Source organism: Dendrobium catenatum, unplaced genomic scaffold, assembly GCF_001605985.2.
Source record: "Dendrobium catenatum unplaced genomic scaffold, ASM160598v2 fragScaff_scaffold_231, whole genome shotgun sequence".
In the NCBI taxonomy this organism is placed as follows: Eukaryota; Viridiplantae; Streptophyta; class Magnoliopsida; order Asparagales; family Orchidaceae; genus Dendrobium; species Dendrobium catenatum.
The window spans coordinates 2,456,443-2,528,531 of record NW_021318693.1 but is presented as its reverse complement, the minus strand read 5'-3'; the positions used below and the strand labels follow the sequence as shown (position 1 = coordinate 2,528,531).

At 34.6% G+C, this 72,089-nt stretch overlaps 5 protein-coding genes across 11 annotated transcripts in view; 2 read left to right on the top strand and 3 right to left on the bottom strand.

Moving 5' to 3' along the window:
* Positions 1-1,636, top strand: part of LOC110104235 (post-GPI attachment to proteins factor 3) — a 2,580-nt gene extending 944 nt beyond the window's left edge. The window contains exons 2-4 of the mRNA XM_020833251.2: positions 1-64; positions 149-336; positions 1,126-1,636. The exon at positions 1-64 is cut by the window's left edge and continues 136 nt beyond it. Coding sequence (XP_020688910.1) covers positions 1-64; positions 149-336; positions 1,126-1,412 — 539 coding nt within the window. The 3' untranslated portion in view covers positions 1,413-1,636. The remainder of the gene's footprint in view (positions 65-148; positions 337-1,125) is intronic.
* Positions 1,637-2,199: 563 nt separating this feature from the next.
* On the bottom strand, positions 2,200-8,775 carry LOC110104237. 5 transcript variants are annotated; one of them, XM_028693114.1, is made up of 5 exons: positions 8,346-8,775; positions 5,525-5,777; positions 3,571-4,891; positions 3,030-3,168; positions 2,200-2,945 (listed from the first exon to the last, which is right to left on the bottom strand). In XM_028693114.1, the coding sequence occupies exons 3-5, from the start codon at positions 4,828-4,830 to the stop codon at positions 2,293-2,295; spliced, it is 2,052 nt and encodes a 683-aa protein (XP_028548947.1). In that variant the 5' UTR covers positions 4,831-4,891; positions 5,525-5,777; positions 8,346-8,775; the 3' UTR covers positions 2,200-2,292. The 5 variants fall into 5 exon arrangements, with proteins under 5 accessions (XP_028548947.1, XP_028548948.1, XP_020688914.1 ...); XM_028693115.1 differs by having other exon boundaries at positions 5,570-5,777; XM_020833255.2 differs by lacking the exon at positions 5,525-5,777 and having other exon boundaries at positions 3,571-4,961.
* A 5,139-nt stretch (positions 8,776-13,914) lies between these two features.
* Positions 13,915-27,573, top strand: LOC110104226 (proline iminopeptidase). 3 transcript variants are annotated; one of them, XM_020833239.2, is made up of 11 exons: positions 13,915-14,097; positions 15,881-16,083; positions 16,963-17,061; positions 17,139-17,249; positions 17,332-17,394; positions 17,596-17,689; positions 18,238-18,335; positions 23,479-23,580; positions 24,874-24,987; positions 26,399-26,473; positions 27,190-27,573. In XM_020833239.2, the coding sequence occupies exons 1-11, from the start codon at positions 13,929-13,931 to the stop codon at positions 27,292-27,294; spliced, it is 1,233 nt and encodes a 410-aa protein (XP_020688898.1). In that variant the 5' UTR covers positions 13,915-13,928; the 3' UTR covers positions 27,295-27,573. The 3 variants fall into 3 exon arrangements, with proteins under 3 accessions (XP_020688898.1, XP_020688896.1, XP_020688897.1); XM_020833237.2 differs by having other exon boundaries at positions 15,857-16,083; XM_020833238.2 differs by having other exon boundaries at positions 15,875-16,083; positions 27,190-27,554.
* Positions 27,574-36,115: 8,542 nt separating this feature from the next.
* On the bottom strand, positions 36,116-37,384 carry LOC110104222 (probable signal peptidase complex subunit 1). The gene is made up of 2 exons (XM_020833233.2): positions 37,211-37,384; positions 36,116-36,608 (listed from the first exon to the last, which is right to left on the bottom strand). The coding sequence occupies exon 2, from the start codon at positions 36,606-36,608 to the stop codon at positions 36,324-36,326; it is 285 nt and encodes a 94-aa protein (XP_020688892.1). The 5' UTR covers positions 37,211-37,384; the 3' UTR covers positions 36,116-36,323.
* Positions 37,385-40,777: 3,393 nt separating this feature from the next.
* LOC110104204 (protein tesmin/TSO1-like CXC 5) lies at positions 40,778-70,643 on the bottom strand. Its single transcript, XM_020833201.2, has 8 exons — positions 69,823-70,643; positions 68,876-68,983; positions 67,151-67,328; positions 51,453-51,809; positions 51,187-51,287; positions 51,015-51,109; positions 42,442-42,840; positions 40,778-41,189 (listed from the first exon to the last, which is right to left on the bottom strand). Exons 1-8 carry the CDS (start codon positions 70,032-70,034, stop codon positions 40,963-40,965), a joined length of 1,677 nt encoding a protein of 558 aa, XP_020688860.1. The 5' UTR covers positions 70,035-70,643; the 3' UTR covers positions 40,778-40,962.
* Between the last annotated feature and the right edge of the window lie 1,446 nt (positions 70,644-72,089).

The following is a 72,089-nucleotide window of genomic DNA, read 5'->3' as shown; positions in this document are numbered from 1 at the left end:
TGTGGCATATCTATGGTCTCTTATCAATGAATGCCTGGTTTTGGAGTACTATATTCCATACAAGGTAAGCCATTAATCTTAATCATAACACTGAATTTTCTGTATTCACCCTTCATTAACTATATTTTTCAATTGGTATGGTTCTCAGAGACTTTGAAATGACTGAGAAGCTGGATTACTCGTCAGCTGTGGCTTTACTTGGATACTCATTGATTCTATCTTTGCTGCGAACATTTGATGTGAAGGATGAGGCGACTAGAGTTATGTTTGCTGCCCCTATTTTGGCCTTTGTGACAACTCACATATTGTTTCTTAACTTCTATCAACTTGATTATGGTAAAGCTTTCTGATCTATTGTTGAATTCCTTTCTTCATCACAACTATCATTTAATATTCTCTTTTTAGATCTTGTCTTTGGGGTATAACTTCATGAATACTTATTTTCCATTATTCCTTATTAGATGCATATCATTTGTTGCTAAAATGCATTCATTTGATAGGATTGAGAATAATATTTAGCCCATCCAACATTCCATCACTATCCTCACTCTTACTTCTATAAATCTTTATGAATTCTCATTTTTCACTTATTTCTATTGAATGCTCTATGAGTTTGTTAAACTCATAATGAATAAATCTTTTTAATGATTAAAATCTATATTATTTTGTCTTCATATTTTCATTTTTAATCATTTGTTTCTCTTTTTTGCTGCTCGTCTAATGGATGTTTCTATACTTTATAATATAGCTTGAACCACCTAAGAGTCTAAAATACGAGAAATTATTCTGTGTGGACGCCCAACGCTGTCCGGAGATCAACCAAAATGCACCACATCACCCCAGTGCTTGGTACCACTGACATGGCGCATTGTGGTTGGTCTCCGAACTGCGTTCTGCGTTCGGTCTCCGCACAAAATAATTTCTCCTAAAATACAAGAGTGAATTTTATGTTTGAGGGGTTTATGAAGGAACAATGAGTATTTCTATGATAATTTGAATAGAAGTTGTTCGAAATATTTTGTTAAGAATAGATTTAACCACCTAGAGTAACGATGATGATTGTACTATCAATATTTTTTTTCCTGCAACACTCAAATTTATTCAATACAATCAACCTGCTTGTAGGGTGGAATATGAAAGTTTGTGTTGTAATGGGCATCATTCAACTACTCGCGTGGGCAATCTGGGCTGGAATGAAGCGTCACCCTCATCGCTTCAAGCTTTGGACAGTTGTGTTTGGGGCTGCCATTGCCATGCTTTTGGAGATCTATGATTTCTCACCATATGGTGGATATGTGGACGCCCATGCACTGTGGCATGCAACCACCATTCCTCTCACCTATTTGTGGTGGAGTTTCATCAAGTCAGATGCAGAATACAGGACTGCAATGCTTGTCAAGAAAGCCAAGTGATATTGAAATTGCAATAGAAAATCAGGTTTTTCTACTGTACCGACAGTAATAGATTGATTAGAGTTGCTTCGCATACTCTTCACCCCATTTTCTGCTATTTATTTCTCTTTTGTCAACAGATAAATGGGATTTTTTTTTTTTGGGTTGAAAACTGGTGTTTTTGTAATAGATTTGTTTAGATTATTTAACGTGAATTGTGTAAGTTTATTTGGCTTTTTCTGTCTCTTGCAGCTCATTGTTTATTTTTTTTACTGAACTGTTTCCAAATGATTGGATGGATGGTTGAGAAAACTCCATAAGCATTTTTGGATATCAATATTTGTTGGAAATTGAGATGTTGAAGTTGTTTTACTGTATGGTTGGTGTCAAATGTATTATTAAGGGATTCCTCCGTGGATTCATCCTTTATTTTTTTCCTAAAAGAAATCTAGAGAATGGTTATTGAAGACTGCACATGATAAAAATGTTCCATGGAGAAATTTCTCTTGCACATTTCTCACTATATTCAAATCATATATTATGTTGCTTTGAGGGAATGTTTAGCATTAACATAATATATTAAATGATTCATATCATGATTATTCGACCAGTTTTATTCTAGCTATCAACTAACTAACACATCCCTTCATTTTTATCATCCAGGATTTAGATATGACAAAGAAAGTGATAAGATTTAAAGTTGCCCATCTATGGTTAAAGTGAAGAGTTGCTTAGTCAGTGAGCAAGCTACACTATAATTTAGTGTTCATTTGAGACAATTTTCTCATATTTTTGTATTTTGTTGATCTGAGAGCACAAATCTAACATTTTATTGGATCAAAACTTTCATTCTACCATACAAAGATTGATAAAAATAAAGAGAAAAAAATACACAAGTATTCTAATGCAACAAATCAAAAGCAACCTCTCCAACTATGCCACAAATGATATGCTCTCCTATCTGCTCTACAACTGTCCCAAACTCTTCCACACAAACCCAACCAATCCAGCCAAAATCCCATGAAGCATTCAGAAACATATCTTTGCACCTTAGATCTCTTTCCAACCTCAAATACAAATCATCTTTTAAGTCAGCAGTTCTGTAATAGCCATTTAATTCCTTCATACCATTGCAGACATCTTCCACTAGTTGTTCTAAAGATATCAGAAGTTTTGAACTTTGTTGATAAGTTCCACACATAGGATGGTTCAAGAGCTCAAGTTGGTAACTTTTTCTAGTTATCAGCTCCATAGCACAGCCAATTAGAAGTTTATAAGCATTTCTGCTTTCAAATTCTTCAAAATTACTGTTTTGATAGGATTTAGTTCTATATACCTGAACATCAAATCCAAAGAGTTCTTCTGCTTCAGTTAAGAAATCTGGGCTGGTTAGAAGTAGCAGTTTGACGTCCTTTTGAGGTCCAGCCGCTTCTTTCAAAGCTTTTGTTTTATCATAAGGTGGCATAGCTGCTTTCACTGATATTCTCTGCTTGCAAACTTTGCTACCCTTTGGCATAACTTCATAAAAGCTTTTAGATCCCATTCTTGTGCTTTCTTTACAAAAAATAATTTCATTATTTCAGCTAATTAACATAGAAATCATAATACTGCAGTTATATAAAGAAATATAGGTTTTACCTCCATAGCCAAGTTTAGAGTCTTCTAACATTTGTTGTGGGAAGTGAATAGGTGAAGTGCAAAAACTTTTGTAAAAATCACTAGCCTTGTTGGTAGGTCTACTTCTTTTGCCAACTCCAATGTACTTTGTGTTTGCAGACTGGGGGCAATGAATATAAATAAAAACATTAGTAAATTGTATGCATCTCTTTTCTACCACACAAAAATGTTTCTTATATAGCAATCTAAAACAAAAATTAGTTCAACTACAAGAATCTCACTTTATTAATATGGAATTACAAATATACTGATCGGTTTTCAGATTCAATGTTACTTTTTTTTTTTCTACTTTCATTTAATTAACATCATTTAATAAATACTTAGCTGAAAGAACTAAGTGATTAAGATTTTGTTTGAAATAGCTTTCGTACTGTTTCTTAAAACAGTTTTCTAGTATAAAATTATCTAATTCAAGAAATTTTTGTACTAGAAAGCTGTTTTAGAAAGCAACAAAAAAGTTGTTCCAAATAAAGACTAATGATGAGAGAGAAAGCAAAGTTACCTTTATGTTTTTGGATATTCCAGACATCTTTTCTCCACTCTTCTTGCCATCCATTAAATAGGTGCCAGAATGCTTTGCCATGGTTTTGGCATTAGCAATGGAAATATTCTTTCTAGATGTGCTTGATTGAACATAGACAGCTTGAGCTCCACCTTTCGCAGTAGCAAGATTTTTATCAGCCTTAGCCAGTGGTTCTTTGATTCTTTTGGTTTGAAATAGTGGAAGTGTAACTTGGACATCCCTTTTCTCTTCAGAAGCTTTACCACTCAAGATTCTACCTTTAGTTACACCTACAGCCATTGGTTCCTTTCTCTGCTGTTTATGAGTTACAGAAGCTTGATTCCTATGCTTTGGAAACAATTCCATTGAAACTTTATCCATTTTCTTGATTGCTTTTATTCTGTTTAACATATGCCCATCACCAGAAACCTCCTTTTTTAAATACAATTCAGCTGGCAGATTTTCTTTCTTTTTATGATTCTCTCCTTTGTTCTCATGGGCTAATTGCAGAGGCTTCCTGATCAAAATGGTTGGGGCTTCACTTCCATTAACATGCGATCTTCGTTCATCGCTGGTGAGGCATGGTTGAATCCTCAAGTTCTCATAATCAAGAGGTTCTTTATAAATATTTTCCATCTTACCGTTATTCTGTTCTTTTTTCAATGATTGAACAACTTGCATAGGGATTTTTTCTAAACCCATAAGCTTTGCAATCACATTTGGATCTTTGGCTCTCATTGTCAGATCTGTCATGCCTTGGGAATTTTCGGTCAAGCTAAAGCTGCAATTTGTGGGGAACTCAATAAACCGGTTCGAAGAGGCAATGCCATGATTACTGAAAGACACAAGATTTTGATTGTTATATTTACCTCTAATAGCACTCTTCATCTCATCAGAATGATTCCTTGAAGAGCCATTAGTGGATATACTATTGATAATATCATCATATATACCTACTCCAAATCTTAGAGAACCAAATTCTTCAACATTGTTATCTTCCTCTACTTGTCTTTCTTTAATGAAGCCGAATTCACGCTTTTGCTCCATGAAGGACATCATCCTTGAGGTTTCCTGCAGCCTTCTGATGGTTATTAAGGACTCCTGGAGTGCCAAAGAATCTCTCAGTAGATCCTTTGCTATGTATTTCGATCGAGTATCGAGATTTGGTGCTTTAGACCATGAATCAATCATCTGGGTTAACTTGCGAACTCCTCGGGCGACCTCCAAGAGCTGTAACTCACTGCTGTCTCTGCAGTCCATTGGCACTCCAATTCTTTGTTTCTATGCTGTGATTTGGGCATCAATTGCTATACTGGAGATGCTGAGAAATGAAATTTGCTCTAATTTTACAAAACTGCAATTCCATCCTCAGAGAGATGAGAATATCTCACCTTAAAAATAAGTAAAGAATAACTTTCTCTTATAAATTGCTGAGATAATCTAACTAGAAAATAGCTTGGCTAAAGATAAAACAACTAATCTAGCCTTGAAAGGGGGCACAATTCACACAAAGAAGTTACTACAACTCATACAGTAAACAAAAGAGTAAAATCCACATTTTAAAAGCCAATGACAAGAAATGGCATCTTTCATAGGGGGCTTAATCCCATTCACATGAGTCAAAGCTGTTGTTTAGTATCCTATTTAAGGCAAGATTTAAGCAAAATTCAGCTTAAGGGACCTTTTGGCAACAAGTAGGATTTAACTTTAGTGAGATTTAGTAAATCTTGTAAATCCAAATTTAGTAAATCCTAAGTGCTTGTTTGGTATCCGATTTGAAGCCGAATTTATAATAAATCTTGCCAAACAGTTTTCGAGCTTGCAACTAATCTGAGTCCCACGTAAATCTCGAATTTAGGACATAAATTCGAGATTTATTAAATCCCGTTGTTCGGTAAATTTAATGGGATTTACGCTAGCCAAAACTCTCCTGCAACCCCATGTCGTCGAGTACCTGCAACACCATTATCTACAATAATGACGGGTTCACGTTGCTCACGTATTCCGCCCTAGTCTCTCTGATTCATCTTCTTCCTAGATCAACTGCTTTTCTTCGTTGACAGGCACCGCGAGGACAAATTCCTCGCCACACATGTACTGCTCTTGCTTTTGACAAGAAGAGCTAAAATGATGACTTTTGCTTCATTTGCATGAAATAATCTTTTGATATGTTGATTTCCCTTTTCTGGCTTTGTTTGAAGTAGTAACTAATAAATTGAAGAATGAAGAAAGCCTAATGTTATTCACAGTACATGTTTACTATAACTTTTTAATGATTTTAGTAAAGAATCATAAAAAGAAATATGCATATGCTGATGTGAACTTATAAAAACTAAAAGGAAAAGTAAAAATTTCTTATGTCTTACATGCTCATTTGTCGATTCACTGCCAATTTTGTTGATGAGAGCAAAGAGTTATGAATAAAGTGACATATTTGCTTAGATTAGTATAATAATCAGATAAATATGTACATAATTATTTCTTCTAACAGTGATAAACAACTATCAAAGACAAGCAGTTTACTCGAGAAATTACTTGAAAAAAAGTAGTAGAATTAACTATAATATCTGATATTAATTAAGGTACTCGAGAAATCACAAAAGTTATCTGAATAAATGGCTAAAATATTGGGCTTCGTCGATATGGATGTATCAGGATCTACATCGATGCTGACATCTCATTCGAAAACAGCAATTTATAAAATATTAATGAAATGAAGCAACCGGTACTTGATAAGCGATCTTTTTATGCTGGGTTTGACAAATAAAATTTAGAATTCGTGAGTACAAAGAGTCATCGAGCGTTATCTATCTGCATAATAGTGTGTTTGATCTTGGTTGAACAATTTGTGAAATAAAAAATGGTACAACTCCCAAAATATCTTTTGAAGTTATGACTATAGGTTGGGGGAGCAGTAAAAATACAAAATTATGATATTTCGTTAGTGTATAGCAAAAATTAGGGGTTTCAAAACAGGTCGACGGGTCAGGTCAAACCCAAGTTGATCCAGGTCTAAACAGGTCAACCCAAATCCGATCCGTTATTACAAATGGGTCAGGTATTTCAACCCGGACCTGACTCGCTCGAGTTACCGGGTTGACCCAATTTGACCCACAAATATGTTTAATTTAAAAATGGGTGAGATGACGAGAGCGACGGCCGGTTGCACAACGACGAGGTGACTAGGCGGCACGACGGCAGGCGAGGAGGTGTCGGAGACGCTGGAGACGCTGCACGGCGAGGTCGATGTCAACCTTCAATGAGACGTGCAAACTCGACGTGTCAAACCGCAAACGGATTGAATGACTGATTATTGTCCACTAACGCCTAATGGACGGACCGTGGGCAGATTACGAAGTACCTGTTGAGTGGTGGCCTATTGGCTACTGTGTAGCGTGATGGGAGGCCGCACGGTGGACGGAGGACCTGCTAGCTAGCCTGGCTGCGACTCGACGTCTCGAAATAGCTAGAGTGCCCGACGGTGAACGCAACCAGAAGTCCAAACGTCATGCTCACGTATCAAATGCGGGCCATGCCACACGCGACAGTCATTCTACCGGGTCAAATCGGGTTGATTTCGGGTTTCTGGGTCAACCCCAACCCAACCCAGTTTCACAAACGTGTTCTAAACTCGAACCTGAACCCAACCCGTATGGTAAACAGGGAATTTTTAGGGTCAGGTTTCGGGTCGTGTCAGATTTTGGAGAATTATTCTGTGCGGAGACTGGGGGCAGAACGTCATCCGGAGACCAACAAGAATGCGCCACGTTAGTAGTACCGAGCCGCGGTACCGAGCGGTACCAAGCAATATTGAGCAAGGGGTGATGTGGCACATTTTGGTTATTCTCCGGACAGCGTTTGACATCCGCGGAGAATAATTAATCCTAATTTTGACATCCCTAACAAAAATGAGAACTTTTTAAAAGGAAAAGCTTTTGTTCGTGGAAGTTCTAGTACCCAACACCGCCTAGATGAAGACATCTTCATTCAAATCGGCCAACCAAAAAGCACGATCCAAAATCCTAACTGATCGGAAGAGCATAACCTTGTATTAAGAAAGCTCCTATTGGAGCAATTCTTATTCAGGAAAATTTGTAATGGTAATTTGAAGAATGAACAGTGGTCTAATCTAGTTATTGTGCTTAAAAAACGTGAGTGATACAAACCCATTGTTATTGTAGATAAGGGCATCGTAGGTACTCGATGACACGGGCGTCGCAGGAGAGTTTTGGCGGGATTTACGCGGGATTCGGATTTATTGCGCGCTCGAAAGCTGTTTGGCAGGATTTACTGTAAATCTGGCTTCAAATCCGATACCAAACAGCCCCTCAATCTTGCAAAACAGATTTTTTCATGCTTTAGATCTTACTGTTTTGATAAATAAGTATTTCCCCCACTCACAAACAGTAAATCCCAAAACAAATAATCAAACAATTTTCAGGTTTTCAACTCGCTTGAGATTTACTGAGTTGAACCCTACTTGTACCCCAAACCAGCCCTATTGAATCAGCAAACCCTAGAAGAAGAAACCACGTGACAATCTTTTCCAACTGCCAGCTCTACTTCGAGAAGCCAACAATGCTTACATAAAATGAAAGCGGGATGTAAAAAAAAAAACTATAAATCGAGCCCCAACCAAAGCTCACTGTTTGAAGAAAATCAAAGAAAACAAACATTCTATCAGAAAATACGTTAACTTATTTTTCACGGAAAAAATCTTCAGCAAAATTTCATCTTTCCTCTAAATCCCCAGAGAAAACAAAGAGTAAAAATACCTTGGCACCGTTGGTAATCATAAGCGCCATGAATCTGGAGCTTCGTGACTCGAGAAACTATGAGAAGAAACCAGATACATTTACGAGGAAAAGCACTTTTTTTTTTTTTCAGGCAATCAGAACTTTCTCCTCTGCCGCATGGACTCGAGAAGTAACCAGTCTTCCAGATGAATTGAATGAGTCGGCCTTTTAGCTATTCCCATCACATATCAGAGTCAGGCCTCATAAATCTCTGCCATGGTTGCCGGCAGGTGAATAATGGGTATGCGGTGAAGGGTAGATTTGAGAGCATTGGCTGAAGTAACAGAGTAAAGGAGTGCCAGTAAAGAGTAGCCATGGGGTACTAAGATATTCTTATAAAAAGAGATTTGGACAGGCGAGACGGATCAGAGCAGATTTCTTTTGTTGGTAGCTTGAGCGTTAAGCGCGAAAAAAGCGGACCCTTTTCTTCAACGTTGAATGAAAAAAAAAAATATTAAGTTATATATAGATAAGATTTGATATAAAATTTTTGATGATAATTTATAAGATAAGTGAACGAAAGGGGCTTTAAGTTTGTGTCCACGCAAGATTTTATTTTATTAAATTTCATCTAAATTTTTATGAATATTGTTGCGTCCTGGAGTATCCACGACGGTAGAGAAATATAAAACATGACATCTTAGTTTTGTACGAAGATCTAGCACGCAAACAGGAAATGAAATAACACTATGATTTTTACGTGAAAAACTCCAGAAGAGAGGAAAAAATCACGGGACCTAGCATAGTTTGAATGAATCCACTAGTATTGCAGTTGATTACAAATTAGGCCCTTCCTTGGGGGAAGGTTTTAACTTGATGTACATCTTATAGAGTACATTACATGATGAGAATATAAAGAATCACTGATGATGTATTTGTTTGGTCTGAAGGACTGTAGTCGGTGGACGACGTAAGTCAAAAGGACCGCTATCTGATGATGGAGATCATAAGGACAGCGTCAGGTAGAAATCCATATATGGATAGAAATCCCACATTGGATAGTTATCCGACGAAAACCTGACAACTGGCAGAAGTCCAGTGTCATGTAGAAATTTGGCGACAAGCGGAGGTCCGTTGTTAGGTAGAAGTCTGAATTCAGTCGGCGGCCGGGGAGAACTCCGATGTTAGATGATATTCGAGCAAAACTCCAGAGTCCTTTGGAGATCGGGCAGAGTTCTGACGTCACTGGAAAGTCGGGCGGAATTCCGGTGTCACTTGGAAGTCGGGCAGAATTCTGATGTCATTCGGAAGTTAGGAATAATTCCAACGGCGGTGGTCGATGAGGAGTTTCTTCCCTCATAATCTTCTCTTTTGCATTCTCTTCTTCCTTCTCTTCTTGCTTGGGTCCCCTTTAAAGAGAAATGGGGGGTCTATTTATAGATTTCTGGAGTGGCATGACCCATAAATAGATGAGAGATTAGGAGCAAATGTAGAGTGGTTTGATGGATGGCCGATATTGAATCCCTTGATCATGTACCATTCATCAGACATTTGAAGGTCTTAATGATGTCGGAATTTGGCAATCTTGGGCTCGTTGGATTCGTCTCATCGAGTCGCTCGATTCGACTATAAGCACATCATGTTTAGAAATCGTTTGGTAACTCAAATTGTGGTTCAAAACTACCAACAACGCTTCGAGTCCTTGATTTGGACTCATTTGGGCTCGGATTGAGTTGAATTTGATGTCGTTGGCTTTGTACTTCCGAGACGATCAGTTCGACTGTAAGTTTACTGAAATCGGAGTTCAATTGATCCCGGATTTAATTTTTGAAGTTTCCAACTAGATTTTTGCCTCGAGATTCGTGCCCGATCAAGATAATTTTTAATGATATATCAAATATAATAAAAAATTAATATTTTTATCATCTCTTGTATTAGAAGTTTTATAGTTTTTATAATTTTTTATATAGTTTTTAGAATTTTTATATCATATTGATATTCTTAGGGCGCTCTAAAAATCGCTAAAAAGATTTGTTTTGAAGGGTTAACAAAAACCACTTAGGCTTCGTTTGGTTCTTCCTCTCTTTCTGTAAAAGGTAATTTTAGAAGCAATGGTTAAGGAAATGAAGTTTTTTAATGGAGAAGCAAATATCAAAATACTTATGAAAACAATAGAAAAATGAAGTTCCCTAAAATGCATTTTCATAGACATGTCTCATCCAAACAATCCCAAAAAAATTTTCTCCATTTTTAAACAGAAAAGTTAAAAAAAGTGCCGAAACATACGAGGCCTTAGGCATGCTACTCTTCCATGTATGTTGAGAGTTGCAACTTTTTCTTATTAATTTTCAACTTGGATTAATCTTATCATTCCCTTCAGCATTGTTGTGTGTTAGAATATTTGCAACGATAGAGAAAGAGTTTACTTTGTAGCTTTGTAAAAAGAGTCGGTACACATGTAGATAAAATAGAAGAATACATAGACTATAATTTTCGTGTAAGAGATCAATAAAGAAAAAAATCATGATGCCTAACCCAGTTGAAATAATTCACTATAAACTTAAAGCTACCAAAGTACTCTCTTCTCTATAATTAGAGACAAAGGATTACAAAATTGTGAGCATATAGAAGGTCTACTATAGATTTAGCAAAGATTGTTGGAGAAGCAATGAAGCAAAGAAGATGATAGAGAAAGATGTTAGTCGAAATTAAATGACGGTTGTCACATGATATTAATCATATGATAAAGAATATAATACAATAACAAGGTAGTGATTAGGAGTGTCAATATTTGACACGACTCGAAAATCTAACTTGAACTATACTCGAAAATTTCTGGTTAGGGTCAACCCGTTTTGCAAACGGGTCGAGTTTGGGTTCCCGGATTCGAGCTGTTTGAAAAAATAGGTCTGGTTCAGATTGACTCAGAAACCCGAACTCAACCAGGTTTACCCTGGGAAATTTGTGTGCGAGTCATGTTCGCGTTGACCTTTGCTATCTCGTTCGCACTGCCGCCGTCCTGTCAACATTTTTGTCGTCTCATCGAGTGTTCGCATCTAACGTGAGTCATGTGATCACATCTCGTCGAGTGCCACTATCGTCGTCCTGACCTCTAGCTGATTTAAATTTAAACAAGACGATTTCTTCTAGTGTCGCTGACTACTGTTGTCGTCCCGCCGCTTTCCGTCTCTCCCGCGGCCTCATCGTCCGCCTCTCCGCACGACCCCACCCTGCCCGATGATATTCGTCTGCAAAATCAACACATCCTTCGACGCCCGTCGGTAAGCTGTCGAGTGCTGACTCGCCAGCAAGAAACACCTCCTTTAACGATGTTCCTTCCGGTGAGACAACGACGGGTTGGCGAGTCATGACGAATTGACCCCGATCTAAAGCAGGTCGGATTCGTGTCAAAGAAAAATGTCACATTTTAAAAAATGGTTCGAGTCCGGTCAATATGTGTTGGATAAATTCTGGGTTTGATCGAACCTGACCCATGACCCGATTTTTGAAAGCCCTAGTAGTAATAGTTAAATAATGATAATTTGAATGATAGTGGTCAAGGGACAATAGTCAAACCATGGTGTTCAAATGATAGGGAATGTACTATAATAGTAATGTTGTAATAGCCATCATGAAAAAATTCAAGTAATTAAAGTTAATTAAGTTAAAAATTGATACGTCATCAAAAATCATTTTGACCAGATGAATCTCAAAGCATATATGAGTTGATAACTCCCAAAATTAAATTTGGAGCCATCCAAACTCCAATTTTAGCAAACTTATAGTCAAATTGAATGTCTCGAAGACACAAACCCAACGACACCAAAATCGGTTTAATTCAAGCCCAAATGTGTCCAAATATGAGGACCGAAGCACATTTAGAATGTTCAAAATATAAATCAGATAACCAAATGATATTCAAATATAGTATGTTTATAGTCAAATCAAGCGGCTCGACGAGAAAAATCCAACGAGCCCAAGAATGCTTAATTTTGACATCAATAAGGTAATTACATGTTGAATGAATGCTCTATAATTAAAAGAATCAATATGAGGCGTTTGATGGAGTACTCCAAAATTATCCTAGATTTTCTTCATTTTTATGGAGTATGTCACTCAAAATAAATCTATAAATAGGCGTATACTCTCTTCATGAAGGGCTCCTTTGGCTGTAGGTTGGATAGAGCTTTAAGGCTTCAAGGATTATAGAGTTCTACCCAAGCATCACCGCAGACGAATTTTCTTTGACCACTGCTGGACCACCGAATAGTCGCTGACTGTCGCCGGGCCACCATTTGTCCATTGACCGTCGTCGCACCACCGCCCGTACGCCTATCGTCACCCTATGTTATTACTATAAATTAACTGATAAAATATTCATTTTAAAAATAAGAGACATGCAACACAAATATGAACTAGTAAAATATGCATGACATATGAATGAAATTTAAAAAAATAGTCATAAAAAAATCACCATATTATGTAATATAATATTGAAAACATATGGTATATGTGTCATGAAAAATCTTTATTAATATTATTTTAATAAATATTAGGTAGATTTACTTAAGTGTTATAAAATTTTTATATATTTACATATTCAATGGCAAAAAATTTCTATTAAGTAATATGACACTCAAGTTTCTATATCATATAAAAATATTATTAATATTAACATGCTTAAAATAAAACACATCTTTCAATGCTAGAGGGGTCAACATGTATTGCGTGTATGATTCAAGTTTGACTCAAAATTGATCTGATTTGAATACAGTCAACCTGAACACATCTCATTTAATGATAGGATAAAAAAGATAGACCCGAACATGACCTATTAAGTGAATGATCCGAACTGATCTGTTAACCTATTTAGTTTTTTGTTTTTTTTTTTTAATTTATCAAATATATAATTTTTTATTTAATAAAAAATAAGATAACACCAACAAATAAAAATAATAAATAAGTAATTTGTAGGTCACAATCAGGTTTGAGTTAACCTGTGATCCTAACCTGTTTAAGGGCATCTCCGACTGAACTTCAAAAGCTTGAATGGCGTCGCGCGTGAGCTCCAGTCGAATGATAAAACTTCCGCTATTTGGTTGCGGGTGAACAGTGGGACGCCAATATTGGCGTTGCACTGTTCATCCTTGCTATTTTCCTGTCTCTATCGAACTTGCCGAAGAAACGCGCAAAAGAAGAGAAAAAACATTACCTTCGCAAAAGGGGGCAAAATAGAGTTCGATTGGAGATGAATCACTGCATTTTTTAGTTTCACAGCATTTTGGAGTGAAAAATGAGATTTACGGTTGGAGATGCCCTAATAAACAAGTCAAAATTCTAAACTCAAACTTGAACCATTTATTACATGGATCAATCCAAATCCGGAATTTTTTTTGTCAGGTTGACGGACCATGTCATTTATTAATTCCTCTATTCAATGCATGTCCATTAATGTAATTTCAAAATTAAAATAATATATATGTAAATATAAAAATTTAGATATTATATTATTATCTATATAAATTTATTATTATTATCATTACTTTATTATTAGTATTAGTTTTGAATTGGTCGATGAGGCCAAAAAATAAAACACATAAAGCCAGCTAATAACTTATCCAAATGACCCAAATGACCATAACCAGAAGGCTAAGCCTTCCCTCGGCGAGCTACGGCAGAGCGGGCTCACTCTCTTCTCTTCTGCATCAAAGCCACAAACCTCTCTCCTTTCTCCGCCCTCCTCTCTCCTTCCTCGCCCCTCGTCCAGTTCGCTTCGGCTCCATTCTTCCAGGTACGCATTCCCCTTCCACTCTTTCTGACTCGAACCGATTATCTTGATCCCTAGAGGGACAGATAGGGCTAGTTAGACGAATTCGTGCATGCGATGAGGAATTGTATGGATTTGATGGTGAGACGATGGATCTGTAGTTGAGAATTGAAGCGTTGGAGAAAGGAAGTTGCTTTGCTTTTAGGCCTTGCAAATTTCCTGGGGCTTTAGCAGTATTTAATTCTTCTTTAAAAAAGATAGAAATTTATTCTATATTTTAATCATGCCTGCAAAGATCAGTACATATATTAGATCATCACAAAGATGATTATAAATATTAAATTTACATGGCCTCTAAGTAAATATTATGTAAGATGATTATAAATATATGGAGAAATTTATCATAGATATCCACTATGATTGATGTTTGAGACCTCTAAGTAAGAAAATATAGTGTACCTACCACATGTGAGCATTATGATTTCTAGAATAGCTAGAAATAGGAGACTTAGGGTAATTTCCTGAAACTCCAGGTTTTTATCGTTTTATCTGTGAAATGGGGAGGAGACTTTGTCTGAATTGTACTCGTATGATTTTTTTTTTCTGTTGTTTTTTTAAGTATTCGTCAAATTGTGATATTTTGTCTACTGAACGAGATAATTTTTTTTTGAATGTCTCCTTTTTATAGGAATAAATCTAGTGATGACTTATTTCCCTTAAAGATTTTTTTTTTTTGGGTGGGGGAGTGTACTTACAACATACCAGGAATTTCTATGTATTTACATATCTGACTCAATAATCTTAGATTTACTTATGTAACACTTTAGTGTCAAAATGACATAAGAAAGATCATAAACATGTGAAATATATCTTTTTATGTTTATATCTTGATGTCATTTAAAAACTAAGATGTTAGATAAGTATAAATATTTTTGTGTTAGATATATAAATATATAGATATTCTATGGTATATATGAGAATTCATTGTACTTTTTTTATATAAAAATTTGTAGGATTAGCAATCAGTTTGAACTCGAGCCTCTCGCTCTTTGAAAACTGCAAAATTGCATTGGCGCCATGCCAATATCGCAGTGAATATGACACCTTTCAAATTGAACAAATTAATTCAAAATCCAACTTTAATTGTAAGGCATTTCAGTTCAGGTACATGTTTTTTAAACTAAAAAATAGAATATTTCACTTAGAAATGAGGCATTTCATTTGAAAATAAGATGCTTCACCCAGTATATGGTAACATATTGAAATAACTAGTGTTTATGTTCAGGTTAAACAACTTGTTTACAAATGAAATACATTATTCCATGTGAAATATCTTATAACTGGAGGAAGTACCTTATTTTGGGATGTGTGAAAAACCCAGAGTTTGATGCTAAGTATGAGGACCTACATATTGATTTGTCAATTTAGAAGGTTATCACATAAGTGGTTGTTGTGGCACAATTTGACTAGTGGGAGAAAAATTGGGTATGGATATCCTTACTAAAATTTAGTTATGATGGATTTAAACCTTATATTTAGTTTGAGATGATTGTAATATATAAATAATCAATCAGTTTGTATATTATACTTATCTCAAAATAAATCCAAATATTTTAGAAGTCATTCAGAACAAATTTTTGGTTAGGATATCCTTACCTAACCAAAAAATTTTCCTTACAAGTGGATCTATTTGGGGAGTATAGCATTTTTCTTTTTGAAATCATGATGGGTATATGTGTGCATCTATTTTCTCATTTCTTGCTCTACCTTTTTTGAAATTTAGTTCAAATCCATTACCCAGTTGCAGGCAACCATAACTCCCATTTAGGCACTGAAAATCCGCATTCTTCATTGAGTCAGCAACTTGGAAGATTGATGGAATTGTCAAAGGAACCTCAAGAGTTAATTAGGAGCCTTTATTCGCAAATAGAACCATACAGTTCAGGATTTCTGAAGGTCTCAGATGTCCATACACTATACTGGGAACAGTCCGGAAATCCATCAGGGCATGTAAGGATTTAAATCTAAATCCGACTCATTTTTTATATGCAGTCCTTCTTAGAAAGTAACATGTTATGATCTATTCGCAAACGCTTCTATTTTTCACTGCTAGCGGAACTTCCCATGCTTGCTTAAAAATAAAGGAAGGTGAGGTAATTCATATAGTTTTCAAATTGGATTTGCTGCTTAAACAATATGCAGGGACAGCTATTCTAGACAACATTAGAGTTGGATTTGCTGCTATCTTCCAGATTGATATTATATAATTAGCCGTACTATTGTAGATTCAGGTAATCCATATAGCTTTTATAGCGGATGCTTTCACTGTTGATCATTTTTCTATGGAACTATCTATTCTTTAAGCAAGATAACGATGAACCAGAACCTACTTCATCTGAATTACCATACTTCTCTGATGAAGTAGTAGCTATTATGATAATTATTATATATATATATCTCTAATACTTCTATAAAAATAAATAGCAGTCTTTGGTTTATTATGTTATACCGATTGAAGCATAATCCAAGAAATAAGTGGATTAGACCTAAAGAATTTTCAAAGTTCATACTTGTTCATAATGTCCTATCGTTTATTGAGTCGTACAACAGTCACCATAATCTAGTGCCAGTCTCTAAGTTTAATATTGAATGCGTTCCTTAAGAAAATTTGTTCTTCATACTGAAATAAATTGCCTGCAAAAGAAAGTTATATAATGGAAAACTAAGAAGAATCTATTTATTTGTTTTACAAGTTTCTAGTGTTAGATATGCTATCTTGCAACTTGTCTTTGAGAAAAAAATGAAGTTAATTTTTTGTGGACAATAATGTAATTATCATGTAATTCTGCATATTTATGGTTTCATCTACCTAACTGTGTCTCTTTCCAGCCAGTTGTTTTTCTTCACGGGGGACCAGGAGGTGGAACTTCTGCAAGCAATAGACAGTTCTTTGATCCTGAATTTTATAGAATTATTTTATTCGACCAGGTATTACTTTTATCTCGTCTTTTTTTTTTCTTTGACCATAAAATATTCTAGAATAACTAGTTAGAAAAATATGCCAGCGAGGTGCAGGAAAAAGCACACCACACGCTTGTTTAGAGGAAAACACGACCTGGGACTTGGTTAATGACATTGAACTGCTTAGGGAACACTTGCAGATTTCAGAATGGCAGGTATTCTTTTATTTTTTATTTTTTTTCATGGATTCTTTTGCTGTGCCTTATTTGATAGAGATACTAATGAATTATGATTCAGGTTTTTGGTGGATCTTGGGGAAGCACTCTGGCACTTGCATACAGTCAAAAGCATCCTGACAAAGTACACATTTACTCTCCTCTCATCATTGCCGTCCATCTTTCCTTTATTTCCAAATAACCTGTTATATACCTGTGAAAATCTTCCTTTTGTTAACACCCTGAATAATGAACCCATCTACCAAGTCTCATTAAATCTTTTTTCTCTGCCTAGTTCTAAGTTTATTTTAGTGGTGATTGCTGAAGTTTTCTAAGATAATTTCAGGTCACTGGCCTAATTCTTAGAGGAATATTTTTATTGAGGAAGAAGGAGCTTGATTGGTTCTATGAGGGTGGTGCTGCTACCATCTTCCCAGATGGTATGCAATTATTTTCTTATTGCTCTTGGAGCTAGTAAAATAGTACTATTATCTTCGCTTAGCTATAGTAACAGGCATTATAGTCATTAAACTTTGGTTTTGTTTTATTGGGATCTGCTTAAAATACAATCTTTAAAATTTCCGCATCGGTCATAGTTTTTCTTAAAATAATGTCTTCTAAATGTTTGCAGTAATAAATATTTTTTTTTTCTGTTATTCATCGTCTTTTTGTGTGTGTTTGGGTGTTCCTATCAGTTTCATTCTTATGCATTGGTTATGCATTCAAACAATTCATTAGTTGTTTAGGATTTTACAATTTTCGGTGGGCCGCTTCAATGTATCATGGCACAGGTTATCAGTTTGATAGGCAAGAAGTTAGATATATTATGCTATATTTCATGAAAAGTTTTTAAGAAAATGTGCTAAAATATTAGGTTTAAGTTAAGTCAAGTGATTAATGTGAGAATTATGCTCAGCAGGATTTCTTTTATTTGCCCTTAACTGAGTTCTTTGTTGAAAGAAGTCATTACTTTAATCTGAAATTTCAGCATGGGAGCCCTTCAGAGATTTCATTCCTGAAAGCGAAAGGGGCTGTTTCATTGATGCTTATCACAAAAGGCTAACTTCCGATGATACTCATACAAAGGTATTTTTATGGTGCCCCAATCACTAGGAAATTATATTTTGCCGCTTTTACATCTGTGTAATCTGGATTTTTACTTGCTGACAACTTAGAGCTAGAGAGCAACATATAAATATACTTCTGATTTTGGGAGCCGAAGAGATGTTCGAGCTTTTATTAATATGTACCTTCAGGGAAAATTGATTGCATGGTTGCAGTAGCCGTTAAAAGTAGCCACGAATTACATACTTTAGAGAAGAAAAAGATTGAACATAAATCTTACTTTTAGCTAATATCATGGCATAGAACTGACGAGGAGTGGCCACCTGTGAGCTATGTACCCTTTAGACTATAGTTGCTCAAGGAAAATGGCATTTTAATGTAATGCCTAAATTTGTCATAAAAGGGAAATTTCATGTCGACTAATATGCAGTTGTTGAGAATTTCTTGTGTTATATGTAACATCTATTATTTTCTATATAAATTCTAGCAAGTGTAAAGAATGGAAGAGGTAATAAAGTTTTACATCTCCTTTGCCTAGACATTCCATGGAAGTTTTCTTTGTCTATGGAAATAGAAGAACACTAGGAAATGATGCCAGAGAAGCAAGATATAGCATATCATTGTAATTTTGAATTTATTTCATCCATATATCAAGCATGGCCGGCCCTGGGAGAAAGGCTTGATGATGTTGTTGTTGTTGTTGTTGTTGCATATCTCAATACATATTTTTTGTCGGCTAGCATTGATGAGAAATATCTGGCTTATTGGCATTCCGAGTTAGTTTATTTCATTTATAATTCATTTTACTAAATTTTAAATTTTTAACATCTCTAATAAAAACTAATCCTGAATAATCTTATACTGATAAACTAAAATTGTCTTCTATTATCACCATCTCCATGAATTTGCATGGATTTTAAAGTTTTTTAACTACAACCCAACTTGAATTCCAGTATTGTCCATCTCTCTTTCATGTCAAACTAAAACACATGTGGCCTTTTTCTTTCTAGCATAGCTATACCCTGAAAAATAAAAGGAAAGAGATTGTTACTTCATTGACTGCAATCTATATTCACTATTGTAATCCTAAGATAGAGAATCGCTCTTCTCTTTGCATGTCTTTATCAAGTTTTTTCCTTTAAAATATTATTCCAAATTCAAAACCCCACCTAAATTGTTTGCCTTAAATTGGCAAAAAAAATTAAAATCACTTCCTTCCCAAGTTCCCATTCAACCATTCCTATTAGGGGTGTAACTGAGTTAAGCCGGCTCAGGCACGACCCAATAAATGACACACAAGCTTAGCTTGATGAGCTAAAAAGTCAAGGTTGAGCAAGCCCCAACTCTACTTGTCAGCTCATGAGTCGTCTCGTTAAAATTATTAGAGTTAAAGAGCCGGGTTTTAATGAATGTTGACCTCCACGTAAAGACCAAAGAGCATCACATACATACCTCTTACCCACCGGATCCTCGAATCTTGCCGAAGTCTCGCCGATTCGGCGCCGTTCGCGTCGCCTCCCACGAATCCCGCACCTCGCCTCGATTCCGCTCCGCTCAGTTTAACGATATTATAAGATATACCATATTATATCATAATTTAATATCAAAATATATTAATAATACTTAGTAATATATGTATTATTTCCGCTGCCTTATTAATGGATGAGTCAGCGGAGGTTAATTAATCACTATAACTACTGATGACTATCAACTGTTAAAATCCCAACCATCCCTTTGACCCTTGATCCCACGGCCAAGGATGGAGATCCATGGGAGGCTCACTTGGATTACGTCAATCTCCTTCCATATTCAGGTGGCTGCTTTATGAAGGATTATATTAGCGCAATTATAAATAATTTTGTATTTATTTGTTTCTTTATTAAGATATCCTGTATAGATCTATAAATAGGGATAAATTTGTGTAATAAGAATTGAATCCTTTTTCCCTCTCCAATTATGTGAATTCTAACATGGTATCAGAGTCAATGGCCTTCATTGCCGATTGAAGAACGATCGTAGAATCATCGGATGAGGAAAAGAAAAAGAAGAAGAAATCAGAGCTGCTAGACGCCGCCAACGTTGCCTCTAACTCAGACGAACGCAAGCAGGCGAAGTCGGCACCAGGGGGAGTCGAACATCCAGGTGGAATCGGCACTAGGAGGTAGCACTAGGCGGAACGGGAGCAGGGCTATGGAGCTCTATCCAACTCTCGCACTACCTGCGAACGGTCAAACAACCACGAAGGAACCGATCCAAGTATCGTAACTTCCAATTCCGACAGAAGGGAGATGTTGTCGAAGGAGCGTAGTCGAGCAGCCGATGGAGCCTGAAGCCTAGCGGACGATGAAGACCTACCGGACGGAGCCAAAGCCGAAGTCTAGGTCTCACGGGATGGAGCAGCCGACAGAATCCAAAACTTTGCGAGATGGACGGGCCGAGCGAACCTCCTACAAGAAGGAGCCAAAGGAAGGAAACAACAAGGCCTTGCGGGAAGGAGCCGCCTAATTGCGAGCCAACTCGTGTGTGTGCAGAAGGTTGCGGAAGAAGAGGATAGCAAACTCCTTATCCGCACAATGCAAGGAATCCAGTCAGCCGCAAGGAGCCGCCGACACTGCTTTCATGCCGACGCCAAAAACAGGAGCTGTTCGGGACGGAGACAAGAGCTACTCATGCATGCGCTATACCTGCTACTCGATTCGAGTTTTTAAAACTCAGCTCGATTCAGTTTATTAAACCAGGAGATTTGAGAAAAAAAAAAGTCTTAAATCAAATCTGATTAAGACCCAATATCAGCCTTTATTGCTAACATAATCAAATCAGCCTTTATTGCTGACATAATCAAATCAGCCTTTATTGTTGATACAAGCAAATCAGTCTTTATTGCTGACATGATCAAATCAGCCTTTATTCCCGATCAAATCAGCCTTTATTGCTACTATATCACAATACAACCTTCATTGCTGGAAACCTGAGGAATACAAAATTCCCACCACCGGTCCACCAGCCTACATTGCTGGAATTATGAGGAATGCAGGTTCCCACCTCCGGCCTTCATTGCCAGAATTTTGACATATATTGTCGACCTTCCCTTGAGAACCGAGGAAACAGACCTAAAGGATAATTAATCCACCACCTATGTTGTCCTACTACCGGCCGTTATTGTCATTTCCGGGGCCTTCATTGCTTCCCTTACAGGCTTGATTGATATAGCCTTCATCGCTATTATTTGTCATTGAAGATAATTCTCCCATAGTTTTTGACCAAATGAAAGACTATGGCACACTAAGGGACTTGATAAGTCTAATGGATTAATTATCAAGCTGGGAATGACTGATTTATATTCCCTAGCTTGAGGGGGAGTGTTAAAATCCCAACCATCCCTTTGACCATTGATCCCACGGCCAAGGATGGAGATTCTTGGGAGGCTCACTTGGATTACTTCAATCTCCTTCCATGTTAAGGTGGCTGCTTTGGAAGGATTATATTAGCGCAATTTTGAATAATTTTGTATTTATTTGTTTCTTTATTAAGATATACTGTATAGATCTATAAATAGGGATAAATTTGTGTAATAAGAATTGAATCCTTTTTCCCTCTCCAATTATGGGAATTCTAACATCAACGAATGACATTGATTGCTGCAACTGCTGTCTTAGCTTCTTAAGAGTATCATAGCTTAAGAATATTACCGTACATTAATCATATGACGCTCAAAGTTTGAGGGATTTTTGTAAATATGCTAAAGGTTCAACGTATATAATGCCAGTAATTTTTATTAGCTGATTTATTATCTTAATGGATCAAATATATTATAGTCCAACAACATGGCGCAAAAAATTTATTAAATAAACACGCATAGTGCAGGTTTCTTACTAATAAAATTGTCATGCTTATATTTCTTGTTAGCTTCCTTGTGTTTTGTTCATTTCTTGTTGCATGCTTCAATGTCTTATAAATCTGTTTTGATGTTAAGTAGGGACATCATTGAGTAAAGTTCCTTCAGAGGAAGTTGCGATGAGATGAGATCATAGTAATTTGCTTAAGATTATGCTAATTTAGGCTTCGTTTGGGAAAGCTTTCTTACTGCTTCATAAAGCAGTTTTTAGTATAAAAATCTTAATTTTTAAACTAGAAAGCTGTTTTAAGAAGTAATTAAAAAGCCGTTCCAAACGAAACCTTAATTTTGAGTTGCTTATTTCTTTGGTTGGTTAAATATAGAGATGACTGATTTCATGTGAGAGAAAAAACAGTTGTTAAGTGCAATGGTGAAGAAATGGTGAGGCGATAAGATGATATTAGTATTTGTATAATAAGTTTCTGGAGGGATTGCTAAAAAATACCTCCTAGAGCATTTCCATAATCAACCAGTCATATGGAAATGGATTCAAACCTTTAAAAAATGGGGTCATAAAGTGGATGGCACCTTCTTTGGAGGGGTAATTATAGAGATGATTGATTGCCTGTGAGAGAAAAAAAAGCCATTAAGTGGAATGCTTAAATAAATGGTAAGGGAATAAGATGGCATAAGTATTGGCATAATAAGTTTCTGGATTGGTTGTTAAAAAGTTCCTCCTGGAGCATTTCATAATGAAACACTTATAGAAATAGCTATGGGGTCCTGGTTGGGTACCCATTGGGTACCCACGCTCTACGTTATCGGACTTTGTCCACCCAAGCCCACCTATGGTGACTTTCGGTATGTCACACCCACCCACTAACCACGCTTCTTGAATGCAGTCTGTCACGGATTAATGACCTTGAGGTTTGTTGCCCTTTTCTCTTACTACAAACTTTCAAGCCACATATCAAAATTTATCGTGGTCGCGGCGCGGTTCAGTGCTACACACTACATGCATATGGTGATTAGTAATGTAAATCGGTTTGTCCCCTGATGTTGAGTATCCACCTATACCCACCCACGAGGCCATGAGCATACCCATTCCCATTGAGTATGGGTGGGTGCATGAGTGCGTGTGCGTATGGGTATCCAATGCAGGGCTCTGATCCATAGCTTTAAAAAAATGAAGACTCCCTTAAGAAGGTGGCTATACCGTTTTTGGGCAGTCAAGGAATTATCTTTGATTAGATTTTGTGTTTAGGGTTTCATAATACTTTTAAAAGCAGCAAATGTTGAACTGATCTTGTTGTTTGACGGTTAATTCAGGTAATGGCTGCCAAGATTTGGTCAACATGGGAACTAACAACTGCACATCTCATTCCAAATGAAGAGGCCATCAATAAAGGCACTGATGACCATTTTGCATTGGTATGCTTCCTATTTGTGCTTATGCTTCTTTGTTAAGGTTGGCTATCTGTTTGTATTTTTTTTTTGTTTTCTGGCTTTTAACATTATTCCGTATGGGAGAGAAGAAAATTTTAAGCTCTTAGCTTTATCTCTGCAGAATATCATCAAGTGTTAAACATTGATGGCATTCCCATTGATGAAAACATAACAATTTAATGATATGGCTAAAATTTATTTTAAAGTGTGACTAGACCTCCACTTCAACTTGATTTAAAAGCAAATGAGTACAATCATTTTCGTACTCCTTTTTTTAGAAGCGTTGGAATTTTCCTATCAAACTGATTTCCTTGATATTGTATTCCACTAGACATGAACACTTTCTCATTTTGCACATTAAAGAAAATCCTATTGCTATATGCTCGCTAGATAACATTTAAGGTATAATTCTTTTGCACCTATCAATGAAATAATTCTTTCTTCTTTTTTTTTCAATTATCTTTTACTTTTAAGCAATAGTAGGAAAAATAGTTAAATTTTTATCTTGATCATAATCTTACAAGAGCATAGCCTCGAGCAATGGTTGCCTTCTGCAAATGCTGCGATAAGAGAATGAGTGTATAGACCACCTCAAACTCTAAATTAGTGGGAGCTCTATGCAGTAGGCATTACACAGGGTAAATGCTAGTAATCATTGTGAAGGCAACTGGCAAGATTTTTAATTTTTATATCACCTGGCTTACAAAGTTTTGCTTAGAGTGAGACATAAAAAATATTGGAGAATACCTTTTATTAATATTTGAACTAATTTACACCTTTGCACCAAAAAGAAGGGAATATAATAGACATATTCTTCCCAGTGAACAGAGATGTATGCATTTTCACGTTGTTGTTCAAGGAAAACTATGTCAGTAAAAATGCTATGCTATTTGCCATAAATTTGCTTGAACAATTGTTGTTACAGATATTATTTAACATTACAGAAAGGGCCAACATTTCTTTCTACGTTAAATGCTGCTAAATGTACTGAAGCATCTGTAACTTCCTTGATGTTCTAATTACTTACCTTTGAGTATCTCCATGGCTGCCACTGCTAAGCAGGATTACTATTTCAACCGTCAATATGCAATGTCAAACAAGATTCCTCTGAAATAATTTGCGATGGAACCTAGAAGAGACACATTGCATGACAAATTAAAACCTTATAATGAATATGCGTCTGAGATGATCATGTATTTTAATTTTCATGTTAAATTGCTTCATGTATTTGATAGTTTCTTCTCTTTCTGTAATCATGTTCTTGTTTGACTTATGCAGGCATTTGCTAGGATTGAAAGCCATTATTTTTTCAACAAAGGGTTTTTTCCTTCTGATTCACATCTTTTGGATAATATTGATAAGATTCGGCATATTAAGACTATTATTGTGCAGGTTTATTTCTCCTTCCTCGCAAGTACAAGCACTTAATTTTGTTTTCTGTCGCTTCTTTTTATGAAGTTTATGAAGATTCGGCACCTTTTTTTTTCTGCCTTTGATATGATTAGGGGCGAAACTAGTTTTTTTTTAAAGGTGGGCAGCTCTTTATATAAATAATTAATTATTAAAAAAATCTATATAAGTCATAATTCAAGATAAAATTTTATATTTCATTATAATCGAGAAATTTAGGAATGCTTACAAGCTTCTCAACCAGTTTTGTATTTTTTTGATAATATTTCATTATTAGTTTCAAATATATTTTTTGAATTCTATCCACGTCGTTGATATCATACCTCCAGATCGAATATTGAAGCCCCTGGCAACTAGGAAGATTCTCACTATAAATTTCTACCCGTTCTTTCATCTTCAAATATCGATCAATTTACCAAACCCTAAACATAGGAAAAACTCTAAATTTAATGTAAATAATTGGGAATCTTAGAATATCTATAGCCTGAGCATTAATATGAACTGACTAACTGAGCTGAACACGAAAATATTAAAAAAAAGGGCAAGAAATTATGAACAATTTTGATAGATTATCTATTAAAACCAAATTGATTGCCCCACCTCATGCAACACTTGAAAATAAGTGTCTTAGATTTTGTGTTTCTGGTTTATCTTAACTTTTTGTTATTGCTTTGTCTCAACTTATTTTCTCTATTTTTTTAAAGGGGTTATTAATAACTTTGCAATTTATTGAAATTAAGTTGAAAATTAATAGTCCAACAACAACAACATCAAGCTTTTATCGACTGTGGGGTCGGTTACATGAATCCTTTTTCTATGTTATGTCTTATTAAAAGTTATATTTTCATTTAAATCTAATAAATAAATATCATTTCTGATATTTTCTAACCAAGTCTTTTAAATTACAAAATAATAAATTTTCTTATGCTATCACGTCAAAAGAATATTTTTAAATTTTCTATGTAGAGAAAAAAAAAATCTTGGTCAAAGTGTAACATTCTCAAAAAGGTTGGAGCTTTTTTCCCCAAAATCTTGGCAAAATAGAATATGAAGGGCAAAATTAACCAAATGACACTTATTTATTTATTAAAACTATTATTTGCCCACCCACAAATGTGCATGGTTCTGCCCATGGATATGATAGACATTTTCTTCTGTGAGTTCTAATTTATTTCACGACCTCAATTTTGGTTCTTTTAAACAAAAGAATTAGTTCTATTATGTATTCAACGTTGCTGGATCAAACGATTATCAGACTTGTATATAGTGAACTTTCCATGCAAATACCTGTGTTATAATGCTTTTGCAGCCTGTTATCTTTTTATGTTATCATCTGCGAACTAATTTGTTGTTCAACTTAATTTTGTGTATTAAAGAAAGGGTTAATTGACAGGGAAGATATGATGTTTGTTGCCCTATGGTGTCTGCTTGGGATCTTCACAAAGCATGGCCGGAGGCTGAGTTGAAGGTTAGCCTCTCTCTTCTTGTTTACTTTGAAGGAAAGTTAGTAGAAAAGTTCACTTTTCTTATGATGTTATTGAAAGACCTTAAATTATTTTACAAAATGGTATTTCCTTCATATATCATTTATCTTGCAACCAGTTGTTTGCATTGCTCCCAGCATTGGAATTTTCCAACTTATTAATAAGCTTTATGTTGAGCTTTAATCAAGCTTGTTCATGAGCTTTAGGTCGTTTGAGATGACTTTATTTCTGCTTTTTAAAGCAGTTTTCTAGTAAAAAATTAAAATTTTTGAACTAAAAAGCTATTTTAAGAAGTAGAAAGAAAGCCATTCCAAACTAAGCCTTAATAAAAATAGTTATGTATTTTTTGTTAAAATTTTAATTATTATGTAATTTATATTATATTTGAATTATTTTGGTATTTATTACGTCATCCGGTTTAACCCCTATTCGACCCCGATTGAACCATCGAATCATGAATCTCTCCATCTTCTAGTTCATTGTCTGATCCGATTTTCATAACCTTGTGTAAAACCTCTTACATAATGCTTGATGTAGTGAATGTTTTTAGCAGGGGAGATTAGCCTTTATTTTCATAACAATTTTACCAAGCAAGTTCACTATTTTCAACCTCATATAAAGCTGAATTTTCTTAAATGCTAAAATATGATTGAGCATATGTGGAGCATGAGATTATTGACCTGTTTATACGTTAAAGCAGATTGTACCTGATGCTGGCCATTCTGCAAATGAAGATGGCATTGCAGCTGAGCTAGTGGCAGCCAATGAGAAATTCAAGAACATTTTGAAGGGCGTCGGCATATGAGTTCAATTTTCTTAGAAATGATATTTCTTTCTTAGATTTAAATAAGAATTTGATTCTTAATATGACATAATGGAGAAAAATAATTCATATAATAGGATAAAAGGCTTGATATTATTGTTGTTTTATTCGCTTGATTGGGCTTCACAACTTCTAGTAAGCCAGTCTTTCTATTATTGTGCATATTTCTAATAAAATTGCAGACACCTTAGCAATGCATGAATATTTCAAATGGAATGGATTGTCGCATCATTTGAATATCATATTGCTAACTTTGTTTCATTTGCTGGAAATTTTATAGCAAAAAATAGTTTATATATAGATTGTTGTTGTTTGCTTCTGCTAAGTAAGTGAAATAGAGTAAAAAGCTGTTTTAGAAAGTAGTTAGAAAGCCGACCTAAACGAAACCTAAGTTATTTGTATCATTAGTATTTATATAAAAGATTGTTGTTGTTTGCTTCTGCTAAGGGAGTGAAATGGAATAAAAAGCTGCTTTAAGCAGCAGTTAGAAAGCCGTCCCAAATGAAACATGAGTTATTTGTACTAGTAGTATTTATAGATTGTTGTTGTTTGCTTCTGCTAAGTGAAATAGAGTAAAAAGCTGCTTTAAGAAGCTGTAATAAAGATGTCCCAAATGAAACCCGAGTTATTTGTACCAGTAGTATTTATATATAAGATTGTTGTTGTTTGCTTCTGCTAAGTGAGTGAAATGGAGTACAAAGTTGCTTTAAGAAGTAGTAAGAAAGCCGTCTCAAACGAAATCAGAGTTACTTGTGTCAGTAGTATTGTAGATAAGTTTTATATTGTCCAATGTACCTTTCTTAGAAGCTGTATTAGAAACTACAATGTCAAACCTATGGACTTTCATCTCCAACCAATGCATTTCAATCTTTCATTTGACCTGTTTCCTTGATAAGTAAATTGAATTAGTACTTGTTGTCACCTAAAGCCTCATGTTACATTTGAATCTCAAACAAGTTGCCCAAGAGTTAGCTTAAACTCGACCCAAAATACTATGTCGGTGAACTTGACCGAGGGACTCAACAAAGTCACCCATTAATTAATGTTATTCGTCGAAAGGAGCTCTCCCCTACAGTCTAGTCAACCAACTTGGAGTTCTTGCCATAAGTACTCACCAAGGGTATTCGCCCAATGTATTTTCAACCACCAATTGATTAGAAGTCACACTAGCATTGAGATAAATCAATTGAGAAGTTGCATCAACAATTGCATCACAAAGGGTTCCACCTTAGGAAGAGAGAAAGGTGCATGAAGACATGATCCCTCTAAAAGGTATCCAACTTACACTTCATTCCCAATGTCATTAGAAGAGATTGGTATATATCATTTGAAGCAAGGAGCATTTTTGCCGCATATCATAGATGCGCACGCAACACCCATGACAGTCCTTTGTATTATAACCATGGCGTGCGCATCTATGATATGCGGCAAAAATGCTCTTTGCTTATATGTGCCAACAAGCTCAAAAATTCATCTGTGTTAGGGCATATTCATTCTTAATCCCACATATTTATATTTTGTGGGACTTATATACGTATCTTTTTTTATTATACTATTTATATATCTAACACCCAAATCTTTAATATTTTATGACTGTCATCTATAGATAATTTTAATATCAAATATGTCACTCTAAAAATTCATTTTTATCAATTATATCTCCATTAATATTTTGTTTGTTGCACTCATATTTATTTTATGAGCTATATGCATGAAATATTAAAATTTTAAATATTAGATATGTAAATAATATGATATAAAATGGTATATATGTAAATTCCCTTAATATGTTTTCTCCTAAATTCTTCAAATCAAATTTTTGGAGTTTATATCTTCATGAGCATAATGTGATAATAAAAAATAAATATATTCTTCTAAAATTTAAATTAAAAAATTCATCTTATGTTTTTCATAATCATCATTGTTAGCTCAATTCAATCTATTTAGAAGTCTATTTTATGAACTTAGAATCCATTTTTTATTTGTTTATTTACATAAACTCCTTTAAAAAATTACTTTACTTACAATATGCACCCAATATGTTTGCTTTCTGAAGCTGTTCAAACAACATTAGACTACTTTTAATTATTTCTGAAAAACTACTTTTAGTAATACATAATAAAGACTATAGTTGACTGGCTGAGAAAACAATTTTTTTAAAAATCTTATTCAAATTGAAAATTTTAGTTCAAGAAATTTTTGTACTAAAAAATTATTTTAGAAAGCAATAAAAAAGTCATCCCGGATTTCATTTGGGATGATTTTTTTACTGCTTCTTAAAGTAAAATTCTAGTACAATTATAATGGAAAGCTTATTTAAGAAGCAATACAAAAATCATCACAAACGAAGCCTTTCTTATGCTTTATAAAGCACTATTTCTAGCTAAAAAATTTCAAGCTCATACGAAAAAACTACTTCATAAAGTAGTAAGAAAGCTGTCTCAAACGGTACAACTTTCTTATTGCTTTATAAAGCACTTGTCTGGTACAAAATTTTCTTGAACTATAAATTTTTATACTAAAAAGCTATTTTAGAAAGCAGAAAGAAAATCGTCCCAAATAGAATTTGTGAGTCATGTAAAATAATCCATGAATTACAAGTAAGTAAGTCTCATCAACGAACAAGATATCTCTCAATAGCAGGAGAAATTATTTTGTGCGGAGTCCGGATGCGTTTGGACTCCAATTAAAATAGGTCACGTTGTCTATACACAAGTTGTATATTATACACAAATTGTGTGCATGCGATGTTACCTATGTTCTCTAATAACAAACTCAGGCTTCATTTGGGACGGCTTTCTTACAGTTTCTTAAAAAAGCTTTTTATTACCTAAAAAGTTGATTTAAGAAGCAATAAAAAAGCCGTCCCAAACGAACTCTCAATCTCAACATCTAGAATGTCATAAAAACAAGTTATATAGAAATATTTGATCAAAGATTGGATGTCAGACAGAATATATTGATGAAAAGAGAACAAATCCAAGGAATTGACAATAAACTAATGAGATAAAATCAAATCAAACAGATTGAAAAATTAAAAATTTACCATATTTTCTAGGAATTTTTAATTTGCACGCACGCAACAGTTCCAATGCATTACAAAATGTTAAATAGCCGCACCTTGCATTTATTTTCTTGAAGGGTCTTTGATCGCTTTCTAGTAAAGGCGTCCAAAAATCAATCCAAAATGCTCATAATAGGTCTAATGCTTCTGATTCTAATAGTTGATAATTCAAAACCAAAACGAACCTGACTTAGGAGTTTAAAATTTAGCTGGAATGGCCAAATAGTTAAATGGAGTGAACAATAGTGGTAGATTATTGCTTCTTTTTTTCTCTTGTTTTGCTAATGCAAATGGTGGTCAGATGAAATGGACAACATTTTAATATTATTATTATTTTTGATAAGAGAAAAGGACCAAATAGTCCCTTGACTCTGTCTAAAAGATCAAAATAGTCTCCATCTATATTAATAGAACATTTTGATCCCTCGACTCCTTAAAGAGGAACAAAAATAGTCTCATAATGAAACTATTTTGGTTCCTCTTTAAGGAGTTGAGAGATCAAAATAGTCCTTTAATATAGTTGAGGACTATTTTGATCCTTTATAAAGGATCATTTTGATCATTTTCTCTTTCTGTTAATGTGGATGGTGGGGCTCAACTTTTTTCTAGTCAATAATGAAATAGAGTCAAAATTATGCTTGTTTAATTTTGATTCAAGAATAACTGATAGTATATGTCATATGATCATCTCTATTTAACTTAACTTTGGGATGTATATTTTATCTGATCATAACAATATGTTGGTATTAGATAATCATGTCCTTGGAATACATTGGTCTAAATTTGGAAACAAATAAGCAAATGTTCTAAATTTGGATTCTAGAACCAACACAGAATGGAAGCAAATTAACTTAGATTCTTATTTAATTTGCTCGGGTATTATACATAAAAACGCGAGAAAATAGGCAAAAAGATGATCTAAGCAAGCAATGCGCGTGTTGACGCGGTGCATCACTTAAAAGACCAAATAACCTCCAACTGTTAAATGGGTCGTGCCATAGCAATCATAACATCGAGCTTGCCTTGGAGGGGACCCCTCACAGTCAATTTGGACGAGATCGGTTTAAGAGGACGACTGACACCCAAAATTGACGCGCGACATCGCCCAAATGACGTTTGATCATGAAACGGATTTCGCCGTTGCGTCCGAAATATCGTCAACACTCAAAAAGCATTATAAACTTGTTCAATTTGGATCACTCGAAGAGACGGCAGGAATCCCAAGGCGATGATGCACAAAACAAGGGAATTGACGCGCGACGCCGCCCAAACGACATCCGATCACAAAACGGTCTTCATCGTTGTATTCAGAACGTTGTCAATGCACAAAAGTGACAATCAATTTGATCAATTAAAGCCGTGCAAGAAGATCGACAAGCATCTCGAAGCAACGTGCGCAAATCGATGAAATTGGCGCGCGATGTTGCCAAAACAACATTTGATCACAAAACGAACTTCGCAGTTAAGTTTGGAACAACATCAATACTCAAAACTGACTGCTAATTTATTTAAATAAAGTCGTACGACAAAATTGATGCAGGTCCCAAAGCAAACCCGAAGCATTTCTCCATTTCAACCATCCAACTTGAATTCTACTAATAATATCCCCATCTATTTCACCGTCACATTGAGCGATATACCCAAGATATCTAAAACAAGTACACTTATTAATAACTTGATCGCTCAAAATCACAAACCCCCTACTAGATCTATTACTACTAAAATTATACTCCATGTATTTGATTTTAGATCTACTCAAACGAAAACCTTTAGACTCTAAGGTTGACCTCCATAATTCAATTTTACCTTCAACTCTCTCTCTATTCTTATTAACAAGAAACACATCATTAGCAAAAAGCATACACCTGGGTACACCTGACAAATGTCTAGTAAGAATATCCATGACTAAAGCAAAAAGATAAGGGCTTAAGGCTGATCCTTGACGTAATCCGATTGAAATAGAAGAATACTTGGTCAAACCACACCTTGTGTTTGAATACAAATAACAGCTCATGCATACATATCCCTAATGACTTGAATATAAGCAATTATTAACCCCTTTTATTCTAGAACTCTCCATATCATTTATCTTGAAACTTTATCATATGTTTTCTCTAAATCAATAAATATCGTATGTAGATCCTCCTTATTCTCTCTAAACTTCTCCATCAACCCTCTCAATAAATGAATAGTTCCACAGTAGACCTATCCGACATGAATCCAAATTGATTTTGAGAAACATTAGTATCACGTCGTAACATATGCTCCACAACTCTCTCTTAAAGTTTTAAAGTATGACACATGAACTTAATTCTTCTATAATTCACACAATCTTGTGCACTACCTTTATTCTTAAAAATAGGAATCAACACACTCATTATCCACTCAGCTGGCATCTTTTAAGTCTTCAAAATAATATTAAAAAGTTTATTAAGCCAATAAATTCCTTCATCTCCTAAGTATATCCACACGTCTATTGGAATATCATCAGGTCCAAGAGTTTTTCCACACTTTGTTTTTCTTTAAAGTATTTTTAACTTCAATTTTACTAACACGTCGATAAAAATAAAAATATTTACTTTTATTTATAGTGCTAAGGTCACTAAAGTCGATCGTATTCTCATAATCTTCATTGAAAAACTTAACAAAATATCTCATCCACCTTTGTTAAATATCCTCTTCTAAAAAATGTATTTTTTTATCTTCATCCTTAATGCACTTCACTTAAACTAAATCCTTACTACTATTTCTTTATTTGGTTAACTTATACATATATCTTTCGTCCTCTTTAGAATATAATCTATTATATAAATCATTAAAAGTTAAAATATTTGCATCGCAGATTCTTTTATTAGACACCTTACAAGCCTCTTTATATCTTTCCCATTTTTCAGAGTTTTTACATCTAAATCAATTATTATAACAAAGCTTTTTATTTTTGATCTTTTCTTACACATTTTGATTCTACCTTCAACTATTTTTATTTTTAAGAGATTTCCTTTTTGAAACTCCAAGTATATCATTTACAACATTCTTAATATTACTAGTTACTTTTCTCACATAACATTCATTTTCTCATGCACAGACAAAATCTTAAGATCTCGAATATTGCTCTCAAAAATATTTTTATTAGTATGCTTTAAATGCCCCACCTAATCTTTAGAAAAACATTTTATAATATTTTTCATATTTTATCTCTTCATCTTAAAGTCAAAACTAATAAGCAATGTTAGGTACATAAACTTTCACTTGAAATAACTTTACAATCTTTACAATTTAAACAATCTATTTTTCTTATTAGAAATAATCAATCTAATTTTTACTATATCAATTCTTATAAGTGATGAGATGCTCATCTCATCACTTAAATAACATATTAACAATTACAAAATCATAAGCTCGCAAAATTTAATATAGTCTTATAACTTCATTAGTCGCTCCAAATTTATAGCCACCATAAATATTTTTAAATCCTTTACCTCTCTATCAACATGTTCATTTAAACCTCCTCAAATAAAAACTCTTTCTTAAAGAGAGATCGTTTGAATTAATTCTTCTAAGTCATTCCAAAATTTTAATTTTAAACACATACCCAAACCTACTTGAGAAGCATAAGTACTTATAATATTAATAATCTTAGAATCAACAATAATCTTCAAAGCTATAATTTTGTCTCCAATTTTATCAATTTTTATAACATTATCTTTTAAACTCTTATTTATAATCACACCTAAATTATCTCTAATACGACTTCTATCAAAATACCAAAGTTTAAATCCTAAACTATCAATCTTCTTAGCCTTCTCTCCAACTCATTTAGTTTCCTAAATGTATAAAACGTTTATCTTCTTCTGAATCATAATATCAATTAATTCATTAATTTGCATGTAAGAAAACATACATTCCAAGATCCTAGAATTCTAGCTTCATGGACTAGCTTCTTTGCCCCCATCCATCCATGATGTAGGAACCCTTACCTATTTAACACTGCACCCAGATACCGATGCAGCAGCCCTTACACACTTCTCGTTGTATTCAAGCCATACAGAACGTTGCTTCTAGGGAACGCCCAAGCACAATGTATTAAAGGATTAATATCATGATTATTCGACAAGTTTTACATTGGATGTTGACTACCTAACAGTCTAACACAACCCTTCACTTATCTCATTCAAGCCTTGGGACCTAGCAATGACAATGATAATTATTTAAAGATAGAAAAAAATGAAATATTATTTAGAGAATTTCTAAATAAAATTTTGAAGAAGAAATGTTGCATAAACAAAATAATGAAAGAAATTATCAAATATGTTATTGGTTAATCGAAAAAGTAAAATTAAGTTAGATTTAAAAAAAAGAGCAGGCCCAACATATCTATTTAGATTTGATAGCTATGGAAGATAATGGAAAAATATAACTAACAAATTTTGTTGCAAAAAATTTTAAGTTTAAGAATGCCTAATTTATCATCAACATTATTAGCTTCATCCCAACAATTAAGATCTGATCTTAGAAAATTACGGATATGCAATTGAAGAAGAAAAACTTAAATACTAATTCTAATAAACAAAGAGAATACCAAAAGTTACGCAAGATAAGAGAAACCAAACTTATCGTCATAATCTGAAGCTATGGGAGAGAATGAAGAAAGACAACATAAAAAGATATAAATATTGGATAAACTATGCCTGAATCATAAACTTTGGAGGTTTTCTTCCAAAGAAAATTAATGAACAAAAAAAAAAATCTATATATGATTTTTCTAAACCATGAAAAGGCCTCCGATTGCACAAGAGTTAATATGATTAGTATTGATGAAAGAAGAGTGAATGCATGATCAAATAATCTCCAGTCACACATCAGATGTCAAAAATAAGTCATAGGAAGTGAACCTAGTCTTATTACTTTCATTAGGAGATTCAGAGATTTGAGAACTCCAAAAAGTAGGGGATACCAAGCCAAATATGAGTTACCCAGCTAATTAGAGAAGATGTTGAAACAAAGATTATTACACAAAACCCCATTATGATGTGAGATTGATAATGATCAGCAATAATGCTATAGGATATAGTAATACCTATTTGTAAAAGTTTACATTGTTTGGTTACATTAAACAAAAGAATACATAAACAAATGAACATATAGCTTGTAGGATTAAAGCGAAGCACCTGAGGAGTATCAAGAAGCATTAAAAGGTTCATTTCTATTATAAATAAATAAAATCAGCTATGATGTTTGTGCCAAAGATTCTACTCCAACCTTTTCACGTATATGCTATCCTATCTCTAAGAGTAAAGCCACTCATCCACTTGAGCATCCTTATCTCTGCAACACTTAACTTAATACTATGCTTCTCTTTTAATGGCCAACACTTTGCATCATAAATCATCGCAGGTCTCACCACCATCTTATAGAATTTTCCTTTAAGTTTGAGGGTAACTTTTCTATTACACAACAAGCCCGATGCATTCCTCAACTTCAACCATCCAACTTGAATTCTACTAATAATATCCTCACTTATTTCACCATCACTTTGAACAATAGACCTAAGATATCTGAAACACGTACTCTTATTAATGACTTGATTGCCCAAAGTCACAATCCCCCACTAGATTTGTAGTGCACTATGCTAGTTAACTATACACAACAATATTTGAAGACATGCTCAACAAACAAAAAACAGTTAATGAGCAACCATTCCTTGAAAAAAATAAATAGATAAACATCTAACAGATTAGCTACATTTTTAATAACCTTTAAATTCTACTAAGAGAAATGAAAATGTTTCAAAGTCATAAATTGTTTTGTGCAAAGCATTCACCTGATGATTACAAAAAAAAGGCAGTGATAAATATACCAGACATAAGCGTTCAGTCGATCTTAAGAATCATTCAAACAGAATTTGGTCAAGTAGACACCAACTGAATACCAAAAGCTGTAATGTGAACTACTTCTGCTTTGTGGCCTTCTTCTTTGAAGAATGGGCTGCAGTAGGCTGAGGCTTAGGATGGCGTTCCACCTCGCTGGGATCCAACCAATTAAGTGGGTGGCGATTGAAGAACGGCCAGTTGGGCACAGTAACCAGTGTCGTCAACAGCACCCCAGCAGCATAGATCAGAAGCATAGTCTGGAAGGAGCCTATAGAATACCCCACAACAAACGCCACTATAGCAAACGCTACGAGAAATATCTCCATCAACTTCTCTGCGAGCTTCTGTCCTTGCCAATCCATCTGCGCAAATCGAGAGAAAGGGAAAAAAGTAAAATAATAAGAATTATGCCGCATGATTAGAACCAGAATTCAGTGGAAAGAAGCAAAGATGAGAAAAAGCATGAGAGAAACAAAACATGAAACCCTGCAAAAGAAATATATGGGAAAGCAGACACGATCCAAAGAAGATCTACAGATTTATTAATGGAAAAGTCGACTATTTGATGAAACCTGATTTATTTAAGCGGAAACAGTTGAATTGAAGTAACGATACACAGAGAAGATGGGGTCATCGCACAAATGATGGCGCAAAAGGAAGATAAAGAAGTGTAAAACGGAGGAAACAATCTAATCGGCTAAGTATTTCCAAAACAATCAAATTCAATCTAGGCTGAATTTAAGCAGGATCTACGTAAGAATAATGCTGGGTTTAAGCCAAATCCTGGGGCTATTTGGCAACGCGATTTATGCGGGATTTGAGCAGGATATTTTGCTGCCAAATGGGATTTGAGATTCCCATACATCTCACGGCGAGTCAAATCCCCCTTTAACCGATTTTTGACCTAAATCCTGAATCTACTAAATCCTGGAATTCAGCGCGCGAAAGGTATAAAGATGGTTGCCTTCGCAGCGAGTGAGCTCCCGTCGTGACTTCCGATCCGACGTCGTCGAAAGAAGCGAAGAAGCTCCTTTAGCGACTCTATCAAAAACTATTTCACACGAAGCCGAAGCAGACACGAAGAAATGGCGACGAGGAAAGGCGACAGCAACAAGCACGCGAAGAACATGAAAAGCAAACCCTAGCCGGCCCCCTAAATTAAAAATTAATCTAAATTAGCATTATTAATTTAATTTAAATATTAATAATTAATTAGACTAATTAAATAACTAGGGTCATAAAATTAGTTTAATTAATTTAATTTGAAATATAAGCACTTAATTATATACTTTATATTGTAATAATAATTAAATAATTATTTAGTAGTAGAATAGTTATGATCAATGAGATAATTAATAATTAAAATAATTAAATAATGCTTAAATAATTATTTAAATCATTAATATGAGTATCGATTAAATAATTAGTAAATTCAATAAAATAAATAATTAATTAATTAGAGTTTATTGACACAATTATATATCAAATATTTATTAAATTAACATCTAAATAAGTAATTTGATCATTAGTAACATAATAAGTAATTAAATTATTTGATAATTAAGCTAGATTCTAATTATATTATTTATCATTATAACTTATTAATAATAATTAAATTTGAAGTTAATAAGCAATGCCTACTTAACACTCAAATTAAATTCAAAACACTTAAAATTTAATTTTTTTTAAATACCAACCTCCTTTAACCTTTTATTACATTGTCAGATAATCTAATTTCATTAATAAAATTTTAATTAATGATAATTCTATTATTTAAAATCATTATTATACAATCAAACAAATTCTATATATAATTCTTATAAAAGCAAACACAATATAGGTTTCATTTGAGACGTCTTTCTTGTTGCTTCTTTAAGAAACTGCTTTAAAAGTAGCAAGAAAGATGTCCCAAATGAAACCATAAAATAATTTATTGTATTAAAAACATTTTCAAGTTATTTGATTGAATACACTAAAAAGGAGATCGGGTCTGCGGCCGAGTGGTCGACGGAAGAAATTCCTCTCATCTCACTCGGGCTCAATCCCCTAACTGTAAAAAAAAAAGGCTAAAAAATAAAAACACAAAATATTATTTTTTGGTGTTTGACTTAAAGTAAAATTAATTAGTGTAAAATCATGTAACAACAATGGTGGGAGGCTAGCAGGTAATGGTTGACTGTGGCAAGTGACGGAACTTTTATTCGGTCAGGACACCTGACATAGCTCTGCATCCGGACGCCAATAAAATGTCGTCACGTGCCCTTACTCTTTACCGTGCGGCCCGACGACCTGGCCCGGACCGGAAACCGGTATTGCTATGTATTAACTGATTTATGCAGACCAGGGTATTGCTCGGTAACGAGAAATACCATTCTATCAAAACCAATACCTAGCAATACTGAGCAATACCACGGTTTTGCTAGGTATTGGTCTTGAAAGAGCGGTATTTCTCGTTATTGCCAAGCAATATCTAGCAATACCTAGAAATACACGAACATAGCAATGCCGGGTTCCGGTTCCTGTTGGGTCGTCAGGCCGCGCGATAAAGAGTAAGGGCACATGCCGACATTTTTTTAGCGTCCGAATGTAGAGCTACGTTAGGTGTCTTGACCTAATAAAGGTTCCAAGTGACGAGTCAACTGACTGGAGACAAAATGGTAAATTGTGATGGCGAGGATGGTGGGTGTTACTACAAATAATTATTTAGTAGAAGAATATTTATGATCAATGAGATAATCAATAATTAAAATTAATTAAATAATGTCTAAATCATTAATATAAGTATTAGTTAAATAATTAATAAATTCAATAAAATAATTAATTATTTTATTAGAGTTTATGAACATAATTATATATCAAATACTTATTAAATTAACAACTAAATAAGTAATTTGATAATTATTAATTAGATTAATTTAAAACCATCCCTGATTGGGATGGTAATTTTTTAATTTTAATTTTTATATTCCTATAATATTTGATAATTTAAGTAAGCTTAATTCTATTTCATAAAAATTAATCTTGAGTATCAATCTACCATATTAGGTTATTATTTTCTTGAACAAGCAATAGATTTTTTTTTTTCTTACAACCTCATTAAAGAGTCTATCAGTTGAAATTATTTTTCAAATTATAAGGGATTATTTGAGATCTCTTTTTCTTTATTTTTTTTAAATGCTTATTAAATTTTTGTTTTTAGATATTTTTTATTATTTATTTTTGAAAATTCACTGAGGCATTTCTGAAAATTCTATAAAGAACTTTTAGATATTTTTTAGCTAGTTTATTTTAAAAATTGAAACAACCCCAAGCACCACTTATCCTCGTCGATGGCAAATGATTGCCCATTGAAATCACCAACTTGGGCTTCGTTTGGGGCAACTTTCTTACTGCTTTATGAAATAATTTTTTAGTTAAAAAATTTCTTAAAATTTTTTTAGTAAAAACTACTTCATTAAACAGAAAGCTATCCCAAACGAAGTCTTATACAATCAATAATAAAAATAATACTTATTTAAAATGTCAAACATTTTTTTTGGTGCTTCATGTTTTGAATCACTTTGATCATAATTCTTCAATGATAAGGGTAAAGTCAAGGGCCATATTTGATCTATTATACATGTTCATGTTTTATGATATTTATATAGGCTCTTTTTATTGCTAACATTATGTTTTATAAAAGTTTTAAAGATTACATAAAAAAATAAAATTATTTTCAAATACAATTGAAAAAGTTTATTAAGCAAAATTTGTTATTTTTAATTGATAATTAAATGATCTAAAAAATCATAAATATCATAAATGCCACTAATTTTATTTATATTATAGAGAATGAGAATTAACATACATAATGATGCAAAAATATATAATATTTTGATTTTTTTAAATCAAATTCATTGATTTTATTCAAAATAGAAGCTATGCACACACATAAAATTTCATTCAATTATAGCTACACTATTGGTACTATCCATTAAAAAAGATTATTTATATATCCAAGCAAAGATTAAACAATCATAGAATCAAATCATGTTTATGTCCAATTAGTTTCATCAATGGAGATGAAAATTAAGGGCCTTAATTTGAATTTTAGAGCTAAAAAATAAGAATATTTAAAAAAATTAGTAGAAATGAATATTTTCTTCATATAGGCTCCAATCCGGCCAAAAGGATCTTCATAGGATAAAAAAATAAAGCTGATCCTATCAATAGAGCAAATTATTACGTGCAGAGATCGGACGCAGAGAATTGTCCGGTTTGTCTCTATGAACAGTAAAAGCACAGTGAACTGCGCTTTTACTGTGCACAGAGACAAATCTAAACTGTTCTCTGTGTTTGATCTCTGCACGTAATAATCTCTCTCTCTCTCTCTCTCTCTCTCTCTATATATATATATATATATAACAAAAAGACAATGAAGAGAACAACTCAAGGGCACTCATGTAATTTTGGTAATGAAAATGGATTTCAGGAAAAATGAAAAAGTAGCACTAATTAAGAAAATTATAAATAAAAAATACAACAGAAAGGGTGAACAACATTATATAACATTATCAGTGAAAATTTTGAGCTGAGTCAATCAGCTCACTTTTATGACAATGGTAAGGCACAAATAATGACTCAGTCATAATTAGGCTCTCACAGCACCTTAATGGTTATCAGAACAGATGAACTACATAAATGGCTAATAAACTTTATCGTCATTCTTGCCTTCATTTACTTGTCTACATGATCAGAACTCTCAACCGTTGGTTTCAAGTCTCCATTCTCTAGAGTTTGAGTTCTTGCTACAGGAAAATGGCTGTTTGAAGAAGCAGGAAATGAATTTACAGTCTGAGATACCTGGGCGTTAGCTGAAGCTGATATTCTACTGATGCTGTTGCAGACTGGATCTTCATGGCTGGAAGTTTCTGCTTTCGAAGACATCGAAGAGAACTTTGCTTCTGTAGTCACCAAAAAGGATACAAATTCAGTAACCATACAGTTAGATACAAGTTTATTATTAAGAACATGTTGTGAACTAAACGGTGAAATGCAGAAAAAAAAAAGAAGAAAAATTTGAGCTTGCTTAGAATTTTAGAAATGGATTGGGGGAGAAGAGACTGGAAATTCTATGATGCCTGCAAGTCCTACTATCATTGGAGGAGAGAGAGAGAGAGAGAGAGAGAGGAAAACCAATGTTTGTTTCATTCATTCTGGCATATGCTAATTTTTCTTAAGAGGGGGTATTTATAGAATTACAGTACCCATTAAGCACCTATCGACTAGCTAATACCTGCTATGAACCTATAAAGTACTTGGACTCATAACCTGTCCTAACCTACCCATTATATCTTTTTACCTAAACAGAATATATAGTCAATGAAGTCTTGAATGATTCGATTTGTAACCAAGAAAGGACATAAAAAGACGGCATTTCGATGACCCAGTTAGGAAAGTAGAGATATTAGATTTGACTTATGTTAAGGGTAGAAGTAGACCTAAAAAGACTTGGTTAAAAATATTAGAAATAACATTTTTTATTATATTTAAATGAGAATTTAACTCTTAACAGGCACAGTGGAGAAAAAAGATTTAGTTAGCCGATCCCACATAGTGGGATAAAGGCTTGTTTTAATTGTTGTTGTTGTTGAAGTCATGACTGATTCACTCTAGAGTAAGAGGAACTAGTTTGAGTTCAGTTGGTTGTCTATTATTGATTAAGCCGGTGATTATTTGTAAATTCAAGTGAATTGGGTTGAGTAAATTAGATAGTGTGATTGGGATATCAGAAAATTTTGTTATACAAATTTGTGCATCTTGTAGTAAAACATAGCCTCCTAATTAGCTGAATCTTACAAAATTTGATAGCCTTATCAAAATAAACTACATCATTATCATCGTTCACACCAAAATTATCCCAACTATTTGGAGTTCGGTTGGAAAAGACCTTAAAAGCTAATAAAGATGGTGAACGAGTATGACGTCACATTAAGAAAGTCTTAAGTATATAAAGCATGCCAAGGTGCAACAGTGGCAGTGGACAAGAATACATGTGTACGGAGAGGAATTGACTATTTGCTTTGATTTACCATGACAAACAACATTCTACATTGTGCTTTGATCAATGAAAGGACCAAGATAGCAAGATTTTATCATTAAATATCAAATATGTCAACTAATTCCTACTGAGATAAAAGAAAGCATTTGATTTACCTTTAGCCGTTCCACAATTGATTAGTTTAAGGAGGGATTCACGAAATGCCATCAGTACACATTTCTCTTGCTCTGCATACATCTCTGTCATTCTCTGGTTATTGGGGAGTATTGGAGGCAGGTTATTGTTTTGAGATGACACACACATCATATCCTGCTCATCACACATTAGTGCTAGTGTACCGGGCGACATAGGCCTTCTAACTCTCTGACCATCCGCAAAGTCAGAGCCAGACTCTTCTGTCATTTTGTCTGTTCCATTTGATTGGTCATCAACTGATATTTTCGGAGGATCAGGCGGCCTCGCCGGAGTCTCAATCTTATCATTGCTTGATAAAGCAAGTGAACTTTCTGCTTGCTCCTCCATCTCAAGATGCTTCTCGCCTTGAACACTTTTGTCTGGGAATAGGAATGAGTAAGATCAACAGAATTAATTAGATAAATCTAGATGTCATTATCAAACCAACTTAAGTAGATACTAGATCAGTTTTTTAGCACCTACATCTACAGAAATTCATCAAACTAGAAACTACATTCAATGTTCAAACAAATTTATGTTGCCATAAAATACAAACCAACTCAAGAAAATAAAACCTTAGTAAGGGTAAATCATAAATGTAGTCATAACATGGGTATAGTTAGATATGCATTAACAGCCAACCATGAATAACAGACAAAAAAATTATAATTTCTTCGAGAAAAACTGATATCAGAGTCACCATCATCGTTAGCCTTATCGCAACTATTTATGAATCATCAATTTTCATCCATTCTTGTTGCACGTTGTCAAACACGTTCTTTGCAAATCATTTTGAACAACTTCAATCCATGTTATGTTAGATGAAATACTTATGCTTCATAACCGTCCAACATTAATTTTATCTATATTTCTAATAGTTGCATTTCATATCCTTCATTTTATATGTTCAAATCACATAAAGATATTTTCAATTTCCTTCTTCAATAGATGTGACTCCAACTATTCCTCCAATATGATCATTTCTTAATTTATCCTGTCAATTTTAAATTCTTATTTTCATCGAATTCAACTTAGTTATCAGTGATTTATTTTACTCTCAAACACTAGGATCTATAATCCAACATTGCTAAGCTATTATAATTTAATAAAATTTTCCTTTAAATCCCCATGATATCCACTTGTTGCATTATACTCCTAATGTACTTTTTCATTTTTACAACTCAGCCTTAACTATAGAAGCTATATTCTCATCTAAATCTCTTTTTCTTTTATATAAAAAATCCAAAAATAATTCAACCAATCAAATCAAAATAGAACTATATCTTGTAATAATATTAATTAATAATCGTTAAAATTGCACTCACAAAACTACATATCATATACACATTCTTTGTTTGTTTGATTTTAAGCCAAATGTTTTAAATTTATTCTTTGTTATTCTAATATTCACTCATTTCAATAGATGTCTCACCAATTAGAACTATAACATAGGCAAAAAGTGTATGGCAAGGCATACACTATGAATATCCTTTATAAGTATCTTCATAAGAAATACAAAAAGATTTGGCCTCAATGCCAACCCTTGATGTAAACGTATTATAATAAAAAATTTTTGATAACTCCAAAATCAATTAATATATTAAAAGTGATCCATCGCGCATATATTTAATAACTTGAACATATTTTGACATAGCTTTCACCCTTACTAAGGATCAAATCAATTCCCGTCTTACTGAATCAAAAGCTTTCTCAAGATCAATAAAATCATATGAAGATCATTTTTTTCACTTCAATATTTTTACATCAACTATCTTGACATAAAAATCGCTTCCATAGTAGATATTTTTTTGATGAAACCAAATTGATTCTCTGAAGCTAACATAAGTTATCTAAATATGTGTTCCATTACTCGCTCTCATAGCTTCATCATATGACTCATAAATTTGATTTCTCTATAGTTAGCACAATCTATACCATCTAATTTGTTCTTTAATATGGATCTCAAATTACTTCTTCTCAGATCATTTGGCATCCTCATAGTCTTATAAATTCTATTAAAAAATTTGTTAACCACACTAATATACTATCCTTCACAACACTTCAAATCTTAGCATGCATAACTTAAACGCATCTTCTTTAGAGTAAACACCATTTTATTATTACTGATCAATCTATTATAGGCCTCTTTATTCTATTCATTATGATCTTCTAAGAAAAATATTCACTTTTTATGTAGCAAACATCCAAACTTGATCAAAACATTTAGATCTCATATCGTTTGCCTTAGTATTCTATGTATTTCATTTTCTATTTTTTAATACCAAACTATCATAAAAATAATCAAATGTTGTAGCTTTAGCTTTGTCAACTACAACTTTTTACTAGACTTCTATCTTTTCGATAACCATTAGCATTCAACTTTTGTCACATTTTAAAAATATTTTTTTCCATAGTATCTCACTGCTCCCCCACAAAACTTCTCAATGTATGCTTTAGTTCTAAACTCCCCTAAAATATTTACATCAATCTTTTTAATGGAACAAGCATCCAATCCAACATCAAGTTTGGCTCAACTAAAGAATTACCATTTGCCTCTCTTAGCAACCTATTTTGAAAGACTAACAATTTATTACCTTTCAAACTTCACCATCTAATGCTAGACAATTATTCCTTTTGATTATTTTATTTATATTCTTAATATATATATCTAAAAACTATTAATTTAAGTTTTGTGCTCAAACTCTCTTCTGGAATCATCTTACAATCATTACAACAACAATAACAACATCAAGCCTTCATCATACTGCATGGGTATGGCTACAAGAATCTTTTCACATAATTGTATCCTATTAAGAATTAAATTATCATTTAAATCTAATTAAAAAATATCATTTCTAGTATTTTTTTGGTTTACCTCTACTTTTCTTAACATTGACCATATCTAATACATCCACTCTCCTAACCGGGTCATTGGAAGTTCAACATTTTAAGTGGCCAAACCATCTAAGGCGCTAATATTATTTGCCATTGGAAGTCCAACCTTTTCACGTATATACTTGTTTCGCATTATGTCTTTAAGTGTAAAGCCACTCATCCACCCGAGCATCCTCATCTCTACAACACTTAACTAAATTTTTTGTATCACTTTTAATGGCCGACATTTTGCACCATAAACAATTACAGGTCTCATCACCATCTTGTAGAATTTTTCCTAAAGTTTAAAAGATACTTTTCTATCACACAACAGGCCTTATGCATTACTCCATTTCAACCATCCAACTTGAATTCTACTAATAATATCTCTATCTATTTCACCATCGCTTGGAACAATAGAGTTGAGATATCTAAAACGTGCACTATTTTAATGACTTGATCAGCCTAAGTCACAATCCCCCACTAGATCAATTACTACTAAAATTACACTCCATTTATTTGGTTTTAGATATACTCAAACAAGAACCTTTAAACTCTAAGGTTGGCCTCTTTAAAAAAATTATTAAAAAAAAAAAAAAAACTCTAAGGTTGGCCTTCATAATTCAAGTTTTCCTTCAACTCCCTCTCTAGTTTATTAACAAAAGAATATCATCAACAAAAAATATACCCCAAGGTATATCCTCTAGTAAAATGTGTAGTAAGAACACCCATGAATAAAGCAAAAGGATATGGGCTTAAGGCTGATCCTTAATGTAATCCAACTAAAATAGTAAAATACTTGATCAAACTAGTTTATGTTTGAACGCAAGTAACAACTCCTGTATACATATCTTTAATGGCTTGAATATAAATATTATTAACTCCTTTTTTTTTAGATCTCACCAGAGCACTTCTCTTCGAACTTTATCAAATGCTTTCTTTAAATCAATAAATATCATAAATAAATCCTCCTCTCTCTATACTCCTCCATCAAACCTCTCAACAAATGTATAACTTCCATAGATGACCTACCCAACATCAATCCAAACTGATTTTGAGGAATGTTAATATCATTCATAACCTACGCCTAATTATTCTCTCCTCTAATTTTAATGCATGACACATTAAGTTAATTCTTCTATAATTCTTACACTCTTGTTGATGAAGACATCAGTCAGAGATTTTGACATGTGTATCATCGGAGGAATCGTAGATCGACAGCTACAATTCGGAGCCTTTACTTTTGATGTATTCATGTATTGCTTATTATTTTTGCATTTTAGTTTTTCCTATGTTACCACTATGGGTAGTGAGTTCTTGTTGTAGCCCCGAGGGCATTTGAGTCTTTCTTTTCTTTTATTATTTAGACCTATATATAGAGGTCTTTTGCATTGTATGAGGTTAATGATGAATTAATAAAATTTTCAGACTTTGAGTTCTTGTTTGTGCGGTCTTGAGAGGAGAGGTGAAGCCTAGGAGAGGCTCAAACGAAGTATCCAACAGCCCCTTCGGGTGAGCTCTTGGTTTTTTCTTTGCTTTCCCTTTCTCTTATACCCGCCACCACCCATAGTCCTACCTCCTTGCCGCCGGCCCAATCCCTCCCCTCCATAACCCGCCGGCCCCATTCTCATCATCCCAAGCCGCCGACAACCCCACCGGCCCCTACAGCCGCCAGTTTCCACCCCTTCAACCGCCGGTACTCCTCCCAAAATACCTTCTAGCAGCCGGCCACCTTCACCCATTAATTTGAATTTTAAATTCAAATGGCTTCTAATTACTTTCCTAAAATATCCCAATGACAATTAGGAAAGTGTCCTTATTTGAATTCAATTAAACTTTGAATTTCAAATACTTTCCACTATTGTTAAATCTCAATTAGGAAGGCTCCCCAAATTAAATCAAATCTAAAAAATAATTTCAAATTTGATTCCAATCATTATTTAAGTCCTTGGTCCCACATGCATTGAACCTAGACACCTATCCTCCCTCCCCTTATGGCAGGCCCCCTCTCTCCAATTAAACCTCAACCCCTAATTAAATTCTCCCACTTCATCTCTCTAAGCTGCCGCCCCCTCCTAGTCCAATTTAGGGATAATTTTGAATTTCAAAATTAGTCCTTCCCTCCCTATAAACTCTGAAAGTAATATTCAGATTTTCCAGAAGCTATTCATCCCCACTTCCCTCACTAATTCCAAAGAACAACCCCCTCCTAACTCTAGCCAAAATTATCATCTTCTCCAAACTCCCTCCACTTCTCTCCTCATCTAAGCCTTACACATACAAGGATTATCTTCAAGCTGACGTCACCTCCATTAATGGCCATTCTGAAACACGATCACGGATTTGTGTATGATGATCAAGGACGAACGGATCTTCTTCGATCCCCTTTCTTTGACTTAAACTTGAATGTTGACGATACCGTGGACAACTACGTGGATCGCATTCTCTTCACATTAGTTCCTTCCATCGAAGAACATCATCCAACAGAGAATTGGCGAATCATCGGCCGTCCATCTACTTCCCCTCCTCCGGATACCTCTCCGACGAACAATACCGTAGGCATCACTTGTCTCTTAGTGGCTTCTCTAGGGTTGCTTGTATTCTTCCTCCGCTAAAGCACTACTTTCATGAGAACTCAAGGTGAGCATTTCTAATTGTTAAGTTGTGGATTTTTATTATCATTGCCCTAGTGTTACTTGACTTATTTTGTTGTTATATTATGAGCATCCTATCAATCTAGCTTGTAATTGTATGCTATTACATGAATTCTAATTGAAAATTCATGAATCTAACTTGGTGAAACATAAGGTTTACAATTGACAAAACTTTTCAAATCATTATTAATTTCCAATGCAATTCTTGTTTTCATACATGTTTCACATCACTTGTGCATCACTTTCATTGTTAAAAAATAGGAACCAACATACTCCACTCAGCTAGCATATTTTTAGTCTTCAAAATAATATTAAATATTTTAGCAAGTCAATTCCTTGACTCCGAAGCATTTTCACACATCTATTGGAATATCATGTTCCACTGCTTTTTCACATTCATTTTCTTTAAAGTTTTTTCTAACATTAATTTTACTAATACGATGAGAAAAATAAAAATCTCTATTTTCATTTAGGGTACTAAGGTCACTAAAGTCAATCGTATTCTCATAGTCATCATTGAAAAATTTATCGAAAAATCTCATCCACTTATGTTGAATATCCACCACTAAAAAAGTATTTTTTTATCTTCATCCTTAATGCACTTCACTTGAATTAAATCCTTACCTCTCCTCTCTTTTGCTAGGCTAACTTATATATACAGCTTTCATCATCATTAGTATCTAATCCATTATATAAATCACTATAAACCAAATTCTTTACATCATAAATTGCTTTCTTAGACTCTCTACGGACATCTCTATATATATCCTAAGTTTTCAAGTTTTTACATCTAAATCAATTTTTAAAACAAATCATCTTATTTTTATCCTTTCTTAGACATTTGATTCAACAACTAATTAGTTTTACTATTATGAGCTTTTCACTTTGATTCTTCAAGCATATGTTTTGCATTATTCTTAATCTCATTGGCTTTTTTTTCAAATAATAGTAACTTCCTCATGAACAACCTAAATCTTAAAAATCATGGAATATTGCTCTCAAAAATATTTTTATTAGCGTTTTTTAAATATGCCCATCTAATACTAAGACAATATTTTATTTTATTTTTCATTTCACACCCTTTCAGCTTAAAGTCCAAAACTAATAAACGATATTGGATATATAAATTTTCACTTGGAATGGCTTTACAATCTTTACAATCTAAATTTTCACTTGTAATGGCTTTACAATCTTTACAATCTAAATGATCTATTTTTCTTATAAGAAAATAATCAATCTTAGTTTTACTATGTTCATTCTTATAAGTTATGAGATGTTCTTCTCTTTTTTTAAATAAAATATTAGCAATTATAAAATCATAAGTTAAAGCAAAATTTAATATGATCCTACCACCTTCATTAGTAACAAAAAATTCTTAACTGCTATAAATGTTTTTAAATCTTTTATCTCTCTACCAACATGTCCATTTAAATCTCCTCCAATAAAAACTCTTTCTTCAAGATGTATTCTTTATATTCATTCTTCTAAATCGTTTCAAAATTTTAATTTTGAACACATATCCAAATCTACTTTAAGAGCATAAGCACTTATAATATTAATAATCTTAAAATCAATAGTAATTTTTAGAGCTATAATTATATCTACAATTATATTAATTTCTACAATATTATCCTTCAAGCTCTTATCTATGATCACACTTACAACATTTCTAATTCAACTATTACAATCATTACAAAAATACATTTAGTTCTTTCTAAGTATGAAGAAGTCAATTTATGATTTAATGTCTCCATTTTTGTAAGTAATTAAGTGCTTTCACTTTGTAAAGTATGTATTCATTATGTCAAGACCATAAACCATTATGAAATTAGGTATAAATTACCCTATTGCATTTTTAGGGCCTATTCCAAATCCACCATAAATCCTCTCATAACACATCCTATTTGAGCCAATATATCTAAGTCATCTTCATAAATATATTTTATTTTGAAATTAGTAGTATCAATTCATCCATCTTTTCCCAAATCTAAGTTTTAAAATTAACTTCTAATTCAACTAAGGATAAGATTTTGAAATTAGTAGTATCAATTCATCCATCTTTTCCCAAATCTAAGTTTTCAAATTAACTTCTAATTCAACTAAGGATAAGCACTAACTTATTTATAATATCCTAACATATAATTGTATTAATGGCAATCAATCTAACACTAATCCTGTTAACCTCAACAATTTTCTATTTCAAATCATTCATATCATTAATCTTTCTAGCAAATTAAAACTTATAAACTTCCAAATGTCCTAGGATTTTTACCTTTTCCATTTATTTCTTGTAAACAAACAATAAAAAGATGCTAATCACTTTTCAAGAAGAAGACAAACAAAATTGAAACAAAAGCATAAATATATAATAATCACCTTTCAAGCACAAAAAATAACTAAATTGAAATATAAGCATATAAAGAAACAAATCACTTTTCAAGCATAAGGAAAACAATGCACTTCAAGAAATCCAAAAACATAGCTAAGTAACAAAAATGGACAATCAACACGAAGCAAATGATGAACAGTCAAACCTTGTAACAAGCAATAACCTACATCAACTAGAAAGGGCTAAAAAAAATTTAAATAGGCAAGGAGAAAACAAAGAAGCTTCTGCAAGTATAATGCTTGACACCCTTTACTGAAATCCAAGAAGAAAATTCTTGGTTTTATGCTAGGAAATAAAAAGATGTGCCTTACTTTCTCAGGGTGATCGCAATAAGAAAAGTTAAGATGGATGTGTAAGGAAGCAAAAACACATAGATTGCCATGATTCTATAATTAGAGAGATGGTAAGAGTGGAACCTGCTAAATATACATTAGTAAAAAGTAGATTTAGATGGCATGTGCATAAAAGTACAATGGTACAACTGAAGCTAGAAGAAACCCAAGAAAAGTTATTAGATAAAAGTAATGTAAATGGAAAAGGAAGGATAAGGGGTTGAAAAGGTTCAAAATCTTAAGAGTTGTGGACAAAGATTTGTGTTAACCATAGTAATTTAGAAAAATGTAGTTATCTGTCATACCAGCAGCTGTTTTAACAGCCTCTCCTGATACTACGGCTAAAATTCGGCATAACTCCTTTACATCCTCAGTGTGTACAATGTCTGCTAGCAATGGCCTGCAAGAAAGAATTGAAGTCGTACGTGCAAAATTAGCAGGGAAGCTACATTAGTAGAGAAGAAGAAATATTAATACCTATAAGTAGCTTTTGCGGATCCCAAAGAAGCAGGATTAGCAGCACGAGCTGTAGGAACAGAAGCAAGAGAAGAAGGCCCTGAATTCTTCACATGACCAGCCTATCAACACAAGAAATTTCAGCAGAAATTAGAAATACAAAAACATGTTAAGCTACAGGTTAAAAGAGATTAGAAAGAATGAATATGTTCTACTAAACCAGGGAATTTGATAACTTGTCAACTAATGTTAGTAATTGATAAAAATTAACAAGATCAAGGAAGTACATTTGGGTATTGCACGGGACTGTGAATTGATTGATCCTTTACAGATGTGCCAAAGAAGAGATCCTGGTTTTTCCTCTTCTTTGATGCAGGCGAAAAATAACCAGAAGGACCAATAGCTCCATTTAAGGCAGCATTTGCCGCCTGCTGCATGTAAGTCAAAGCATTCCCATGATCTCCATGGTGAAGTGCCTTTCTCTCTTCACTTCCTTCAAAGTTTTTGCAGTCAATACATTTGCAATTTTCAGAACAAAGAATATTGGCCTGGAAACACTCGCAATACTTCTTGAGGCAACCAGATTTCTTGCAATGGCAGCCTTTATTATGCTTGCCAACCAAAGTAGTTTCAACTACATCTTCCTGCCATATATAACATGATTTGTAACAAAACAAGCATTGGAAATTTAGGAAAACAAAAGAATGAGCAAATTCAAAATTCCTGCAAATCACCAACAGGTGCTTGTCAAGGTATTACGTATCAATTTCAGAATCTTCGAAGATGTTTTACTGTGACTGATTCCAACAGTTATGTGATTTCACTCTTTGATCTTTCCAACTTAACCCAAAAATTCAGATTTTTTTAATTATATATGTATGTATGTATGTATATATATATATATATTTCATCATTTTTCCAGCACTGATCAGCTTTCGGACTTCTTCACCAAATCTTATAGATCCAGGATCACTCATCTTCGAGACAAGTTGATCCAGGATCACTCATCTTCGAGACAAGTTGATCCAGGATCACTCATCTTCGAGACAAGTTGCTGGTTCTACCTCCCATCAACTTGAAGGGCAGTGATAAAAACACATCATCTCCATTACACCACAAACCATAATAATTACCTGAAGCGGTTGTCCTATGCTCGTTGGTCAGAATCTGTTGCCACTACATTTCATTATTCTACCTTGTCAGCTTTATGTATCCACCGTGGGCATTACCGTCTTTATACTTAAAGTTTTGTAGATATAAATACACATTTGTTATTTGTATTCAATGAGGAAGAATATAATGAAGCATGATTTCTCCTTGTTATATTTCTTTGTTGTTCGTATGCATAGCTATAGTTGATGAATACTTCGGTATTCACTTTCTGGGCTTCAACAATTTGTAATTTTTGTCATGCAGAAGCCTTCTGATTTTCAATAAGCTTCAATTTAAAATATTGGCTATTTTCTAAAGGTATTACGTATATATATATACTTATACGAAAATCTTGCACAGCTGAAATGTTCTAAGTTAAGAATGAGAAATTTATAATTATACTCAGTTAAAACTTGAGTTTCAAATTCTAAGTTTTACATAGTATTTACATGAAGTTTGCATTTCAAATAATCACCTTATTTTATCTTCTGAGGGTCTTTGTTGGGAAAAATTGAAGCATGAACCAAGCTGGATCAAAACTCCATATAATCAAGAACGAGTTCCCCACAGGTTTAATGAATTTGTCACAGTTGTCATTGCTAAGTTTACCTTGAAGAAGATATCAATTGCCAATTAACTCACTCTCACTTGAGCAGAAATTCCAAAATAGGTTGTCAAGGGCGGGCCAAAAAGATTGGGCTAATAGGCATGCATGATGGAGGGGCACCAGGAAGCACAAGATTTTAGGAAACGAAGGCAAGCAACACCGACACTAATGCCACAGGTCTGCCCAATTTCAGAAATGCCTTTTGAAGGTTACAAATCATAAAGAACAAATGTAAGATGTCTTAGGTTCTAAGGTTCTTTAATGTGAATCTATAATGAGATGTGCAAAGAAGCACATAAAAAAATAATAATTTGTAGTTTCCCAACCTTTTTAATTTAAGCAAAGATTGGTCACTTTTTGTTGCAACATTAGAAAACACGTTTAATCCATTTCAAACGATAATTTAAAAATCATCAAAATCCAATATCTCATAAGAAATCAGAGATTAATTTTTTTTTTTTTTTTTGTATGAGATATCCTCCAGTAAAAATGAAAGACAGTAACTTAGCAATATCTCAATCAAGAACACAAAACAATCCCTAGGATATTTAGAAGAAATAGCATGGATAGAAATAACAAATTGTAAGATCCAAATCTCATGGCAGCAAACGGAGAATCATTGCTAAAATATATCTAGACTTGCAACTCGAAGGATCCACATCTAAAAACACACAATAATTTAGAGAAAAATAAAATTTGTATTCAATCATTCAATAATAAAATTAAATGTCTCAAGGGCCATGCTTATAACCCAAAATAAGTAAATTCTCAGAATCCCCCCACAATCTGACCTAATATTACAAGTTTCAATTCAGCTCATTTGAATTCCAACTAGAACACCAAGTTTCCAACCTTAGTTTTGACAAAATACTAAAATTGCACTTTCAATATCCAAAACAAGAAAACTTATAAAAAAAATTAATGTAATGATGTATTGCAATCAAATTCAAAACCAGAAAACTGCAAAATAAGAAACAGAGACAACTAAAACAATCCCATCAAACTTAATTTGCATTTCTAATGAATAATACTTTTAGATTTGCATCATTTGCATGACTTGGAAAAACTTGACCCTGACAGATTAAATATTAGATATTTGGTAATCAAAGCTGGTCATAATTGCAATGCTTCATACCGGTTAATTAATGAATCATCATGAGTTGATTTATCATCCCAAAACACAAGAAACAAGCGATATCCACCATCGATATTAGAAATAATCCTTCTATATAAGATAGCTTCTAGAACAAGGTGAGTAGAGCTATCAAGTAACAGGATGGAAAGAAAAAAGAATCCATTGCATTGGCAGAGGGTTCATGAAATAAAGTCAAAACATATATAATATCATTGGATGATTTAGCACGGCCATAGCTTCCTATAATTTTCATTTTGTAAGCATTTTTCTCAATGCAATGTATGATTTAGTATGGTACCATCTTTCTTCCAGTTGACTGCTTAAGTCGCCTTGGGAAGGCTTTTAGGATTTGCACATATAATTATCTGATCTATAATAAACTTATACTTTCATATCACATGTTCACATCAATAATAAACTTATAATTTCATGATTAATAGTTAATTTTCTGTAAACATTATCATGCAAATCAAGCAAGTATGAGAATATGATATAAGTAACGAGAATAGTAAAAAGTAAATATGCGTCCTAATGAATACTAATAATGATTTATAACCTTTTACTAAATGATGAAATAATAATGAATATTAAAAGCAAACAAACAACATAAATACGATAATGTAACATATGTTTATACAAACAAAGAACATCTTTAAGAAAAGCCAACCCCAATGGCTTATATATCAATAATGATATTTTACACACTTTTAAATGCATCTAGATAGTTGAAACTTTGGATTTCATGTTTTCTTCGAGGAAAACAACATTAGCAAATTGTTTAAAATATTAGCATGATTTGACTTTCTCCATTAAGGGGTTCTTTGATCGGGTGAAAAAGAAATGCATAATAGAATAAAATAAAATAAAATATTAAAAAAATGCAGTGCATTTGAAATATTTGGAGTTGTTTAGATAGGTGTTAAATAAATGCAGGTGATTATCTTTTTTTTTTCCTTGAAGTAAAATGAATGTAGTGTAAAATCAACTATGACAGTGGCTGATAGCGAAGCCAATGATGGCAAGCAACGGACAAAGAACGCTGGTGGTAGCGACGATGACGACAAGTGGCCGACAGAGAGCAGCGGTGGCAACAAGCTACCAACGGCTATGGAGGGCTTATCATGACAATGATAGAAAATTTATAGTGTATTTGAAATTCAGTCAAATCTAACGATCTGCATTTCTTTTACCTCAAATCAAAAACCAATATTTTCAAAACCCGTATATTTGGAATAATTTAAACCGCTTTCGCTTCAAACCAAATGGCCCCTAAGTCTTGCTTTATGATTTTGAAAATCAAGAAACCAATAACCAAAAATAAAATCATTTTCAATTTGATTTATAGAATGAATTTCATCAAGAACTTCACCAATAGCTAAATTATTAGTCTTAAATTGGCTACAAGCATAGTTGATGCAAGTTTATCAGATACTCATGCTTATATTCAGGGGTTTCAATTATGAGTTCAAGTTCATATTCAAAAAGTAAGATCACTTTCACATAAAAGCTCAGCCCAATCAAGATTAGGTTAGAAATGTATTTCTTCATGGGGAACACAAAGCAGATGTAACATGTAGTAAGCAATTGAGTTTCATGAGGCTAATCCAAGGAGATATATATGCAAGTTGAAAAGGATGTTATATGAATTAAAGCGAGCATCTCTAACCTATTTTTTTATTTTCAAAAACCTCAGCCTTAAAAGAATATCATTAGAATTTTCACTTTTCATTTAAAAAGTGAAAAATCATACAGTTGTGATTTATTTTGATGATATTATCATTATTGAAATTTGTATTTAATGATAAGGATCTTTAGAGATCTATTGCATGTTAAATTTAAAATCAATGACTTGGGCCACTTAAGACACTTTTTTGGAATAAATTTAATAAAAGACAACAAAAGCAAAAAATATCATAGCAAAATTATGCTTTAGATCTTCTAATAAAAATACAAAATGCAATTTTACAAGCATTAACCTATACATATCAGTTACAATCAAAGATTGGAAGCCAATGAAGGAAAACTAAGGAAAGACCCACCTGATTTCTGGGGTATTGTGGAAGCCCTACAATCTCGTATTTACCAAACATGATATTTCCATTGTGTTAAATCACAAATCACAAATTTGATCCAGCTATTACTGTAACACTTCAGTGATGTGATGCACGGTTGAGTTACACAAGATTATGAAAGAAAATTTACTAGTAGCTTAACCTCTTATAAAAGCATGCGTCAAATCAAAGTTGGCTATAAAAATTCTTTGTGTTCCACTTGCTTAGGCAAAGAAATTACAAAGAAATTAACCGTACGATTTAAGCAAATACAAAGGAGAACGTAAAGTTAAAAGCTAGTAACTTGAATCCGACGATTAATAAGGAGTTGTTCACCTTGAGGCCTTTCTCTCCTACGAAACTAGGTTGAGCGGCGGAAGAGCGTCCACGCTAGAAATGAGGTCGCCACGAGGAGGGAGGAGCCAAGGAACGTCATTGTTGAGAAGGAACTCGGAGGTGGAGGTGGTACGGTGGGATGACTATTCATGATCCATGTGTAGTCTGAAAATTGACGGTCGATGACGGACACAAGGACGGGGAGAATTCGATCCAAGTAATCTCCAATGGTGTCGTCGTGTTCAAATTCCACATCGAAGAATGGAGACCGTAGGATGTTGATATTAACGTAGGCGTCGAACACAAGTCCCCATGCAAGTTCAGGATTCACCATGCATGACTATGAGATGCTTTGCGGATGAGTTTGGTGGTAGAATAGTCTTCTCGTGGTGGAGCTCAACAACACAAAGAGGAGGAGAGGAGGTGTGGTCGGTAAGAAATATTGAGGGATCGGCTAGGATGGGAGAGCAACAGTTAATTGCAGGAAATCTGAAATAATTTCAGATGTTTGAGTGGTTATGGGAGGGACTTAATTTGAAAATTCAAATCAATCCAAGGGGAGGAGATGGGCGGCAAAAGGGAGGAATTTGGGGGCTGATTTAGTGGAGCAATTAATTTAATTTGGAGAGAGAAAAGGGCCAATTAAGTGGCGCCCATAAGTATTTGAGAGAGAGCAATTAATATCAATTAAATGGGCCCTCCAGAGAATAATTCACAGTGGTAGAAAAAAAAACCTGAAATCTGATTTAAGATTTGCTTAGCTAAGAAAGTTTCCTAACTTGTATTGAGCCTTGGATCCGTTGGAATCCAACAGGTAAATGAATAAAATAAAAAGGCCACTTTCCAAAGGAGTCAAGAAGTAAATTAGGAAAGTATTTGAGGCGTTTGAAATTTGGATTTCACTTCCTGGGAACAAGGTAGCCAGCAGGATAGTGTGGGGGCGGCCAAGGAAACGGTGGAGGGGAGGCTGTCGGCTTGATGGCTGGGAGGACCACCGGGAACTGGGCCGGCCAAGGGAGGCCGGTGGTGGTGGGTGTGCTGCAACCGGCAGGTATGTGGGGAGGGGCGGCGGGATGGGGATTTGGGAGGGGATTGTGAGGAGTGTGTGCTGCAGCCGGCGGGTATGTGGGGAGGGGCGGCGGGATGGGGATTTGGGAGGGGATTGTGAGGAGAATTTCACGGGAGAGAAGGCTATGGATCTTGGGAAGAGGAAAAGAGAAAAAGCACACAAACCTCGACTTTTTCTCCACTAGAACTCACGAAGAGATCTAAGACGCTCTCTCCTCAAGAACTCGCCAAGAGATCAAGAGGAGATTGTGAACTCCAAAGAGAACAACAAAATAAAATTTTTTTCATTCATCAATCATCCTTATACAAGATACAAGAGCCATATATATAGGCTCCACATGACAACAAGTACAAAAGTCTAATATGCCCCTTGGGCTACAAAAGCAAACAAATACTCATAAGGGTAAAAATGGAAAAACTGAAAATAAATGCATAATACATAAAATACAAATACAAATAATCATTAGTAGTAAAGGCTCTCCATCAGGGCCGTCGATCTCCGGCGTCGTCTCTGATAAACGCGCCGGAATCTCCTGTCGATGTCCCCATCATTCTCCCCGAGTGGGAGAGAACTCGACCCCGTCGAGTGCGTACTGTGGAAGCTCTCATATAACTCTAGAAGGTCTGGATCCAATCTCTGTAGCTCCTCTCGATCAATCCACGTGTCCTTTGTCTCCGGTGTTCATTTCCAATGAACTAGGTAACTTTGGCGCCCTCTATCCTTTGTGGAAATAATCTCATCATCTTGAATGGTTTCGATCTTCTCCGCATTTGGTAAATGGGGTAAAGTGGGGAGTAGAGGAAGGCTAAGGATCTCACTAGGTGGGGTCACACAAGGCTCATTGTAAAGTGGATTGTTGGGGTTAAAATCAGAACCCTCGAAGGCTACTATATCCTCTATATTAAAAGTTGGATTTATGTTAAAACCTCCTGGGAGGTCTAGCACATAAGCATTACTGTTAACCTTTGAAATTATCTTAAATGGTCCAGTGCTTCTCGTATGTAATTTCTTTACGGAACCAGGAGGAAAACGCTCCGGACGGATCCGTACCATCACAAAGTCTCCCACTTTGAATTATTTAAACCTTCTTTTCTTATCAGCAATAATTTTATAATTGGTATTACTTTGTTCAATTTTCTTTTTAATCTCAGTGTGTAACTCATGAAGATGAGATGCAAATGCAAATGCAGACTCAGATGTTCTACTCCTATGACTCATGGGAACTAGATTGATAGGTTGTTTAGGTTGATATCCGTACACAATCTCAGCAGAACTAAGGCCAGTGGTTCGGTTAATAGAATTGTTATAAGCAAATCCGCAACAGGAAGTTTTGAATCCCAATCCCTAAGGATTTCTCCTACCAAAGTCCTCAAAAGATTTCCTAAACTCCTATTAACAACCTCAGTTTGACCATCGGTCTGGGGGTGAAAAGCTGTAGAAAATTGAAGCTTCGTCCCCATCTTGTGCCAAAGAATCTTCCAAAAATAGCTTGTGAACTTAACATCTCTATCAGAAACGATGGTTTTCGGTAGGCCATGCAGTCTAACTATTTCGTCGAAATAGAGCTTCGAGATTCGCGAAGCATCGAACGTTTTGGAACAAGGGAGGAAGTGGGCCATTTTTGAGAATCGGTCCACGACCACAAAGACAGAATCGTGCTTCCTAGCAGTTTTGGGCAATCCAAGGACGAAATCCATACTCACATCCTGCCAAGGGTTATTGGGAACGGGGAGTGGAGAGTAGAGTCCCGTATTCTGCTTGCGTTGTTTGGCCAGCTGGCAGGTATGGCATCGTCTTAGGAGCTTACTGACATCTCTCTTAAGGCTGGGCCAGTAGAAACGATTCTCTAACGCAGCAATAGTTTTGTCCTGCCCGAAATGGCCGGCTAAACCTCCTGCATGTAGCTCTCATACAAGGTATTCACGAAGGGAAATTTGGGGAATACAGAGTTTCTGAGCCTTGAATAGGTACCCATTTTCTATTAAGAAATCATCTATCGTACGCTCACGTCCAGAGGTCAAAAGGGAATAGACATCATTATAATCGGGGCAGTCCTTATAGTCTTCCTTAAGGCGTTCAAATCCGATAACCTCAGTTCTCATTTCTTGGGTAATCATCAGTCTCCTGCTAAGGGCATCCGCAGCTTCATTCTCAGATCCAGCCTTATGTCTAATTGTGTAAGTGTACTCTTGTAAGAATTCAACCCAACGACCATGGCGGGCATTGAGTTTCTTCTGCGAATTGATGTATCTCAAGGCTTCATGATCCGAGAATATCACAAATTCTTGTGGCAATAGGTAGTGTCTCCAGTATCTAAGGGACTGAATGACCGCATAGAATTCCTTGTCGTAGGTAGAATACCTCTGACGAATGTCGTTTAGCTTCTCGCTAAAATATGCCACAGGGTGTCCTTCTTGAGATAAAACTCCTACTCTAATTCCTGATGCGTCACAAGTTACTTTAAAAACTTTAGAGAAATCAGGGAGACGCATAACAGGGGTTTCAACCATTTTCTTCTTAATATCCTCGAAAGCCTTAGTGGCAGCTAATGTCCAATGAAATTCTCCTTTCTTGAGGCAGTCAGTTATGGGCGCCACTATAGTGCTAAAATTTCTAATAAACCTCCTATAGAATGTGGCCAATCCGTGAAAACTCTGAACATCTCTAATATTTTTAGGTTCAGGCCACTCATTAATTGCTCTAACCTTTTCAGGGTCGACTAAGATTCCTCGAGATGAAATTATGAATACAAGAAAGGTAACACTATCAGTGAGAAACACACATTTCTGAGGGTTTGCATACAACTGTTCTTTTCTCAGAATCTCACAGACTTGCTTCATATGTCTCAAATGTTGATCTACCGAGTTACTATAAATCAATATATCATCAATGTATACGACGACGAATTTTCCTAGGAAAGGTCGAAGGACTTGGGTCATAATTCGCATGAAGGTGCTAGGAACGTTACTAAGACCAAATGGCATAACCATCCATTCATACAACCCGTCTTTTGTCTTAAAGGCCGTTTTCCATTCATCCCCGGGGCGGATTCTGATTTGATGGTACCCGCTTTTAAGGTCAACTTTTGAGAACAGCGTTGCTCCAGTCATCATGTCTAACATGTCATCTAATCGTGAGATCGGAAAATGATATTTCACAATAATCTTGTTGATAGCACGACTATCAACGCACATCCTCCAAGAATTGTCCTTCTTTGTAGTTAAAAGGGCAGGAACTGCACACGGGCTAAGGCTCTCTTTGATAAATCCGCGTTGTAGGAGTTCATCTACTTGCCTTTTTAGTTCAGTGTGCTCAGTTGGGTTCATCCGGTAATGAGGGAGGTTCGGTAGGGAAGCTCCGGGTACTAAGTCAATGACATGTTTGATGTCTCTAAGGGGTGGGAGTTGGTCAGGATGCTCCTCGGGGAAGACATCATCAAAAGTTTCGAGAAGAGGCTTAACTTCCACGGGGATATGCCCTTCTTGATCAACATCCACTTCTCTAGCTACTAGGGCATATATGGGTGATCCTTGGTGAAATTCTATATCCAGTTCTTTAGCAGTCACAAGGTGTAGGCCCTTATCGATTTTAGGGGTAGCAGGCTTATCTTCACTCTTACCATTCTTCGATTGGGAGGGAATAAGTTTGATCTTTTTACCATTATGTTCAAATACGTAGGTATTTGTCCTCCCATAAATGTGGACATCATTGTCAAAAAGCCACGGGCGACCAAGAATAATTTGGCCCACATCCATTGTCAGTACGTCACACCAGATTTTCTCTTGATATCCGATAAAGTCAAGTGGGATAAGGCTCCTATCTTTTATTTCCATGGAGGTTGAGTTAATCCAGGCAACCTTATATGAGTTTGGGTGCGGTGTGGCTTTAAGGTTCAGTTTAGAGATCATTGCTAAAGAGACAGCGTTGATACAGCTTCCACTATCAATAATAACCTTACAGTTCTTATCCCCGATCTTAGTAAAGGTATGGAAAATGGCAGTCCTTCTCCAGTCATCACTTGGTTTCGGCTGGGACAACGCGCATCTAACGACTTGTAGGGTGACAGGTTCATCCTCAGTGAAAGAATTTTCTTCTTCATCAACATGATGAACTAAGTCAGTATCGGGCTCTTCCTCGTCGTCATCAAACTCTTCTATTATGGTGACCTTATAGGGACTGAAACATTGTGAAGCAATGTGCCCATACCCATGACACCTATAACATTTGGTTCCAGAATTGGCTTTGGGAGTGTCACGTTCGGGAGCTTTACCTTTAGAGTCTGGGAGAGGTGGTGATGGGTTAGTAGTTGGTCGACTAGCCATCGAGTTCGAGGGTCGACCTTGGGGCTGGCTGGTGGAAGTTCGATACGGGTTTGGGCGGGAGTCAAAATGCTTAGCATGGGAATGGGTCTTGGACTCCTCTAGGTAAAGTACTAGGCTGCAGGCTGCCTTTAACATATCTATTCCTCTAGCAAAAAGTTCAGTTCGAAGATCTTCCCTAAGGCCAGCTCTAAACATAGACAGGATTTGTGTTAGGATAGCGGATTCTTCGCCATTGCAACGAATCAGGAAGTCGTCGAAGGCGGAGATGTAGTCTTTAACGGGCTTGCTCCCCTGGGTCAGTCTATTCCACTTATCTAGGAGCTTAGGGTAGTAGGATGGCGGGAGGTATTTTCTCCTAAGTTCCTGCTTCATAGTTCTCCAATTGTTGATAGGGTGTTCGCCTCGAGCCTCATGCATATTCTCCAAGTTGGTCCAATACAGGTTGGCTCGACCAGTGAGCTTCATTTCAGCAAATCTAACTTTCCTAGCTTCTGAAATGTTGTACCATTTGAAATAGCTATCCATCGATTTGAGTCAATCTAAGAAAACTTGAGGGTCAAGGGTTCCACCGTATGTCGGGGCGTCAATTCTAATGTTCTTTAGTAATTGAGCGTCGTTATCTCAATCTCCAAGGGTTCTCGTTTCCTATGGGGTCTTGATGGGGTCTCGGGTTATGACGGTAATGGTCTCGAGGATGGCCATGATCTCGGGGATGGTCATGATCAGTCATGTTATCATCGCCATAGGGTGAGTGTGGTCTTGAAGGTGTATAGATAGCAGGATTCCCAATACGCTCAATATTATCTAGTCGGTCACTCGTTTGGCACCTAAAGTCCGCTAGGTCCGTCTGGGTGTTGCGGATTTGCTGCGTAACAGTTCCCAATTGGCCCACTATGAGGTCTAAAGTCGCTTGGATATGTTCCGGATCCATAGGTGAAAGGTTAGGGGTTGCTAGGGGAAGTAACGGGGTGGTGGACAGCACTTAAACACTAGGGTAAATGCTCCTAAGGCCTCTATATGATGCTGAAATGTTGTGGACAGCAACCTACAACAAGGGCCTAATGTGCCTAAGTGTTAATGACAGGTTTCAAGGTGTGGACAGCAACTTATCAAAGGTTTAAGGTCACTTAGATGTCACTAAACAGTGCAGAAAAATCTGGACAGCAAAGTATTCTAAAGTGACAAGTGTCCTAAGTGATTGGGTGGGTGGCAAGTGACAAAGACAACTCTTATATGCTGTAATATGCTTGTTTACAATGATAAAACATGCAGGAAATTACTGGACAGCAAAATAAAACAGGGATTACAACTATCTAGATGATTGTTATGCATGCAAACACTAAGGACAGATTAAAATAAAATTCCTAGGATGCATCTAGCAAATGTAAAGCATGCTAGCCATGCTCTGATACCAAAATGATGTGATGCACGGTTGAGTTACACAAGATTATGAAAGAAAATTTACTAATAGCTTAACCTCATATAAAAGCATGCGTCAATTCAAAGTTGGCTATAAAAATTCTGTGTTCCACTTGCTTAGGCAAAGAAATTACAAGGAAATTAACCGTACGATTTAAGCAAATACAAAGAAGAACGTAAAGTTAAAAGCTAGTAATTTGAATCCGATGATTAATAATGAGTTGTTCACCTTGAGGCCTTTCTCTCTCTTTCCTACGAAACTAGGTTGAGCGGCGGAAGAGCGTCCACGCTAGAAATGAGGTCGCCACGAGGAGGGAGGAGCCAAGGAACGTCATTGTTGAGAAGGAACTCGGAGGTGGAGGTGGTACGGTGGGATGACTGTTGATGATCCATGTGTAGTCTGAAAATTGACGGTCGATGAAGGACACAAGGACGGGGAGAATTCGATCCAAGTAATCTCCAATGGTGTCGTCGTGTTCAAATCCCACGTCGAAGAATGGAGACCGTAGGATGTTGATATTACCGTAGGCGTCGAACACAAGTCCCCATTCAAGTTCTGGATCCGCCATGCATGACTATGAGATGCTTTGTGGATGAGTTTGGTGGTAGAATAGTCTTCTCGTGGTGGAGCTCAACAACACAAAGAGGAGAGGAGGTGTGGTCGGCAAGAAATATTGAGGGATCGGCTAGGATGGGAGAGCAACAGTTAATTGCATGAAATCTGAAATAATTTCAGATTTTTGAGTGGTTATGGGAGGGACTTAATTTGAAAATTCAAATCAATCCAAGGGGAGGAGATGGGCGGCAAAAGGGAGGAATTTGGGGGCTGATTTAGTGGAGCAATTAATTTAATTTGGAGAGAGAAGGGCCAATTAAGGGGCCGGCCATAAGTATTTGAGAGAGAGCAATTAATATCAATTAAATGGGCCCTCAAGAGAATAATTCACGGTGGTAGAAAAAAAAAATCTGAAATCTGATTTCAGATTTGCTTAGCTAAGAAAGTTTCCTAACTTGTATTGAGCCTTGGATCCGTTGGAATCCAACAGGTAAATGAATAAAATAAAAAGGCCACTTTCCAAAGGAGTCAAGAAGTAAATTAGGAAAGTATTTGAGGCGTTTGAAATTTGGATTTCACTTCCTAGGAACAAGGTGGCCGGCAGGATAGTGTGGGGGTGGCCATGGAAACGATGGAGGGGAGGCCGTCGGCTTGATGGCTAGGAGGACCGCCGGGAACTGGGCCTGCCAAGGGAGGCCGGCGGTGGTGGGTGTGCTGCAGCCGGCGGGTATCTGGGGAGGGGCGGCGGGATGGGGATTTGGGAGGGTATTGTGTGGAGAATTTCACGGGAGAGAAGGCTATGGATCTTGGGAAGAGGAAAAGAGAAATTCAAGCACACAAACCTCGACTTTTTCTCCACTAGAACTCACGAAGAGATCTAAGACGCTCTCTCCTCAAGAACTCACCAAGAGATCAAGAGGAGATTGTGAACTCACAAAGTGAACAACAAAATAAATTTTTTTTCATTCATCAATCATCCTCATACAAGATACAAGAGCAATATATATAGGCTCCACATGACAACAAGTACAAAAGTCTAATATGCCCCTTGGGCTACAAAAGCAAACAAATACCCATAAGGGTAAAAATGGAAAAACTAAAAATAAATGCATAATACATAAAATACAAATACAAATAATCATCAGTAGTAAGGGCTCTCCATCAGGGTCGTCGATCTCCGGCGTCGTCTCTGATAAACGCGCTGGAATCTCCTGTCGATGTCTCCATCATTCAGCTCCCTCCAATTTATGAAAAAAAAATGATGATGATGCCCAAAAATCTTATGATTCATATGAGAGTACTTTAGTGTTAACTTTCTAGTTTCTAGTGAATAAGAGGTTTCAAATTTTATTTACCAGAGAAAACATTAACTAAACAAAAAAAAAAATCTATCGCCATTTATATGTTTTCACCATACTTCAAGTAAGGCAATCTAAATGAGTCATTTTATAGTTTTCATGTTCCTGACGATTTCAAATCCCAGGCTACCTTGCTATCTTTATCTTGTTTTCTATACTTTTTTTCTAGCAATTCTTAGTAAGTGTCCTTAGAGTACTCATATCATTTCCTAGTTATAATATTTTTTTAGAAAAAATTCTCCCAAAAAAGCAACACAATCTATGTATTAAAAAACAGAGATCCACGTACAAGCTCTTAAGAGAATGATGAGATATGTGAATGAAATCATAATACATTATGTAGAATTTGCTAAAAAAAGATGTCTCTTACCAGATGATAGAGATTTCTGAAGCAAATTGTGCAAGAGATCCAGATAATAAAAAAACTTTCACAGGTTATAACATTTTCCTTGTACAAAACCTAATATCTTGAAAAAAAGTAGTGAACGGGAAATTGTTGCAAGATCAATAATGTTGGTGCTGAATATAAAGTGATGGCTTCTATAATTGCTTAAAATACTAGGGTTAGAAAAATTCTACATTTGTTTAAACTACGATTAGAAATATCACTTTTATATTCTAATAGCAGAAGTGCTTCAGCAATGACTACTAATCCCATTTTAGATGATTGTTCAAAACACATTGATATCAATTGTCACTTTATAAAAAAAACAATTGAAGTGAAGTTAAAATGACTACTAACTTGAAGCATGGCTTTCAATTTTGGTGGTTTCAAATCCATTTCAGTTTTGACTGATCTAAAACTCATTATATTTTCAATTTTGATCTGAAATGTCAGACAAGATTTCAGATTTTTGCCCAAAACTGAGGTTTTAAATATAAACTTTGCTAAAACTCTTGAGCATTTTTCAAGTAACTAATAGAATTCTATCATTGAGATCAGACTAAGGCTTCGTTTGGGACTGCTTTCTTACTGTTTCTTAAAACAACTTTTTAATACAAAAGTTATAATTTTTGTACTTGAAAGCTGTTTTAAGAAGCAGTAAAAAAACCATCTCAAACGAAGCCTAAATTTCATATTCATAATAACTTGGGCCCCAATTGGATAATCTTCCTATTTGTTTCAATACATAAATAGATTTTTTTAATATTATATAATAAAAAAGCAATCAAAATCAAACCTAAACTTCAAAACCCACAAAACTAATGAACTCAAACTTTTGTTAGAGATCATAGCAAAAGTAGCCATTTAAAAGAAAGAAAAGACTGAAGTATACAGCAACACTATGACAACAAATATAGTAGGAAAGAGGAAAACAAGTGTTCCAAACACCTATGTCAACATTAAATATCTAGGCATCTTTGCTGCTAGATATTTGTACAGAAAATACTAAACAAGAAATTATTTGAGGCCAACCTGATCCTTTGATATCAATTGAGATCACAGAAAATTTACATCAAGTCGAGAAAAAAAAAGATAAATATTAATACCAATATGTTTGATAAACAATACTAAAAAATTGTTTGAAAAATGTTAAATGTCATATATCATAAATAGTAACCAATTTAACAGATATATCGACTTTTAATGATGATAGCGTGATTATGTAAATATTCTTTAAGATATAAGTAGTCTTATCATCATAATTAAGTAAAAGCTTCATATCAGAGAATTTCCAATATCGGACACCACGATCAACATAAAATCGGCATGTAAACATACAAAATAAACATAATAAATACAAATATTTAGCATATAAACTAAGGAAAAGTCCAGAAGTTGATATACAACCATCAAAATTACTTCTATTGCAATAGTTTAAGCTGCAAGAACAAATAATGCAGAGAATGCAAACTAATGTAGGTAATTTATGCATAGAATGTAAAAAAATAGTATCTAGATGCTGTGGAATATTTCTGCAAACGTTGCTAGATGGAACCATAAAGGAAATAATTGGTTGGCGCTTGTTGATAGCATACCTTACTATCTCGAATTGAGTGGGGACTATTGCCAATCTTAGGCCTAAAGGCATTGGGATTGCGTTCTAGAGTAGCTTCAACGGCCTCGTGCCTAGTAGCTTCATTCTCAACATTGTTGCAACAATTCGCACAGTTGCACCCATCACAAAAAACTCCAGATGCAAAACACTCACAATACCTAAAAGTTTGTTATCGCAGTTAAATCAACATAAAAATGCATGATGGAAATATGAAAGAAAATGCAGAAGTTAAATTGGGAAATGTCACATTAATAAACAAACTTTCAAAGTAATAAGGGAATCAATAGTGTGAGCATAGCCAATTGAGAAAATTTTTGTTGAGGAATAAAATAAGCAGAAAATCATCCTAACTGAGCACCACAGCATCAAAGTATACAAATCTACTGGCAACAATCAAAATGTTGGAATCAAACATGCAAACAGATTTTTACATTACAACATATGCGGAAGTGAATATCAATTCTTTTTATTATTCTTTGCTTACTTTTACCAAAAATTTACAAAATGAGAATTCGTACAAAAGCTGACTGCCATTGCAGAATTATTCATGTATGGTAAAATAGCTGTTATCTATTAATGAGAAACTTGCTGGTGAAATGACCTAATTGTATGAATCATTCTCCTGCATTCAGATAAAGGTTTCATTTGGGACAGTTTTTTTCTTGCTTCTAAAAATAGCTTTTTAGTTAAAAAATTAAATTTTTTGTACTATAAAGCTGTTTTAAGAAGTAGTAAAAAAGTTGTCCAAAACGAAGCCTAAAAGTGAACCAATAATTTAGATTGAATATGTTCCATTTCCTCAAGGATTTCAAAGGGAAGTCAAACTAAAAGAGAAGTATGGATTTTGAGGACTTCAAGCAATTTTTCAAACAGGAACACATGAAACAAAGAAGATGGCGTCTTATTCGCTTTAAAAAAGGCTCAAAATGCAAAGAAAGTTTTTTCTTTTTCCAACTGAAGCGCTACATGACATATATATGAATAATAATTCCACTCAAATGATCAAACTAAACAACATAAACAACAACTATTTTAATACTCAAAATGCAAACTTTTCAATGTCTTCTAAAACATCCCTATAATAGAGCAGGATTGGATCCAGCAATGAAAGTAAGATTGCCAGGTTCAAGCTATAAGTTAGGCCACTTCATGCAATTCAATATGATTCACAAACCTTCTTTTCAGCTTTGTTACCTTAATTGTATGTAAGTTTTGGTACTGCTAAAATAAGTCGGGCAATAGTATAGGAGTCAGACAAGGCAAGGGAAGGCCATAGCGCGCCTCCTAGGTAGGAGCCATTACCAAGACATGCATATTTAAATATGTTGCCTTAATGCCTCAAATGTTGAAGATATGTTAGTTATTAAAGAATAATTTAAATGTGGGTGATGACAAAAGAACATTAAAAGTTACAGAAACAAGGATGGGCTCTAGGAAATAAGTCAAGTCAAATGTAGTTGTAAGATTGTAAAAATCCATGGACTCATCAACCATATAAATTCATAGGAATATAATATATTGATAGAAAAGTAATTGAATAACGCTGCAACTATACCACAGGCAGTATTTTATCCAATTCTTACAAAAAATATATAATTTATTAGTTCAGAAACATATTTTAAATCCTAAAACAATACCAGTTGTTAGTCCATATACTTTTTTGACAGAAGAGTAATTTAAAATTGATCGAATGCACTATACTTACAGCTTCAAGCATCTTGAGTGTTTGCAGTTACAGTTCTTTTTTCTTGTTGGAGTACCTTCTTTCATCTCAAATAAAGGCCTTGACCTTCCTTTTGGCGATTCAGGTTTTCTGCAAAAAGGTCAAAGAATTACATGGGAGTTCGCAGCTTCATGAAACTTTACAATGTAAGGCACATTGAGTCCTATTAGTGGGTGGGAAAGTCTTCTGAAAAGAATGAATATCGATCTATATTTTCAAAGAATGCCAATAAACATATACAGCTAGCTATATACAAGTCAAGAACTAATGCTGAGGCAATCTGAATAGAACTTTATGAACCAATCGCTGTAGCATTTTTATCTTCAAAAATGCTGTAAAACAGCCTAAATTCTTATATTTCTTATGAGAATAATCTTTCAAAGTTGAACAATGTAGTAATCCCTGCAAATTAGATGACTAAAATGTATACACATCACAGAAAAAAAAAGTTTGTGACTGCTACAAGTGTTTCAAATCGGACCTATCCCCTAATCCCACTGCCCTAACTAAATGCCTCCTAGGAAGCATTCAACTGGAGAGTTCACGTCAAATGGAGATCTTTTGCTGCTTTTTCCCAACAATGTTGTATCGCATAAACCATCCATTAAATTTTCAAATCAGAAGTCCGATATCAAGATTCAAATCGGCAAGAAGATCCAAATCACAGTACTTCTATAAGGAAAAAAACACACAAACCAACCTGACAACCCCTCAAAATTCAAAAATTCAGAGGTCAAAAATAGAAAGAAGGTACAACCAAATCATTTGAAAGGAAAAAATGCAAAAATGATTCAAAATAGATACAGAAACCACGATGCTAACAACTAAACAAGAAGGAAAAAACCTTTGCGCGCAAAACCAATCAACAAGCAATACGAAACTGGCGTTAAAATAAAAAAAGGGTAAATTTTGAAATTCGCATAGCTCACATGGACATGGGAATCGAAGGACGCGGGGTGGGAAGCGGAGACGCGTGCATCTGCTTCTGCAACGGTGGCAATTGCTGATGTTCATAGGGCAGCGTCCCCGCCCCCACCGCCGGAACCCCGCAGTACGCTGTCGTGAAATCCAACTGCCGAACGAGCTTCTTCGGAGGTAAATCCGACGCCGCCGGTGAAGCCGATTGAATTCCTTGCTCCATTTAACGGCAAAACAAATGGATAACGCGAGGGCCAAGTATACTTGACACACGAACCTGTCACCTCCGTTGTTAACATCCCTGCTTCCCCATCTATCCAAGGGCTTTCCTTCAATTCCCCCTTCTCTATAAAAGGCAGATGCGGCCAACAGGAATCGATCGAATGGAAGGGAAATCAGCCCAGCCGGAGAAAAATCGCAAGGTGGAGATCCGGCGAGGCAAAGGGGGTTAAACGAACGACAAAGGAACAATTTTTCCGGGATTATTTTCGCCCTTTACGCTCCGTTTCTACTCTTTCTCTTCCTCTGTAAAAGCTGCGGGAAAATTTTTGAGAAGGCGAAGCAGAGCTGAAGGGGTAGCTATAGCCTCTCTCTCTCTCTATTTCTCTCTATTTTTTTTTCTCTCCCTCTGCTTTTGAAAATCAAATTCTAATATTGGACGGTTGGATGGACAGGAAGCTGGTATCGGACGGTCAACAACCAGAACAAATCGTGTGGCCTAAATTCATAGGCGCTGGGATGGGCTGATATCAGCCGTCAGATCAAGCCTAGAAGAGGTTTCTTCATCCTCCCAATTACTGCACAGGAAAATAGAAACATTTACCAGAGGAATTATGTGGGGCCTACTTTGTTTGCACGTGATGATTTTGAAATATGAATTAATTAATTAATTATGAAGTAGATAATGTGATTTGATTGTATTTATGTTGTAAGAAATTATTAAGAGGATAAATCAAAGTGATTTGTACATATAAGTATTAATCACTGTAATTAAAGTATTAATCATTGTAATTAAAGTATTAATGGAAAGGATTTGTATGCATAATTAGCATTGTTACATAGACGAAAATTGTTTGCATATATGTTAGTGTAAATATGTTTGTATATTTTTTAAAATTCTAGCATAAATGTCAGCCATTTTAGAATCCTGCTAAAATTGGCTAGTCTTTTATCCTTGAATATGTCCTCGTTTGAGATGGCTTAATTTCGACTTTTTAGTTTTGAAACGACAGAAATTTTTTTTATGTTGTTTGTATGTGCCACTTTTGCAGAAATGCTTTTTAGATAACTGTATCTATGTATTGTTTTCAAAAACTTTATGATATTAACTTCTTAATTAGAAAACTCTGTTCTCTCAAGCATTAAGGAAAGGTATAGAATAACCAAATGAATCCTATATAATATAAGTCATTGATGTGTCATATACTGAGCAAAAAAGGCAATCACGTATGATCTTATGTGCGGGCAATAATTAAGAGTTTCAATATAATTGTTTTACTCGATAGATTCTAAGCACTATCTCACTTAGTTCATTTTAGGCAACCATATTGCTTGAACTTAACATGTTCACATCAAGCTTCATTTGGGGTTGTTGTAGCTTTTCATAAAGATAATTATAAAGCTATTATAAGGAGAGTAATTTTCTTGAAAATTGTTTTAAAAAGTAGCTTCATAGCATAAAAATTTATTGAAAACAACAAAAAAGTAGTAATCAAACAAAAATTATGGTTGCGGTCTAAAAAGCAAAGCAATAAAAAAATTATCTCAAACGAAGCACAAGACAATTGGCCAGGTTGATATCACCAACCACTTGGTTTTTACCATAATTTTGTTTAAACTAAGTAAGCATTTCTCACATGATAGTAATGGATTATTCATAATGGCTAAATTAAACATGTTGAAATGTTATCAAATATACTATTACTTAAGATATCATCAATTGATAAGTGGCATTAGATATATGCTTGCATGGTCGATGCTCTAGGAAGATCAACCTTTATATAACTTTTCTATAATAAAGAAACCTAGCTCCATAAAAGCTCAAACTTGTCACCTTTGTGGATGTGTCATTATGGGCTTGTCAGCTTGTGTAAGACCATCGCAAGCATTCCAACAATAAATTCATGGGTTGAATCAACATGTCATATGCTTGGAACATTTGATCATAGTAAAGCTTGAGGTTCTATTGAGATTGGTGTAGAAATTCATCATGATTCTTAAACTCCTTAAGCTATAGAAGGGCATTATGAACATTTGTAAGTTAGTGATTAAGAGAAAT

What these genes read in the sequence shown, in the direction of transcription:
- LOC110104222 (XM_020833233.2), bottom strand. Translation starts at nt 36,608, where the DNA reads ATGGATTGGCAAGGACAGAAGCTCGCAGAGAAGTTGATGGAGATATTT.
- LOC110104237 (XM_028693114.1), bottom strand. Translation starts at nt 4,830, where the DNA reads ATGGACTGCAGAGACAGCAGTGAGTTACAGCTCTTGGAGGTCGCCCGA. An exon ending in GAATATCCAAAAACATAAAG is followed by an intron (nt 3,169 to 3,570) that starts GTAACTTTGCTT and finishes CATTGCCCCCAG; the next exon opens with TCTGCAAACACAAAGTACAT. An exon ending in CTCTAAACTTGGCTATGGAG is followed by an intron (nt 2,946 to 3,029) that starts GTAAAACCTATA and finishes TTTTTTGTAAAG; the next exon opens with AAAGCACAAGAATGGGATCT.
- LOC110104226 (XM_020833237.2), top strand. Translation starts at nt 13,929, where the DNA reads ATGACCCAAATGACCATAACCAGAAGGCTAAGCCTTCCCTCGGCGAGC. An exon ending in TGCAGATTTCAGAATGGCAG is followed by an intron (nt 17,250 to 17,331) that starts GTATTCTTTTAT and finishes ATTATGATTCAG; the next exon opens with GTTTTTGGTGGATCTTGGGG. An exon ending in TTAAGACTATTATTGTGCAG is followed by an intron (nt 24,988 to 26,398) that starts GTTTATTTCTCC and finishes GTTAATTGACAG; the next exon opens with GGAAGATATGATGTTTGTTG.
- LOC110104204 (XM_020833201.2), bottom strand. Translation starts at nt 70,034, where the DNA reads ATGGAGCAAGGAATTCAATCGGCTTCACCGGCGGCGTCGGATTTACCT. An exon ending in GGCTGTTAAAACAGCTGCTG is followed by an intron (nt 42,841 to 51,014) that starts GTATGACAGATA and finishes TCCTATTCCCAG; the next exon opens with ACAAAAGTGTTCAAGGCGAG. An exon ending in CAATTGTGGAACGGCTAAAG is followed by an intron (nt 41,190 to 42,441) that starts GTAAATCAAATG and finishes TGGTGACTACAG; the next exon opens with AAGCAAAGTTCTCTTCGATG.